The sequence below is a fragment of the Heloderma suspectum genome, chromosome 6 (genome assembly GCF_057233095.1).
Source record: "Heloderma suspectum isolate Gila_16-S chromosome 6, 16-S_ref, whole genome shotgun sequence".
In the NCBI taxonomy this organism is placed as follows: domain Eukaryota; kingdom Metazoa; phylum Chordata; class Lepidosauria; order Squamata; family Helodermatidae; genus Heloderma; species Heloderma suspectum.
In genome coordinates this window covers 120,492,342-120,564,430 of record NC_139463.1, presented here as the reverse complement: position 1 = coordinate 120,564,430, position 72,089 = coordinate 120,492,342, and the positions used below count along the sequence as shown (strand labels likewise).

The 72,089-nt window shown below is 46.6% G+C and overlaps 1 protein-coding gene across 1 annotated transcript; it reads left to right on the top strand.

The window, feature by feature from the left end:
- The first annotated feature begins 36,173 nt into the window (after positions 1-36,173).
- LOC146342910 (vomeronasal type-2 receptor 26-like) lies at positions 36,174-58,397 on the top strand. The gene is made up of 5 exons (XM_084808074.1): positions 36,174-36,464; positions 36,771-37,634; positions 40,917-41,144; positions 42,406-42,532; positions 57,445-58,397. The coding sequence occupies exons 1-5, from the start codon at positions 36,174-36,176 to the stop codon at positions 58,395-58,397; spliced, it is 2,463 nt and encodes an 820-aa protein (XP_084664200.1).
- Positions 58,398-72,089: the final 13,692 nt, after the last annotated feature.

The following is a 72,089-nucleotide window of genomic DNA, read 5'->3' as shown; positions in this document are numbered from 1 at the left end:
GGCCTGAATTTCGGCCGGGCGAGGTGGGAAGCCTCCCCCCCCCGGCCTGAACTTCGGGGGGAGAGCTGCGAAGCGCCTCCCCCCCACCGCGAAAAGCTGCGAGACCAGGTAAGTGGGTTTCGTGCTCCCCTACTAATGAACTCAGTGATGCAATTCCATTTAGGGATGTTGGAGAAATCCACAATGGAATCAAATGAGTTCAGATGAATCCAACCAACAGATCATGCAGTAAACTGGCTGTTCCCAAGTAGCATGGATTCTGTGGATTTGCAGACTATTAAAAAAAAAAAACAAACCCACACCTTTCTAGAATTTTCTGAAAATTGAGTAGAAGAAAATTTATATATATATAATATATAATGTAACATATTATATTCTCTCTCTCTCTCTCTCTATATATATATATATATATATATAATTTATATATATATATAATTTATATATATATATATATATATATATATTTACAATTATATATATATATAACATATATATATAACATATATAATAAATATATATAATATCATATATAATATCATATATATAACACACGTATGTGTGTGTGTGTGTATACTGGCTGAGGCTAAGGCATGAAAATCCCCCTAACTCCATTGAATGGATAATTCAAAATAAATAAATAAAACAAACTTTAAAAGCAAATTCAAGAAACAAAGCCATGCATACCACTATTATTCAGTGTTCCTTGGAATATAATGCACTTATTCATTTATTATCTACCAGGTTATGGTCAAGGCAACTTTCAGAAACCTGGGCAGTCCTGAGAGCCAGTGTTGTGTAGTGGTTTGAATGTTGGACTGGAAATCAGGAGGTCTGGCTCTTAGGGGTGGCAGAGAATTCCACCACGGATCTGGTGAGGCTGAATGCCAGTACATTCGGCCCCCCGAACTCCGTTGCGGAATGGCCTGCCACCCCCCGCCCACCCGCGGATCCCCCCCAGGATGAGACTTACCTGGGGCGGATCTGCCGGGTGGCGGCGGTGGTGGCGGTGGCGGCGGCTGGTCTTCGACCGGCTGCCTCCGCCGCCATTTCCAGTATTGAAAAAAAAAAAAAAAAAGACGTGATAGGCTACATTAAGATTTACATAGCCTATCATGGCTAGGTTTTTTAAAAAAAAGACGTCATAGGCTACATAAATCTTTACATAGCCTATCACGTCTGACTTAAAAAACAAAAAACAAAAATGCGTGTATGCAAATGGCAGCGGCTACGGCTGCCGCCATTTGCGTTCCTTATTTTGGGCCATCTTAGTCTATGTAAATATTTACGTAGACTAAGATGGCCCAAAATAAGGAGCGCAAATGGCGGCAGCCATAGCCGCCTCCATTTGCGTACGTGTATTTTTGTGTTTTTTTAAGTCAGACATGATAGGCTACGTAAAGATTTACATAGCCTATCATGGCTATGGCCGCCGCCATTTGCGTCCCTGCTAGCCAGTGGCCAGATGTCCGGCTGCTGGCAGAGCCGGCCGGCGGCTTCGCAGAATCCCCACAGAGCGGACCCAGCTGGCCAGGATTCTGGGGGGAGGGACGGAGCGCCTCCCCCCCCAGTGGAACCCGGCGGAGCCAGGCAAGGGCAATTTCGTACATCCCTACTGGCTCTCAGCCCAATCTACCTCTAAGGGTTGTTGTTGTGAGGATAAAATGGAGGAGGAGGAGGATTACATATGCCGCCTTGAGTTCCTTGGAGGAAAAAAGGCAGGCTATAAATGTAAAAAATAATAATAGTAGTAATAATAATGCAATCCCTTGAAATCAACATGAGTGTTATTTGGGAGCCAGTGTGAGAATGTTCCACACATCACACAGGAATTGGCACAGAACTGGGTCCTCTTTCTGTCTTTCAGATATAGATGACTGTTCTTGATGCCCAGAAGATCAGTATCCCAGCAAGGACCAAGCACAATGTGTTCCCAAGACTTTAAGTCTTCTGTCCTACACAGAACCTTTAGGGATCTGCTTCTTGCTGCTTGCTGTCTCTTTTTCCCTGATCACAGTTTTAACACTAGGAACATTTTTTAAGCACAAAGACACCCCAATAGTCAAAGCCAACAACCGAGATCTTACTTACACTCTCCTCCTCTCCCTCCTTTTCTGCTTCCTCTCTTCTTTACTATTCCTTGGACAACCTGGGGAAGTCACCTGCCTTCTCCGACAACCCACTTTTGGCATCATTTTCTCAGTAGCTGTTTCTTGTGTGTTGGCTAAAACTGTCACTGTGGCTGTAGCTTTCATGACTACCAAACCAGGATCCACTATGGAGAAGTGGGTGGGGAAAAGACTAGCTAACTCCATTCTTCTTTGCTGCTCCCTTATTCAAGTGGGCATTTGTGCTGTGTGGCTGACAACTGCTTCCCCCTTTCCAGATTTTGACATGCAGTCAGTGACTGGAGTTATTATTGTAGAATGTAATGAAGTCTCTGCCATCCTATTTTACTGTGTCCTGGGCTACATGGGAATTCTGTCTCTTATCAGTTTCTTGGTTGCTTTCCTAGCCAGGAAGTTGCCAGGCAGCTTTAACGAAGCCAGGTTGATCACCTTCAGTATGCTGATGTTTTGCAGTGTTTGGTTGTCTTTTGTTCCAACCTACCTGAGCACCAAGGGGAAATACATGGTGGCTGTGGAGATCTTTTCTATCTTAGCCTCTAGTGTTAGTTTGCTGGGTTGTATCTTCTTCCCAAAGTGCTACATAATTCTGCTGAGGCCCAAACTGAACAACAGGGAACTACTTATAAGGAGAAAGTATTAAAGGATCTGTCTGGAATCTCTTTATCCTATTACATTGTTATGTTTATTTATTATTTTATGCATTTGCAACATTTCTATACCACTTCACATCTAAAAAGATAATTGGAGTGGTGTACAAGAAGAGATGAAATGATAAAAAGATAAAGAGAATGAAACACGAGATTAAAATTATTCTTTTAAAAAACCGAGTGCCAATGAAACCATGGCTGGTCTCCAAAGGAAGGCTTCTTGGGAAAGAGGTGATTTCAGGATGCATGACCTCTTCCCCTGCCGCCTCACAAGCCATTTGCATCCCTATTTTACATGATAAGCTACACAAATATTTGTGTAGCATATCATGTGAATGAAAAGCACAGATGCAAATGGCATCCAAGATACCATATGCGGCCGTAAAGGTCTTAGTTTAAGCTAAATGCAGCCATTTATGGCTGCATTTTCCTTAAACTAAGGCCTTTACAACCACAAATGGCACCCTGGATGCCATTTGCATCTGCAGTCAGTCCCTTCAGCCAGCAATACGGCATGGTGGCCATATCACTAGACATCTGGAGCCAGAGGAGCCGGCCAAAGAGGATTCCATGGGGAGGCGAAGGTAAGTGTTCCATTCTGCCATGGACTCATTGGAGTCCGTGGTGAAATTCTCCATCATCCCTATCCAATTTAGTCTGGGAGGCTGGTGAAATCCCCAGTGGCTGGATTCCCAGACCCTGGTCGCCGAGCTCCAGTGCAATGATGAAACTGGCTGACGAGTACCCTGGAGCTCAGCAAGTGGCCGCGAACAGCCCAGAGTTGTTGCCGTGTGTACCCCAATGGCAAGAGCGGCTGGGGTGTGCCTGGTGTCTCTTCCTCCTCCTGCCTAGTCAGGTGTCAAGGAAGCCCTTAACAGCCGGTGTGGGAAAGAAGGGCCTCGGTGACACCCCAGCGTTCTTGCCTTGTTCTCCTCCTCTAGAGCAGAACAGGGCAAGAGCACCGGGGGCTGGCTGTGCCTAGGCCCTTTCTCCTCCAAGGGAGGCCAGTGCGAGAGTGCTAGGGATGTCAGAGAATTCTGCCATGGACTCCAGTGAGGCCAGATTCTTTAGAATCCACCCCCTGGAATCTGTGGCGGAACGGCCTCCCCACCACCACCCTGTAGAATCCCCCCGGGACGGAGCTTACCTGGTGGTGGATGCAGCGGCAGCTCTGGCAGTGGCGGCTCTGGCTGGTCTCCCAGCTGCTGCCAGGCTGCTGCGGCCACAAATGGTGGCTGTCATAGCGGCCGCCATTTGCGTCCTTGCAGTCAGCCGTGACAGCCTATGCCATTTGCGTGGCTGTCTTTACCGTGATAGGCTATGTAAACTACCTGGTGGCGGATCCGTCATAGTGGCCGCCATTTGCGTCCCTACTCTTTGCTGTGATAGGCTACGTAAATACTTATGTAGCCTATCACTGCTGACTGCAAGGACACAAATGGCAGCAGCTACCATGACCGCCAGTTGCGGCCACAGCAGCCCAGCAGTGACTGGAACTCCAGCCTCTAGGGCTGCAGAAGCCCGGCCGCAGCCGGCCTCCAGGGAGGATTCCGGGGGGAGGGACGGAGTGCCTCCCCCCCCCACGGATTGCCCGGTGTGGAGCCAGGTAAGACTTTTGTACATCCCTAGAGAGTGCTCGGGATGGCCACTCCAAGGATTCGGAGATCAAGCCCTTGTGTACAGAAAACACAAGGGCTTGACTGCCAGAGTCCTTGGCACTGAGAGGAGGGGTGGCTCAGGTGGCTTGGCAGGCAGGGCGAGCAGGGAGGTTCGACAAGTGTGCCCAGGTTGTGCAATCTTTGGGGGGCAGATCATTGATTTCCCCCCAACCTGGATGGAGATGGGTCCATCCATCCCTACCTGAAGTCTTTCATTTAACCACCTCAGGGACTCATGAGTGTAGGGAAAAGGCCAGAAATGCTTCGGAGAAGGTTTGAGGACCTCAGAGGCAAACAGGAAAAAACGTCAGGCTTAGAGTACTGGAGTTTTTGTTGTGAGCGGGTATCCTTCAAAAGAGTAGTTACATTTCCCCAGTTAAGTTTCAGTTTTGTTTCCCCAATTCAGTTTCATTTCTCCAGGGTTGAAACAGTACTTTCAGTCTCGTGGGAGGAGGGTATGTAAAGAGAGTGTGAGAGCCAGTAAGGGCAGAGTCGGGGATCCCAAAGCCTGAACAAAGAGCACGAGGAAGCAGCCTGGAGAAGTCTAAGCTAGGGTAAAGAACCTTGCATTTTGCAACTTTAAATTTATATTAATGCCTTTTGTATCACTCAATTCTATTTAGTAAATACTTTTAGTAGTGATTTGCTTGCTTTCATTTACCATAAACTGTTGCGTTTAAACCCTGTTCCTATACTGTCAGTTGCCCCACACCTACAGCCTAAACCCCACGTTAGTGGGAAGGGGAAGTTTAAAAGAAGGAAGGTGGGACTCATAAAGTGGCAAGAGATCCTTAAGGAGTTGCTCAGGTGGTTCAGGTCATAAGGGGAACCCTGACAGCTTCTTAAGCTGCAATTCTGTACTCAATTACTAAGAGCAAGTTCCACTGAACTCAACGGGGCTTACTCATTTAGGATTGAAAAAGACTGAAAACAACAACAACAACAGCAGCAGCAGCAGCAGCAACAACAACAACAAAACACACCTCTTGATGAATAAACCAAGCACAGGAATGAATTAATTCTGGAATGTCTCCTCATCCACTTTCTACAAACCATGCATAATTTTAAACACCACTATCATCTCTCACCTTTTCTATAACCTACACAGTCCCAGATTTTGTAACCTTTCCTCATAGGGGAGTTGCTCATTTAGGATCATTTGGATAATTTAGTTGCTCTTTTCTGCACTTTTTCTGAACTGTGCAATATCCCTTTTTAGATACAATGACCATAACCATACACAATATTCCAGGTGAGGTTACACTATAAATTTGTATAAACCGAGTATGTTAGCAGTTTTGTTTTCGATTTCTCTCCTAACTATGCCTTGGAATATATAGAATTAGCCTTTTTCAGTAGCCATAAACTGATCTGAAATTTTCATTAAGCTGTCCACCACAACCATAAGATCTCTTTCTTGGTTAGTCACCGCTAGCTCAGATACCATCAGCATATATGTGAAGTTGCGATTTTTTGCTCCAGTGTGCATCACTTAACACTTACTTACATAGAACTGCTTTTACCATTTTGATGCCCATTCTCCCACTACAGAGAGATTCTTTTGAAGTTCTTCACAATCTCACTGTATTTTAAGAAAATTGCAAAGAACCCAAGGATGCTTATATGGTCTTCCTCCATTTCCTCCTCACAACAACCCTGTGGGGTAGGTGAGGCTGAGAATCAGTGACTGGCCCCAAAAGCCCATGGTACAGGAAGGGTGTAGAATTGGTGAGATTCTGAACTCTCTCAGCTCTTCTAATAAGTTTTTCATCAGGTTGATCAGAACCGTTGTGTATTCTTTTAACCAGGACCAACATCTCTGTCAGGCTTAATATAGGGCTCATTGACCATAAGCTATTTAAAGTCCCCCCCCTGCCCCCAGGAAAGGAAAAAGGAGGAGAGATCCAAACTGGATGGTTTATGATTAAATTGGGCAATATTTCTACACAGCCACATGGCTGCATATCTATCTATCTATCTATCTATCTATCTATCTATCTATCTATCTATCTGTCATCTATCTATCTATCTATCTGTCATCTATCTATCTATCTATCATCTATCTATCTATCATCTATCTATCTATCATCTATCTATCTATCTATCTATCTATCTATCTATCTATCAGGACATATTATTGCCAAATCTAAAAAAAAACAAAGTAGGCACTGATGGTTGATAGTGGGTTCAAAGACCTTTCAGAGACCATTTTATTTATTTAATTAATATATGTCCTACACTTCCTCCAAAGAGCTTAGGACATGGTTCTTCTTTGCTCCCCACATTTACAACAAACCTGTGAAATAGGTCAGGCTAGAGAAATTTGTCCAAGTCACCTAGGGAACATAACGGCTGAGTGGGAACTTGAACAAAATTTTCCCCATCCTAATTCAACACTTGAACCATTGCACCATGCTGGCCTAGGAAAACCATTAAGGAAGGGTGTGTGTGTGTGTGTGTGTGTGAGAGAGAGAGAGAGAGAGAGACAGAGAGAGACAGAGAAAGAATGCCTGTCTGCATTTATAAGACAGAAAAAGAGAAAATCCGTGTGTGTGTGTGTGTGTGTGTGTAAAAAGGAAAGAGATTATGGCTTTCTGGTTTTTTTTTTGTTTAACGGGGAGGAATAAACAGACTTTTTTTCCAAATCATGATTTGCTTGGAACACACAGATTATTTAGTTCAGCCTCATCAGAAGCTGGATTTCTCCCTGAACCTGGTGTTGACAAAACATACACCCTGTTCTCCATTTATTGATATTGCAAGAAAATGTGAGTTAGGCAGTAGCATTTTATGATGCCTTTCTTCTGAAAAATGGTAGATTCTCTGATCTCCACTTGATTGAAGTGGATTCTTTAATCTTCATGTAGTAAAATTACAATTTTAGTGTTAGATTCATGAGAGTATTAGTGATAAGTTAGTTAGAAAACACATTATTAGGTAGTGCAAAAGGTGAGTTTATCAGATCATTCATCACAGACTTTCATGTTTGAATGTAGTTTATTGTATGTAGAAAGTGTAAATTTGGTCCTGTTTAACCTCAAGGAAAGGAAAGGTTCCTCCTCTGCAAGCACTGGGTCATTGCTGACCCCTAGAGGGATGCTGCTTACGCTGGCGTTTTCATGGCAGACTATAGCGGGGTGGTTTGCCATTGCCTTCCCCAGTCATGACTCCCTTTCCCCCAGCAAGCTGGGTACTCATTTTACCAACCTTGGAAGGATGGAGGGCTGAGTTGACCTGAGCCGGCTACCTGGGACCCGGCTTCCGCTGGGATCGAACTCAGGTCGTGGGGAAAGTTTCGGTTGCAATACTGCCACCTACCAGCCTGCACCAAATGTGTCCGAAGCACCCTAGTAGGTAACCAAGCTAATCCCAACAGACAAACATCACTACAGACAAAACTGTAAATTGAAATCTTTCTAAGGCTTTATTTTAGAAAAAATACAAAATATAAAGGAAGTGGCATGGTGGTTATATGAGCGTTAGAGACTTTTTCTATAATTAGAAGGAAACAGAATGCAACAAAAATAGAAGATTAATTAAAAGAATTGCAATTGCCAAAGCTGGTATTATGAATTTGGCCAATAGTATAAGAGCTTGAGTTTCTAACATGTTTTATGACTCCTCCTTCCAACTTCCTCCTGTTTAGTACTTGTGGTTTAAAGCTAAAGCAAAATTAAACTAAACTTAAATGAAACATCAGTGTTAACCTTCCCGTTACTTCATCTTGTACCTTCCTTTAATATTTAAAAAATATAGGGATGGCAGAGAATTTCTCCTCGAAACTTCGGGGGGCCAAGCGCCAACGTGTTCGGCCCCCCGAACAAGTTTCGGGGAGAAATCCTCCGCACCCCCCCGCACCCCGCACCCCCCCGGGACGGGACTTACCTTCCCTGAATGTCCCTCCCGGCGGCGGGTCCGGCTGGCGGTTCGTCCGGTGTTCGAGCGGGGAGGGAGCGGCAGCCGGTCTTTCGACCGGCTGCCGCCCCCGCCATTGCAATGAAAGAAAAAAAAAACCCCGTCCCCTGATAGGCTACGTGACGATTCACGTAGCCTATCACGGCTAGATTTGCAAAGTCAGCCATGATAGGCTACGTGAATCGTCACGTAGCCTATCACGGGTGACTTAAAAAAAAAAAAAAAAAAAGTGTGTACGGATAATGGTGGCCCCCATAGGGAGCCGCCATTCCCCTTCCTTATTTGGTCGCTGTAGTCTACGTAAATGTTTATGTAGACTACGGCGAAAATAAGGGCAACGCTATTTGTGTTGCCCTTATTTTCGCCGTAGTCTACGTAAACATTTACGTAGACTACAGCAACTAAATAAGGAACGTGAATGGCGGCTCCCTATGGGGGCCGTCATTCGCGTACGTGCTTTTTTTTTTTTTTAAGTCACCCGTGATAGGCTACGTGACGATTCACGTAGCCTATCACGGCTGACTTTCCAGATCTAGTCGTGATAGGCTACGTGAATCATCACGTAGCCTATCAGGGGACGTTGTTTTTTTTTTTTTTTACTTTCGTGTTCGCGGCCGGGCGAGGCGGGAAGCCTCCCCCCCCGGCCTGGACTTCGCGGGGGGAGCAGCGAAGCGCTCCCCCCCACCGCGAACAAGCTGTGAGAAAAGGTAAGTGACTTTCGTCCACCCCTAAAAAAATATGCTAAAGCATTACTAATTTCCTTTAGGCATTGGAAGAATAAAGGTAGAAGTTAGAGGGAAAGGAAAAAACCAAGCCTTGGAAATGATTCTAAGTCCCATCCTCACAAATAACTCCAAGCCTCAAGCTCAGAAATAATTCTAAGTTCTAAATTCAAAAATAATTGTGAGCTCTACTTTCAGAAAAAAAGTCTACGTCCTACCTTGAGAAAATAATCAAGTTCCAAAGTCCAAGATTCTAAAGAGGTCCATAGTTACCCAAATCCTTGGATCTGGTGGCATGGCAGAAAGAACAAGGTGCAGCAGCAGCAGCAATAGGAACAACATCAGGAACGGCAGCAGAAATGAGCTCTCACTACCTGAGCTTTTATACACTTGCTCTGCTCAAAGATGGGAGCCCCAACAATTAATGATACAACCATCTTCCAATAAAAATGGGTTGCGTGTGCTTAGACCACTCGCTCACCAATCAGAAGGAAGGTGTCTCATCTATCTTCCACAATCTCATGTGTTTGGGGAACATATCTGGCAACACTCAAATGGGTTACTTTGAAATATTCTAAAACATGGCCCAAACTCTACCATCTGGGCATGTTATCTCAATTGATGTATTTCTCCCTGGTACATCTTCTTTGAACTCATGGCCATCTTTGGTCATATATGCCTGAACACCTCCTCCCAGTTGTCACTCGTGCTCAAAGCTACAGCTTCCTCTGCCCAACTAGTGTCGACTCAAGTAAGGACAGTGTTATCAGAAAGTGTACACCACGAGATCAAGTCAAAACAGTACTTTTCCTCCTCTTCGTAGGCATCGTAGCATGTTCAGTTCTTTTGCTCATCTTTTGCTCATCATATTTTGCTCATCATCTCACTCATATGCTCTGTGTCAGGGTGGAAACTGAGCCCAGAGAGCCTCAGAGCAGTTTGGATTCTGAGGAGGAACAGCTATCCATGGGAGAGGGGCCAGCTCATCCCTCATAGGCTCAGCACCTGGCAGAGATTCCTCCTGCCAGCATTCCAGAGATAGAGAGCGACCCAGATAGTGAAAGCGGGAGGGGGGCTTCTTAGATGCTCAACGCAGATGCAAAGAGCGACAAGCAATGGAGGGCACGGAAAGGAGCCATAGTGCCTGTTTGGTGTGCAAGCAATGGCCGCCTCCCATGGACCCAAGGGAAAGAGGGAGGATCTCTCCCTAGCCCATAAGTTCTGGGTATTCAAGTGACTCTCTTTCAAACGGGGATCAACTGACTACTTGAAGCTTAGGCCACTCTCTTGTTCCTTGCTTTAGTCGCTGGTGATTAGCATCTGAAAGAGTCATTAAGTTGTAAAAGGATTAAAGCTTTGAAAAGAAATCCTTTCGTCTGTGTCTTGAGTTGGCTATTGGAATCTACAGGTAGGGATGGACGAAAGTCCCTTACCTGGTCCCGCAGCCTTTTTTGGGGGGGGAGGTGCTCCGTTTCTCCCCCAAAAATTCTTGGTGGGTGGGAGGCGCCCCGTCCCTCCCCGCCAAAATTCTGGCCGGGGGGGAGCGCCCCGCCTCTCCGTCCGCGAAAGAAAAAAGTAAAGTAAAAAAACCAAACATGATAAGCTACTTAAATCTTTACGTAGCCTATCACGGCTGACTTTGAAAAAAAAAAAAAGCGCGTACGCAAATGGCGGTGCCCATGGGCACCGCCATTTGCGTTCCTTATTTTGGCACGGGTAGTCTACGTAAAGATTTACATAGACTACGGCAAAAATAAGGGCAACGCTAGATGAACAGAAAGCTATTTTAATAAACATCTAAAAAAAAACCAACAACCACAAGTTGCTTTTCTACAGGTCACTTCTATGACTTTATGTCCCCATTCATATATGGATTTTATACTTCCGTGGATAGAGTGGAGTCCTCCAGGGATCTGAACTGGGGCCTAGGGATGTCAGAGAATTCCGCGACAGATCTCGTCGCATTCGGCCCCCCGAAATCCGTTTCGGAATGAAGCCCCCACCCCCCCACCCCATGAAAGATGCACAGGATGAAGTCCCCACTGCCCCCACCCCACGAAAGGTGTGTGAAACAGAGCACTTACCTGTTCCCGTCCACGCTGCTTTGCAAATGGCAGCCATCCTGGCCGCCATTTGCTTCCTCCTCTTCCTCGCCATGGTAGGCTATGTAAATACTTACATAGCCTATCACGGCTAATGCAGGGATACATAAGTATTTACGTAGCCTATCATGGTGGGAGGGGGAACCCAAGTGTACACAAATGTTGGCGGCCATTTGCGAACGCTGGGGGTTTTCTCCCCCTGCCGTGATAGGCTACATAAGTATTTACGTAGCCTATCACGGGGGGGGGGGGGCAGCATACGCAAATGGCAGCGGCTACCACCATTTTCATACGCTAGGGTTTTTCCCCCTGCTGTGATAGGCTATGTAAATATTTACGTAGCCTATCACAGCTCAATACAGGGACGCAGATGGCGGCGGCTACGACAGCTGCCCTTTGCATTCCTGCAGGGCTGCCCAGAGGCCAGATGTCCAGCTGCAGGTGGCCAGAGCCGGCCGGCAGCTCCGCAGCTTGGCCGCGGAACGGAGCCAGCCAGGCAGGATTCCGGGGGGAGGGACGGAGCGCCTCCCCCTACATCGATGATTCTGGGGGGAGGGATGGAGCGCCTTCCCCCCACCGCGGATGCCCCTGCGTGGAGCCAGGTAAGGGATTCGTACATCCCTACTGGGGCCAAGGCTTTTCAACTTGTTCATGACTGATCTGGAACTAGAAGTGAGTAATGAAGTGGCCATGTTTGCTGATGATACTGAATTATTAGGGTTCCAAAGACAATATTTGTGTAAAATATTTATGTATTATTTTATTTTTTAAAAAAAACATTTGTTTCCCTCTCTATATCATGAAGATCTCAGGGCAGCATGCAGATAAAATCAATTTAAGCAGTATAAAACAATAAATAATTTAAACACCCAAAAACATATTAAACCATTAAACACTCTAATACCAATTAAAATCTAAAACAGTTAAAACAGTGTGCTACTTTAGGGAATGCATCTAGCCCTCAAAGGCTTTGGTAAAAAGCCATGGTTTTACTTGGTGCTGAAATGAGACTGATGTCTGCGCCAATTGGGCCTCCAAGGGGAGGGCATTCCACAACCAGGGTGCCACAGCAGAGCAGGCCCTCTCCCACATCCCACCATAGTGTATGCCTCACAGTGGTGGGACACAGAGGAAGGCCCCTCCAACAGATCTCAGTCCACAGGCAGGCATATTTAGGGAGTGGTGCTCCCTCAAAAATTGAGGTCCCAAGCCACTAAGGCTTTAAATGTCATCACCAAAACCTTGGATTCCGACCAGAACCATATTGGCAGCCAGTGCAATTCCTTTAAAACTGGTTTTATATGATTGTTATGATATGTTCTGGTCAGCAGATTAGCTGCTGCATTTTGCACTAGGTGAAACTTCTGACTTGTCTTCAAGGGTAGCCCCATGTAAAGTGCATTGCAGTAGTCTAATTGGGAAGTTTCCAGCACATGTACTACTGTGGCTAGGTTATCCCAGTCCAGGAAAGGCCATAGCTGGTAGATCAGTAGAAGCTGGCCCCAAGGACTCTGGGCCATGGAGTCCACCTGGGGCTCCAGTGACAGGGATGGATCTAGGAGTACTCCCAAACTATGTACCTGCTCCTTCAGGGGGAGTGCAAACCTATCTGGGAAAGGTCACTTACCCAGTTCCCAGACCACTGATCCACAGAGCTTCTGTCTTGTCAGGATTTAGCTTGGGTTTATTGGCCCTCATCCAGCCCATTATAGCCTCCAGGCACTTGTCCAGCACCTTCACTGCCTCAGCCAACTTCACCGACAAGGAGAAATAGAGCTGAATATCATCAGTGTATTGGTGACACCCCACCCCAAAACTCCTAATGACCTCAGCCAATGGCTTCATATAGATGTTGAACAGCATGGGGGATAGAATAGAACCCTGTGGCACCTCACAGCTTAAAAGCCATGGTATAGAACAGGAATCCTCCAATACCACTCTCTGGAATTGTCCCTGCAGGTAGGAGCGGAACCACTGTAGCACAGGGCCCCTTAACTCCCATCTGCAGAGCTGATCCAGTAAGACACCATGATCAGTGGTGTCAAAAGCCGCTGAGAGATCCAGGAATTTCAACAGGGTAGCACTCCCTCTGTCTTTCACCTGGAGTAGGTCATCAGTCAGAGCAACCAAGGCTGTTTCAGTGTCGTACCCTGGCCTGAAACCAGACTGAAATGGGTCCAGATAATCAGTTCCCTCCAAGAACATCTGAAGCTGCCCAGCCATCACATACTCAAGCACCTTGCCGAAAAAGGGGGTATTAGCAATGGGGTGATAGTTCTCACATACCTCTGGGTCCAGGGAGGTCCTCTTCAGGAGAGGGTGCACTACAGCCTCATTCAAGACTGCAGGCACCACCCCCAGACAGAGTGAAGCATTAACCACCCCCTGGACCCACCCAGCCAATCCACCCCTGCTAGATCGTATTAGCCAAGATGGGCAAGGGTCAAGCTTACATGTGTTTAGATGGACTCATTCAAGCATCTTGTCCTCATCAGGCTGCAGCAACTGAAACTGATCCCAGGAAACACAACCAGACAGAATACTGGACACCTCCTCAGACTCTGAGATAACTGTGGCATCAAGCTCTAAATTAATACGAGCGACTTTCTCCTCAAAGTGCCTAGCAAATTTATTACAGCAAATGATCGAGGGTTCCAATCCTAGTTTCTCTGAGCCTGAGCAAGATCCCAACAGGCTCTTCACCACTTGGAACAATTCTTCTGGCCGACATTTCGAGGATGAGATAATAGATGTGTAACAAGATTTTTTTTTTTTGCCACCCTCACTGCCACACAATAGGCACAATGAAGAGTCTTTGTTAATCTTCAATCATACTCACTCTGAGACCTGCGCCACCTATCCATCATGTGGCCTGTTTCATTGCCCATAGATCTTGTGTAAACCAAGGTGAGTTATGGTCTCCTCAGCACCGGAGTGGGTGCTTGGGAGCAATTGTATTGATGCCCCTTCCCATCTCACCATTCCATAGTGAGACCAAGGCCTCGACTGAATCGCCAGCCCTATCAGCCGGAAAATCCGCCAGAGCATTCAGGAATCCATCCAAAGATACAGAAGCTTTCCCCACTTCGACATTATGGACTGTTTTGTGTAGATCAGTGAAAAGAAATCCTAAATAAACCCATTTTAATTCATGGATGTAACACAACAAAATGTGGAAAAGTCAAAGGAGTGTGTGTGAATACTTTTGCATGACATGGTGTGTGTGTGTGTGTGTAGATTCAGATACAGATACAGATAGAGATAGAGATAGAGATAGAGATAGATATAGAATAGAAATAGATATGGGGCCAAAAATTTATGTGTCTTCTTCAATGCAGTTCAAACTCAATTTCTATGTCAAATGAGCTTGATGTACAAACTTGATATTTGTTAGATGAAATTTACTATCAACAAAGTAAAATGAATATACCATTACATATTTATCTTCTTTTATTTTCCTCTTTCAACTCTCCAAAACCTTTTTTTTCCTTTCCCAATTAGCTCCACCCATTTCTTCAAGGCTTTTCATTTAACAACTCAGCTGGAGAAATGGTGTCCTTTAATGACAGATAGGGATGTAAGAAAGTCACTTACCTGTTCGTGGATTATGTTGATGGTGGGGGGGAGGAGTTCCATCCCTCCTCCCAGAATCCTCGCTGGCTGGCTCTGCTCCACAGGGATTCTGTGGAGCCGCCGGCTGGCTCCGCCAGCAGCTGGACATCCGGCCGCTAGCTAGCAGGGATGCAAATGGTGGCGGCTGTAGCCGCCACCGTTTGCGTCCCTGCAGTCAGCCGTGATAGGCTACGTAAATGTTTATGTAGCCTATCATGCCTGACTTAAAAAAACCAACAACAACACGCATACGCAAATGGCGGCAGCCATGGCCGCCGCCATTTGCATTCCTTATTTTGGCACATCTTAATCTATGTCAAGATTTACTAGACTAAGACAGCGAAAATAAGGGGAATGCAAATAGCGTAGCGGACGCTTTAACATTTACATACTTTAAACATTTACGTAGCCTATCACTTTTTTTTTTAAAACCTAGCCATGATAGGCTATGTAAATCTTTACGTAGCCTACCACGTCTTTTTTTTTTTTTCAGCTGGAAATGACAGCGGTGGCAGCCGGTCGGAAGACCGGCCGCTGCAGCTGCCGCCGCCGAACCACCGCCACAGCTGCTGCCAGAGCCGCTGCCGCCCAGAAGATCCACCCCAGGTAAGTCTCGTCCTGGGGGGGGCGGGGGGCAGGCCATTCCGCCACCGGTTTCGGGGGGCCGAATGCACTGGCATTCGGCCTCCCCGAGATCTGTGGCGGAATTCTCTGACATCCCTAATGACAGGTGGGAACTGGAAGGTGGATTTGATATCATGAATATGGTCACATTCCCCAATACCTCCTTCCAGCGAGTGAAAGTCGGAAAGGTGGATCCCAGGGCTCCTGAAGGAAAAGTACTTGTCATTCATGAGGACATGATTGTACAGCACAGACTTTTTAACCAGGAAGGGATTCTCAAGTTTTAGTTATCTCTCTTCTCCAGATAGGTCATTCAATTACCAGAAATTTCCCTTGCTGCCTGCCATTATCTCATTATGGTTATTCAGACTCTAAAACAGCATCAGTGGTATGCAGCAATCTGAAAAAAACTAAATGCAGTGTTGAAGTCTGAAATACGTAGATTCATGTTTTGAAAACAATGTTAGGTTTTCTGTACAAATGAAATGTGGTCAATATTTTCCATGCCATGCTTAAATGTAATAGAGATTTGGGCAATCCAGATCAACAAATTTCACAGGTCACAGTCAGCCATCTTTCTTTTTATGGTCGGAGCAACCAACAATTGAAATCTATATTTAAAATTTCTCCCACTGCAACACCTCTGATGTGTATGAATAGGTGCTTCCCCTTTCTCTGTGTAATGGACACTGCCACCGTGGTAATCAGAAGAAAAGCAAAGAAGTAGGGATGTCAGAGACTTCCGCAACGGATCTTGGTGTGGCCGAATGCCAGTGCATTCGGCCCCCCGAAATCCATCGTGGAATGAAGCCCCCGCCCCCCCAACCCACGAAAGGCATGCGAAATGGAGCACTCACCTGCTCCTGTCTGCGATGCTTTGAGAATGGCGGCCATCCTGCGGCCGCCTTTCGCTTCCTCCTCTTCATAGCCGTAATAGGCTATGTAAGTATTTACATAGCCTATCAAGGCTCAATACAGGGAAACAAATAGCGGTGGCTATGGCAGCTGCCATTTGCGTCCCTGCAGGCCTGCCCAGCAGCCGGATGTCCGGCTGCGGGCGGCCGGAGCCGGGCGGCAGCTCTGCGGCTTGGCCATGGAGTGGAGCCGGCCGGGCAGGATTCTGGGGGGGAGGACCGGATCGCCTCCCCCCCCCATCGTGGATTGCCCAGCACGGAGCCAGGTAGGTGTTTCGTACATCCCTACAAAGAAGGGGAAAAGTTTTGCTGCTATGACTGTACTCCATGTCCTGAAGGGAAGATTTCAAACATGGCAGGTACGTCATGTAGTATCTCAATTTTTTCATGTCAGATCAGATGACTAAATTTAGTCATGCTCAATTGCTATTGTGTCATGTGATTCATTAATTCATCATTATAAGAAGAAAGGAATGGGAATTTCAATGGATGACAACATGACAAGTGCATGTATACATTTTCCCTTGCCCAATCTATCTGACATTTTGTAAGTCTTTATACTTAACTTGATACCTTGTTGGCTGGGTGGGGCGGGGAGGGAAGGGTGGTAGTGACAGAGATCCTTCAAATGCCATGCCATTTGGATATAAACCACAGTCAGCTATAAACAAGATGGGTGTTATATTAAAATCTAAGGGAATCCTATAGAGCACATACCCTTTTAAACTGATGAAGTTGCTTCCAAAACAGGCAAACTTTGTCCAATCTTTCAATAATTTTACAAGTCTGATGCCATTCATACCTTGCAAAAAGCCTGAAAATGTCAGACTATTTGGATGCAAAATGTTGGGTTAAACTGTCTGGTTCTACCAAAGCAATCAGTTGAAAACACAATGAACTAATGGACTCAGTGATAGGGATGGCGGCGAATTTCTCCACGAATCTCCAGGAGGCCGAATGCCAATGCATTCAGCCCCCTGAAATTGGTGGAGAAACGGTCCGCCCCCCCGCCCCCGGAATGGGACTTACCTCTGTCAAATGCCCCTGGTGCTGGCAGCTCCCGGTGGCGGTTCGGCAGCGGTTTGGCGGCGGCGGCAGCGGCTGGTCTTCTGACCAGCCATCGCTGCCGCCATTTCCCAGTAAAAAACAAACAAACAAACATGATAGGCTAAGTAAAGATTTACATAGCCTATCACAGCTAGATTTTAAAAAAAACACCATGATATGCTACATAAATCCTTACATAGCCTGTCATGGCTGACTTTGGGGGGAAAAAAAGCACGTACGCAAATGGCGATGCCCATGGGCGCCGCCATTTGCGTTCCTTATTTGGGCACATGTAGTCTACATAAACATTTACGTAGACTATGGTGAAAATAAGGGCAACGCTATTTGCGTTGCCCTTATTTTCAGCGTAGTCTACGTAAATGTCTACGTAGACTACATGTGCCCAAATAAGGAACGCAAATGGCGGCGCCCATGGGCATCGCCATTTGCGTACGAGCTTTTTTTCCCCCCAAAGTCAGCTGTGATAGGCTACGTAAGGATTTACGTAAGGATTTATGTAAGGATTTACTATCACGGCTGACTGCAGGGACGCAAACGGCGCCACCATTTGCGTCCTGGCAGAAGACGAGATTCGCGGCCGGAGGGACGGGGCGCCTCCCCCCCAGCCAGAATTTTGGCCGGAGGGACGGGGCGCCTCCCCCCCACCAAGAATTTCGGGGGGAGGAATGGAGCGCCTCCCCCCCACTGCGAAGCAAGCTGCGGGACCAGGTAAGGGACTTTCGTGCATCCCTACTCAGTGATGCAATTCCAGTTATGGATGTTGAACAAATCCGTAATGTAATAAAATGAGTTTGGATGAATCTGATCCACAGAATCCTCAGCAGACTAACTTTTCCCAAGTAACATGGATTCTGCAGACTTCCACCTTCTGTCTGTCTGTCTGTCTGTCTTCCTTTCTGAAATTTTACATGAATTTAGTAGTAGAAAAATAAATAAAATAAAAAGCTAGCTGAATAGGTGGATTTCCTCAATATTTTAAAACATGAAAATGTGCATTTAGGGAGGGTGGGTTGTGCATTTCCACAGGTGCAAATTGCCACTAGTGTATGTGCATATAAAGGGAGCCTTGGAATCTTGAGGTCCAAGGTGGCACAGGGTCAATGAGAATGCGTTCTTTGGTTGGTATGTTGAGACGTCAACAACAACAACAACAACAACAACAACAACAAAAGTCACCTAGGTCCCGGGGAGTGGAGTCTTAAGGACTCCCAAGAAAAACTGAAAGACCAGGTCAAATTTTGAAACATCAGAAAAGCCATAGTTTTTTTTAGAAAAATAGTGATCACTTGTTAAAATCCCAATTGTGCTAGCATGAACCAACTCATGGGCTTTATATTTTGCCCCAAGAAGTGTGCAGTAGATTAAAGGAACAAGCCAACTGGCCAAATCAAGAGCCAGATGATCTTAATACTTTAGACCAAGCATGCATCAGATGCTGCAGGAAACTGATTAGGCAAAAAAAATAAAAATAAAAATCATCAATTGTAAGCAAAACAAAAATGAGACTACAGCAGACTACATGGATTATATAAAGACGTTTTTGGGGGAAAAAATCCAAGCACTGCTGCCACTTTTCTGTAGCAAAGTTGAGCATTAGAAAAATAAGTGTCCCCAGTACCAGCCTGGCCAGCTGATGGAAACACTTCACACCTCCCAGCTGCTTCCCCCTCCTCCCCCTCCTTCTCAAAACTTCTAAGACAGCTGAGAGGTTTGTAACTTTTTCTTTCTATTGACCACAGACCTTTTGTGTAAACTTGGTTGCACTGTCTTTGTTCCCTGACAGAATATATTCAGATATTCCTGAGCCAATTTCCTGGATTTCTTCTGAAGCTGAATCACCTTCCACTGCTCCAAAACAAGCACTGTTCTAAAACAACTTGGGCTCTTTTGTTATAAAAAAATAATAATCTTGTGCTCTTAGAGTGTTTACCTAAAAGCATGGAAATAAAAACTGACCAGTAACATATTACAGTACTTTCCTTGATCCTTCAGCCTCTGCCTTCCTTGTTCAAGCCTCTGAAAATAATGTGCTGTGTAACATGCGCATTACGAAATTACATAAATGTATGAAATTGGCCTTACCTGGCTCCACCAGGTTCCGCTGGGGGGGGGAGGCGCTCCGTCCCTCCCCCCGGAATCCTTGCCAGCGGACATCTGGCTGCTGGCTAGCAGGGATTCAAATGGCGGCGGCCATAGCCGCCGCCGTTTGCATCCCTGTAGTCAGCCATGATAGGCTACGTAAATCTACGTAGCCTATCATGTCTGACTTTAAAAAAAAAAAAGCACGTATGCAAATGGTGGCGGCTATGGCCGGCATCATTTGCATTCTTTATTTTGGCCCGTCTTAGTCTACGTAAATATTTACGTAGACTAAGACAGCGAAAATAAGGGGAACGCAAATAGTGTAGCGGAGGCTATTTGCGTTCCCCCTTATTTTCGCCTACGGAAATAAGGGGAATGCAAATAGCGTAGCGGACGCTATTTGCGTTCCCCCTTATTTTCCCCGTTATTTTCGGCTACGGCCGCCATCAGTTGCGTTCCTTATTTTGGCCCATCTTAGTCTACGTAAATATTTACGTAGACTAAGATGGGCCAAAATAAGGAACGCAAATGGCGGCGGCCGTAGCCGCTGCCATTAGCATACGTGCTTTTTTTTTTTAAGTCAGACGTGATAGGCTACATGAAGATTTCCGTAGCCTATCATGTCGGGTTTTTTTGTTTTTTTTTTAAGCTAGCCATGATAGGCTACATAAATCTTTACGTAGCCTATCACGTCTTTTTTTTTTTTTAACACTGGAAATGGTGGCGGCGGCAATAGCCGCTGCCGGAGCTGCCGCCACCCGGAAGATCTGCCCCAGGTAAGTCTCGTCCTGGGGGGATCCGTGGGGGGGCAGGGGGGCAGGCCGTTCTGCCATGGAGTTTGGGGGGGCCGAATGCACTGGCATTCGGCCTCACCGAGATCCGTGGCGGAATTCTCTGCCATCCCTAGCTGTGCTCTCCTTTAACTCTTTGTGTACCTCAGTGGCAGCTCTTCTACTTAAAGCAAAGACTCAGCACCTGTCTCAATCATTCCTCTTCGGGTATAACATTTTGCTTCTCTGTAGCGTTTAGATGACAGTGCAATGTTGTTCCACTCCAAATCCTGCTTCTTTGCTGCCTGATGCTTCTGAAAGTATCCCTTATGATTGTTTAGATGTGGCTGAGTACCTACCAAAGTCATGTCCAGACTTGTCAGATGAGCCACTGACTAATGTAGATTGTGTATAGTTTGTGGATGGGCCTTGTCAAAGAAACGCTAAAGAGATATGCTATCTGTACTTCCCATATTGTCATCGAACAAAATTGCCTAACTGTACTCCTGCTTAAGTGGCAGAACTTTTGGCCCTCTCTAGGGCTACTGCCTTATTCCTTTCAGCAATAAACCAGTCCCATGGAACCTTTTGAAGATGTTGCACAACTCCAAAATATGGCCCAAATGTTGAAAAAGTAGAGACTGGCCGGTTGTCCTCAGCACTCTATGACCATTTGTGGTGCTCCCTGGATGGCCGCCTGGTAGCTCCCATGGTCCTTCTTCCCTACCTTGTAGTAGCAGATAAGAAGGGTAGAGTCGATTGAGTCCATCCCCTAAGAGGTGAAGGTGCCACAATGATTTAGATCATGTAAGTTGCACAAATGTGAATAATGTGTTTAATGTACTCAGTAACTTTGTTTTTGCTTTTAGAGAAAATGTCTTTATATCTGTATTTGTGGCTATTGTTCTTGCCATGTGAGAGTGTGAGCTTTTTATTCCTCTTAGTCATCAAATGCCTGTCCTTTGAGTCTGCTAGATAGATTGTCCTATATGCCACCTAAAACTTACAATAGCATCAGCTTCTCCCATGTAAAGATCAAGATGAAATGACTGTGTGTGACTGGCCATGGAGAGTGAGTGTTGGCTGAGGACCATCTGTGTGTGATGTGTAATGTGTTTGAACATGTATTGTACCTTAGGCTCAACCTTCTGTGTGTACCAGTAAGTGTTACTTCACACAGAAGAAAATGCAAGCTAAACTGAATGTGTGTTAAGGGATGCTGCATGTGCTAGAGTGATGCTGTCAAGAATGAGATTTTAAAGTGATCTAAGTAAGTGTAATAAAATTCAACTTTTATTGAATGTCACTGGTGAGATATATTTGTACACTGAGGTAACCGTGGATTTGAAATCCCATGTGTTGTGCATTGTCCCATTGTTGTGTTAGTTAGTTAGTTAGTTAGTTAGTTAGTTAGTTAGTTAGTTGTTTTCTTGCTTTGTCTTTTTGCTTTGTATGGAGCCTAGCAAGCGTAATTATAAATGATTTGTTTTAATTGTTTAATAAACAACTGCATATAGAATCTGTGAGAATTCAAGGGAGGAGTGTATCAGATTGTTTAAAAAAAGAATGGCAAGCAGTCAGGTGTGAATTTCCCCAGAATCATATGCAGTAATAATGCAGTAATCAATAGCACAAGAATGCTGATTTGCAAAAAAGTTAGCAATTTTCATGATTTTAGAGTTTGTTCTCATAGCTGTATTCACACAGATGGAAAGCCACAATTTTCCTACTCACGCACTTCACACTGTGTGCCTTCTAATTGATAACGAATGCTTCTTTCTGTACTGCGAAAAGACCTATTTTGCTGCCGAAAGAGAAAGGCCTTGGTGAAGGGGGGGGGCAGCAGTGTGTGTTGCGAGCAGAGATGGGTCAAAGAAGAGTCAAACAACAAGGCTTGGGTTGAAAATTGGGCCACATTTATTGAAAACATCTGCAAAAGGGGACCTAGGATGGGCAGCTGACTGTGCCAGTGACTAGATGGCACTTCTTGGGAGAAAATGCATCCAGCCTGAGGGGTGGCGGCGATCTTGCCCCCCCCCTGGACTGCCCCTTCTGGGGGATGTAGACCTTCCCCTGTCACCCCTAACCCGGTGCCGCACAATGCCTGGGTGAGTGAGGAGGGTTGGTCTCCCAGGCAAGCCTTATCCCCCCGCCGAGCTGCACAACCCGTTCAGGGGGCCTCAGGTGTCACCTGTCACCATAAGGTGCCTCTGCATGCACACCATCCCTAAACTCTTTTTGCTTTTGCCTGTCCTAGCCACCACAGGAGTCACAAGCCTAGTGCTTGTGAAACTCCCCCCACTTGTGCTGAAGAACGTCCCGCAGGCCCCTTTGCAGATCAGGCACAAATATGTTATTCCCTACATGAGACAGGCAGACACCGTCCTGCCTGTAATGCTCCCTCCTTGTCCACAGAATTCCCTGGTGGGTGGTGCATCCATCACCCCATTCATATAGGCCATAAGCCATTTCTCTGTTCATTTTCCGACATGCCCACCAATGGCAACATCATTCCAAGCCTTCCAATTAGGGATGTACGAAAGTCACTTACTTGGTCTCGCAGCTTGCTTCACGGTGGGGGGGAGGCGCTTTGCTTCTCCCCCCGAAGTTCAGGACGGGGGGGGAGGCTTCCCGCCTTGCCCAGCCGAAATTCAGGCTGGGGAGAAGTGCCCCGTCTCGCCGGCCGCGAACTTCAAAAGGAAAAAAAAAAAAGCCCCGTGATAGGCTACGTAATGATTTACGTAGCCTATCATGGCTAGATTTGCAAAGTCAGCCGTGATAGGCTACGTAAATCGTCACGTAGCCTATCACGGATGACTTTAAAAAAAAAAAGCGCGTACGGCTAATGGCGGCCCCCATAGGGAGCCGCTATTCGCGTTCCTTATTTGGTCGCTGTAGTCTACGTAAAGATTACGTAGACTACGGCGAAAATAAGGGCAACGCTGTGGGGGGGGGTGGGAGGCCATTCTGCCACATGTTTCGGGGGGCCAATTGCCAGTGCATTCGGCCTCACAAATCCATTGTGGAATTCTCCGCCATCCCTAAGGAGGACAGGGAATGAATAAAGTGCACCATGGCCATGTTGTCGTACCGAAGGAGGGCTACCAAGTTGGCTATGATGTCAGCCAAAATGTGCACGACTAGGTAAATAGGGAAGAATTCCAGAAAGGTAAGGTCCTGAGAAATTCTGTCAGCAGCCTGACTCTACAGGCCACTGCATACGGCATGATTGGACCTGCCACATGATTCCGAAACCCCCAGGGTACCAGAGGTACCCGAGTGAATCTGAAGGTCAGCTTTGAGGACCAACCAGCTCATGCCTCCAGAAGGAGATGCCATTAATGCCCTGCTAAGTTGAAGCCATGCCCGCGGATCGATGAGCACAGCAGAAGTGATCCTGGTTCAATGGTGCAGAAGTCGCAGTCCTTTCACTGCCCCAACAGAGCCGGTGCATGAAGACACGGTCAGGGGCCACTATCCTGCACTGGAAATGAAAATGCCTTACAACATCTGCAGGGCAAGATGTATAACCGCCTGGAGCTGTGCCCAAAGGACCAGAAATTTGTCACGAGGGAGGCGAGAACATTGCTTAAGGGTATCCAACTCGATTCCCGGGAATATTAACGTGGCAGACAGGCCCTCCGTCTTCTCGTGAGCTAAAGGTAGGGATGTCAGAGAATTTTGCCACGAATCTCGGGGAGGCCGAATGCCAGTGCATTCGGCCCCCCGAAATAGGTAGGAAAACGGTCTGCCCCCCCACCCCCCTGGGACAGGACTTACCTTTGGTGAATGTCCCCGGCGGCGACGGCGATGGCGGCGGGGCGACGGCGGCGGCGGCGGTTCGGCGGCAGCAGCTCTGGCGGCTGGTCTTCTGACAGGCTGCCGCCGCTGCCATTTCCAGTAAAAAAAAAAAAAAAAGTGATAGGCTACGTAAAGATTTACGTAGCCTATCACGGCTAGATTTTCAAAAAATACCGTGATAGGCTACGTAAATGTTTACGTAGCTTATCACGGATGAGTGAAAAAAAAAAGCGCACGTACGCAAATGGCAGCGCCCATGGGCACCGCCATTTGCATTCCTTATTTTGGCACGTGTAGTCTACGTAAACATGTACGTAGACTACGGCGAAAATAAGGGGAACGCAAATAGCGTATTTGCGTTCCCCTTATTTTCACCGTAGTCTACGTAAATGTTTACGTAGACTACACATGCCAAAATAAGGAACCCAAATGTTGGCGCCCATGGGTGCCGCCATTTGCATATGCACAGTTTTTTTTTTCACTCAGCCATGATAGGCTACGTAAACATTTATGTAAACTATCACGGCTGTCTGCAGGGATGCAAACGGTGTCGGCTATGGCGCCGCCATTTGCGTTCCCGGCCGGCCGGGATTCGCGGCGGGAGGGACGGGGCGCCTCCCCCCCGGCCAGAATTTCGGGGGGAGGGATGGAGCACCTCCCCTCCACCGTGAAGCAAATTTTGTCAAAGGTAAGTGACTTTCGTACATCCCCAGCTAAAGGGACACCTGAGGTAAAAGGAAAGGGAAACAATGCTTGCATAGGTCAGAACATTGACTACTGTCTTTGGACTCCATGTAGCACATGCCCATCAGGGACCCATGACCAGGATCCCGTACAGAGACAACCGCCTCATCAAAGAGGTGCATCGCACTGAGGACAGATGATCAGAGATTTCATGATTAGCAGACTGGCCCTTGGGGAAGAGAGGTTACAAATCAGCCTAAACTACCTAGAGGATTTCCTGGGCAACATTCCAAGAGGGGAAATCCTTGGATTAGGTATCGGGGTGTGCAAAGAGGGGGATATAACCCATCCTGCCAGTGCTGCCTTGTCGATTTCCTCATGAACCAATGGATGCATGGCAAGGAGGGATTTGTGCTTGCATGGTAAGGATGACCTATGTTGACCTAGGAAAGGGGGGTCCTGAAACCCAGCGTGAAACTGTGTTCCAAGTAGAAAATATTCTCCCTGTCGGGGTAGCATCTTAAAAGCTGGAGTAGCGGCACCATCCTAACTGGGCTGGGGCCCATAGGAGGGTGCTGTAGCCCGCCACTGGGCTTCCTACTGCTTTCTAGGGATGGCGGAGAATTTATCCACGAATCTTCGGGAGGCCAAGTGCCGACGCATTCGGCCCCCCGAAAGTGTTGAGGAAATTCTCCACCAGCCCCCCGCCCCCCCCCCGGGATGGGACTTACCTTCGGCGAATGTCCCTCTCGGTGGCGGGTCCCGGCGGCATTTCGGCAGCGTTTCGGTGGGGGTGGGGGCGGCGGCTAGTCTCCCAACTGGCTGCCGCCGCCGCCATTACAAAATAAAAAAGTACAGTAAAAAAAAACCACACACCCGTGATAGGCTACGTGATGATTTATGTAGCCTATCACGGCTAGATTTCCAAAGTCAGCCGTGATAGGCTACGTAAATCGTCACGTAGCCTATCACAGGTGACTTTGAGGGGAAAAAAAAATAATCGTGTACGCAAATGGCAGCGCCCCATGGACGCCGCCATTTGCGTTCCTTAATTGGACAGGGGTAGTCTACGTAAAGATTTACGTAGACTACGGTGAAAATGAGGGAACGCTATTTGCGTTGCCCTTATTTTCGCCTTAGTCTACGTAAATCTTTACGTAGACTAGACGTGCCAAAATAAGGAACGCAAATGGCGGCGCCCATTGGCCGCCGCCATTTGCGTACGCGCTTTTTTTTTCTTTTCCCCAAAGTCACCCATGATAGGCTACGTGACGATTTACATAGCCTATCATGGCTGACTTTGGAAATCTAGCCGTGATAGGCTACGCAAATCGTTACGTAGCCTATTACGGGTGTGTGTGTGTGTGGGTGTGTGTGTTTACTTTTTTTTTTGCAGCCGGGGAGACGGGGCGCTCCTCTCCGGCCTGAATTTCAGCTGGGTGAGGCGGGGTGCCTCCCGTCCTTGCCTGAACTTCGGGGGGAGAACCAAAGTGCCTCCCCCCCACCGTGAAGCAAGCTGCGGGACAAGGTAAGTCTCTTTCATCCATCCCTACTGCCTTCGCATTCCTTAGGAGGACCCTGCCATCCACAGGCTCTCAGACAAGAGGTGCACAGGTGCTGTCCACTACAAAGGGAGCCCACTAGATGGAAACGGCACGGAAACGGCACAGCATGCACCCCTGGAGCTATATTCCCAGCACAGTCAGTGGTGCTGAGGCACCGGACCCGCAATAGGCCAAGGGCCAATGCAGGAGGCAGCCTGGAGAGAATGTGGCCACTGTCAGATCTGTCACCGAAACCTGGTTGGGAAGAAGTCAAAATTGGAGCCAAAGGTCGCAGTCCTTCAAGTCCCAGAGCAGAGAAGGGTCAATAGTGGCCCTCCTGCAGAAAGCCTAGACATAGGCCAGCCATGCACCTACTCAGGTGAAAGCCAACAAGAGAAAAAGTAGCCCTGGTGGGCATTGCTCCTCTCCACAGATTGGTGTAAGGATCTAAATATTGTCACTTATGTGGACGTCCGAGGTGGCGGGGGTGGGGCAAGGTGTCCTGAGTTAAGCCAGCAGAGCCCTGCCAGATGTTGAGTTAAGTGTCTGGGGCTACAGTGGAGGTGTGACTGACGGAGCTGCAGGCGGCACAGGTGTCATATAGGGGGAGGACACTGGGAGTGACAGCCACCCCTGGGAGGTAAGATAAGGCAACCAGCCCCAAGGCCCTGAAGGTCGCCCACCTGGCCAGTAAAGCAAGGTGTGGTCATCTCACCCATAACCGGGGCATCCGCACCCGGGTCCCCTGCGAGTAAGGGGGATGATGTCGCCTGCGGTGCTACTGCTGATTGTGCCGCTGCTGATAGAGATGCCTCAGGAAAGTGGACTGCCTCCAGCGGTGGTGTGCTGCCAAGGTGAGACTAGGGATGTACGAAATGTACTTACCTTTCCAATCCGGGGCATCTGTGGTGCTGGGGGAGGCAATCCATCCCTCCCCCCGGAATCCTCCCCTGCCAGTTCCGCTCTGTGGCAACTCCGCGGAGCTGCCTGCCGGGGCCATCCACAGCTGGACTTCCATCTGCTGCTGGGCTGCACCAGCCACAAATGGCAGCTGCCGTAGCGGCCGCCATTTGCATCCCTGCCATTTGCCATGATAGGCTATGTAGATACTTGCGTAGCCTATCACGGTTTGGCAGGGACGTAAATGGCAGCCGGCATAGCAGCCACCATTTGCGGCCGCAGCCCGGCAGTGGCCGGAAGACAACCCAGAGCCACCACCAGGGCCAGGTAGGCTCTATCCCAGGGGGATTCTGTGGGGTGGCAGTGGGGGATTGCTCTGTTCCACCACGGACTCCATGGAGGAATTCTCCAACATCCCTAGGTGAGATCACGAGGATGAAGTGGAAGCCTCCATGTCATCCAGACGTGCTGGACCCATGTTGGCTGTGCTCGGATCCCCTGCCAGTGAGGTGGATGATGTCGCTTTTGTCACTGGTGATAGAGACACCTCAGGAGGGTGGATGGCCTCTGGCAGTGGTGTGCCATCAAGGTGAACCTGAGAAGATGGGTGGAGGCTTCGATGGCATCCAGACGTGCTGAAATGTAAAGCAACAGTGAACACTGAGTCTACTGTAATGTCCGTTTGGGCTGGACTGCCATGGTTTTGCTGGTCCCGGCTAGGGGAAGGGGGGCAATCCCAGAGGTACATTCTGCAGCTTCAAAGTGTGAAAGGATTGAAGCCAGGACTGGGCCCACATCATCCTCGGACTCATGCCTATGCTGTAACCTCTTTGTGGGAAGTCATAGGGCTTCAGCCTTTCCTTTTCTGCCCCCCTGTCCCTTCTTAGGAAGTATGATGTAGATAAAGGGCTAGGGTGAGAGGAAGAGATTGACCCAAAGCCACCTAGCGAGCCTTATGGCCAAGTGGAAACCAGGACCTGAGACCCCCAGGACCCAATGCAATGCTCTAGCCACTACTAGGGATGGCGGAGAATTCTGCCATGGATTTCAGTGAGGCAAAAATGTCAAATGAAGAAATGTTGTTCTTTTAAATATGCATTAGTAGTTGTGCGTACACAGCTCTGTGCTCTGCAAATTCAACAGCATTTCCAGTGCCCCTACCATCCCCAGCCAGCAGTGCTAGTAGTAAAAGAAAGGAATGAAGTCTTAAAGAACAAAGTAGCCAAAATATGTGCTAAAACTATGGATGGCAGAGAATTCTGCCACAGATCTCAATGAGGCTGAATGCCAGTTCATTCAGCCCCCCGAAATCCGTGGTGGCATGAAGCCCCCCAGCCCCACCACCCCGCGAAAGGCGTGCGAAACGGAGCACCTACATGGTGCTGTTTGCGCTGCTTTGTGAATGGCGTCTGCGTCTGCGGCCGCCATTCGCTTCACGATTTTTCCCGTGATAGGTGACGTAAATACTTACATAGCCTATCACGGCTAATGCAGAGATGCCATTTGCGTCCCTGCAGAGGCCATGATAGGCTACGTAAATATTTACATAGCCTATCACGGCAAAAAGGGGAATGCAAATGGCGGCCACCATAGCTGCCTCCATTTGCATCCCTTTTTTTCACCGTGATAGGCTACGTAAATATTTACGTAGCCTATCACGAGAAAAAAAGGGAACGCAAATGGCGGCGGCTACGGTGGCCACCATTTGTGTCCCTGCGCAGCCCAGCAGCGGCTGGATGTCACTGCAGGCAGCCCCGGCTGGCGGCTCCGTGGAGTTGCCGCAGAGCGGAGCCAGCCGGCAAGGATTTCAGGAAGAGGGACGGAGCGCCTCCCCCCCCACGGATGTCACGAAAAGGAACAGGTAAGTCGTTTTGTACATCCCTAGCTAAAACTGGACTTAAATGGCCAGATGCTCTACCTTTGGCCCTGATAAACATATGTGCCATTTCACACACTGACAAACTGTGCTCAGTGCCCATGAGATCCTTATAAAGAAGCCCATGAGACCCCCATCTTCAGCACCTATTAGAGAACATCTTACTAGCTTGCATTTAAGGGATGAGACTGTGTTGAACTAGGTTAAAAAAAATTCCAGAAGTTCCTATGATACAGTGTCACAACCTGTAGCCTAGAGATTGAGTCTACATCAAAGTCCATCAGAACAAGTCTTATCTTGGGCCTCATGGGAAAAGATCCCATCAGGTGATGTTGACCACCCACACCACTTGAAGCTGCAAAGACAGCCTACCTGGATCCTGACATCCCACTGCAATTAAGTGTTGCCCCCTGGAGATGATGTGCCCCAGCACCAGACAATACTAGTTGTGCCCTAACATAGAGTTCATCAGCCCTTTGAGTCATTTTGGACCCGGAAGAGAAGAACATATCTGGTTGCCATTGTGGTACTGGCTTGCTGCCCTTTTTCCTGCTATTGTGTGCAATCTTCTTAGACTTTTGGCACTTTGTCCTCCTCTGGATTCCAAAATAGCTACCTCTAAAGGGCCAGTAGTGAGTAGGGATGTTGGAGAATTCTGCCATGGACTCCAGTGAGGCTGGATTCTTTAGAATCCACCACCAGCCCCCTAAATCCCCCCTGGAACGGACCTACCTGGCATCTTCCGGCCGCTGCCAGGCTGCTGCGGTCACAAATGGCGGCCATCGTAGCAGCCGCTATTTGTGTCCATGCCTTAGGCCATGATAGGCTACGTAAATACTTATGAAGCCTATTGTGGCAAAGAGCAGGGGTGCAAATGGTGTAATGGGTGCCGTTTGTGCCCCTGCTCTTTGCCGTGATAGGCTGTGTAAGTATTTACGTAGCCTATCATGGTCTAAGGCATTGGCGCAAATGGCGGCCGGCATAGCATCCACCATTTGTGTCCGCAGTGCAGCAGGAGTGACCAGAAGTCCAGCTGCAGCCGGCCCTGGCCGGCAGCTCCACAGCTTTGCTGCAGAGCGGAGCCGGCCAGGGAGGATTCCAGGGGAGGAGGGCTGGATCACCTCCCCCCCCAGCAGATGCCCTGGACTGGAACTGGGTAAGTGATCCACTCACCCCTAGTAGTGAGCCAAGCACTTGCTGGTGAGGTGAGCATAAGCCTAGCAGTGAGCCCAGCTCCTGTTAGTGAAGAAAAAGTTGTCTCAGCCTCCACCAGAGGCACATTCATGATGTGTCCCACCAGCATCCTGCTTAACATCTTTAGTTGCATGAAAGCAAAGTACACTTTCCTGAAAGAAGTGAACCAGATTCAAGTAGGGAACCAGATTCAAGTAGCTATGTGCCAGTCCATGCTCATAGAAGCATACCAATGATCCCAATTCCACAAAATGAGACCAAAATGATTAAACCCTATTACCTAGATCTACCAGAAACAGCCACCTAGCAAGATGTGCAGTGTAATAAGCATGATTGTTGTTTATATTGTTTTGTTCCATGTGATCATTGATTTGATTAAATGTTGTATCAAATTCCTTACAAAAACTATACATAAAGCTGAACTGCACCAGATGGTCAGTAGAATGCAAAGATAAATGTGAAAAGAACAGAAAGATGGCAGTAAAGACATTGAACAACTGATAACAATACAAGCATAGAGGTGAGCCTAATAGGCTCAAAGGGGGGATTGTGATAGTAGGCCTGACTAGGCCTTGTAGTAGTTTGGTTCAGGGGAGGTGCCTGATGGGATTGTGTGTGTGACCATGAGAAGGTAGTTATAATTTGCTCATAAGCAAGAAATTCCTATCCACCTAAGTAACTCATCACTAAAGATAAGAAGGCTGCTGTTCTGATAAGACTGTACTGAGTACTAATTGGTTTCTGAGCATGCGTGGTGTTTTTCTTTGTTCTCCAACTTTCGGTCTGTATAAATGCATCCTGTTTTCTTTTGGGAGGAGAGACACAGTTTTGTCTGTCTCTCCCATGGCTATGATGTGCTTTAATAAATTTCTGACTGTTCAACCTAAGCTGCCTTGGATATTTCCTTAACACCTGCAAGCTCTTCCTGGTCTTCTGACATGGAGATGAAAAGCACCCCAAAACAGAGGTGAAAGGCAATTCAGAACAGCCCTGGTCTTCTGACATGGGCTGTTTTCGGGTGCTCTTTGTGAGAACTTGAAAGGTACTTGAAAGGTACTCTTCAATTACTTGAAAGGTTGTCACAGAGAGGAAGGCCAGATCTCTTCTCAATCAACTCAGAATGCAGGACATGGAATAATGGGCTCAAGCCAGATGCTGGCTGAACATCAGGAAAAACATCTCCTGACTGTTAGAGCAATATGACAATGGAACCAATGACCTAGGGTGATAGTGGCTCTCCCACACTGGAGGCATTCAAAATGAAGCTAGACAGCCATCTGTCAGGGATGCGCTGACTTGGATTCCTGCACTGAGCAGGGACTCGATGGTCTTATAGGCCCCTTCCAATTCTACTATTCTATGATTCTAGGAGAAAATAAGAAGAGTCATGCTGGATCAGGCCAAGGGTCCATCTAGTCCAGCATTCTGTTCACACAGTGGCCAACCAGCTATCCACCAGCAACCCACAAGTAGGGCATGAGCACAACAGCACCCTCCTGCCCATGTTCCCCAGCAACGGGTGTTCATAGGCTCACTGCCTCTGGTACTGGAGGTAGCACATAGCCAACAAGACTAGTAGCCATTGATACCCTTTTCCTCCATTTGTCCAACCCTCTTTTAAAGCCATCCAAATTGGTGGCCATCACTACATCCTGTGGTAGCAAATTCCATAGTTTAACTATGTGCTGTGTGTGAAGAAGTACTTCCTTTTATCTGTCCTGAATCTCCCACCAATCAGTTTCATAGGATGACCCCCGGTTCTAGTATTTTCAGAGAGGGATAAAACTGTCTCCCTATCCATATTCTTCACACCATGCATAATTTTGTACTCCTCTATCATGTCTTCCCTTACCCTCCTTTTTTTCTAAGCTAAACAATCCCAGCTTTTGTAACCTTCTCTCATAGGGAAGATGCTCCAGCCCTTGATCATTTTAGTTGCCATTTTCTGCACTTTTTCCAGCTCTCCAATATCTTTTTTTGGGGTGGGGGATGACCAGAACTGTACACAGTATTCCAAGTGTGGTTGCACCATAGATTTCTACGAGGGCAGTATGATGTTGGCAGTTGTATTCTCAATTCATTTGCTAATTATGTCTAACATGGATTTTACCCTTTCCCCCCCCCCAATGGCTGCACATTGGGTTGACGTCTTCATTGAGCTGTCCACCACAACCACAAGATCTCTTTCCTAGTCGGTCACCACTAGCTCACCTCCCATCAGGCTATACTTGAAGTTGGGATTTTTTTGCCCCAACATGCATCACTTTACACTTGCTTACATTGAACTGCATTGCATTTATGGTTTAGATGCCCATTCTCCCAGTTTGGGGAGATCCTTTTTGAGCTCTTCACAATCCCTTTTGTTTTAACCACCCTAAATAATTTGGTGTCATCCGCAAACTTGGTCACTTTACTGTTCACTCCCAATTCCAGATAATTTATGAACAAGTTGAAAAGCATTGGTCCTAATACAGATCCCTGTGGGACCACACTATTTACTTCCCTCCATTGGGAGAATTTACCATTTATTCCTACTCTCTGCTTTCTGTTCTTTAACCTGGTACTGATCCATAAGATGACCTGTCCTCTTATTCCATCTTTGGGAGCTCAAGCTCCTCCTCTGAGGAGGTTTCCTCCAGTGGGGGCAAGACACCTTCCTTCCTTTTACTTCCTGATTACAAGCTGCTCTGGAGGGCTGAAGCATGGCATTAACATACTTTAAATAAATAAATAAATAAATAAATAAATAAATAAATAAATAAATAACAATTAATAGCCAAGGTGGAGGGGGGTGTTGCATTGTTATTTTTTGGTTAACTCTTATAATATTTTAGGCAGCAGGGAGCATTGTGAGAGATGGGATGTTATTATCAGTGGCCATAGCATGGTGTTTGGGTCAGCCACAAGGCCTGCTCAATGTCCTTTCTTTCACAGCTGGGGCTCAGTGAGTGGCCACCCTGGCTGGAATGGATGGTATGGAGTGCTCCTGGACATCTGTGAAGAGAGATCTGGTCCTTGACCACAGGTGATGGCCCATTTCAGAGGAAATGACCATGGACTATTGAAGGACTGTGCTAGTTAAAAGTAGTTCCACAGACATGCCCTTGGGGTATGGGACATAAGGATGGGAAAGGAAGACCCATTGAGGCCTGCCCTGAGGACATACTCAAAGTCTTGAGGTCTGGGGGCTTGCAAGGCAGAAGGGTGACATTGACTCATAGGTCTATGGCTTCCAGCTGGAGCAGGGGAGAGTCTCGCCCAGTGGTCTTAGAGGCAGATGTTGTCCTCATGGGACCCCTGTATCAGTCCAATCCAGCACAGTTTATAGGCCTTACTGCAGATCTTAACATAAATTAAGGGATTTTATTGCATTTAGGGATTTTATCACATTAAGTGATATACAAGTGTTGTGAATGAATGAATGAATGAATGAATGAATGAATAGTTAAATAAAGTTGTGGCCCTGGTTTGCCTGGTAATGTGTCTTGTGTCTTTCTCCTGGCTGGCTGCACAGAACCCTTAACACAACATGTTAAATGACAAGCTTTTAGTGGATGGAATTGTTCACAAATTGCATGTGGCACCAGGTCACTTAAGATAAAATCAAGGATCTCCTGTCTTGCTAGCGATTCCACACCTAACTGTTCTAAGCCACAAACTGATTTCAAAGAGCTCAGGGCTTTTTTTCTTTTTCTTTTCTTTTTTTTACTGTCATTCCCTTGAGAAAACGGGAGCCTTCCTTTCCAGACCCAGTACAGCTTTGTGTCCAAAGTCAAGCTGATCATAAGTTTTCTTGTCAGTGTTCACTCCCTATGGGAATATTTTAACCATCTACTACTTATTGCACCACAAGACACAGAGAGGCTTGTGGTCTGATATGGAAGACCAAAATGACAGCAATATGTTAGCTCCCAAAAGTGCCGCTCAGAACCCAACTACTGAAGAACTAATGATCTCCTCTTGGGATTATTCCAATCACTATAATTTGTTCATCTGGCCAAAGCTCCAAGAAGCTTTCCAGAAGACAGTACAAAACAATGCATAAGCAATCCTGAAAGTAGTTATAAATTAACCCCTGCTCCATGGGGCAGTGGGAATAATGGAAAGAGGAAATGGCAGGGCTCTGTCATTTCCATTTATCCCCCCACCCCTTTTCATCTCATCAGCCAGACTTATTGTCATATTTTGAAAGAAGCTTTGCCACCTGGATGTTCTGGCTACTGCTGTTCTGGCTTCTGCTGTCACCCATGGTGTGGGAAGTAGATGTCAGGGAGTGTCCCATGAATAATCCCCTCCCTGTTCCACATGAGTGGTACCAGCCAGCTGATGTCCTCATTGGTGCAGTTGCTTCTCAGTTCACATACAGTTTCAATGAAATTTTCTTTGATGAATATCCTCAGAAACCATTTGAGGGACCAGGGTAAAGGACTTTGCTACTAAAAATGAGAATGAGTCTTGTGGCACCTTAAAGAATAACACATTCATTTCGGCATAAAGTTATGTGGATTATAGTCTATTTCCCAAGGACATTTGGAAATCCAGTGGATAACTGAATTCTAATATAAACATGATTATGTGAGGTGACAATCAGGTCAATTCACATAGGGATGTGCAAGGATTAAATTCCTCAAGAATCCCTATTGTCACCTTAATATGACTGAGATTTAGAGTATGAAAATCACTGCCGTTACTACAATCTGACTTCATTGTTGTTCTTTAAAACCTAGCTAGATATGATTAATACTGCAGAATGGACATATTTTTTATGAATGTGTTTCTAAATTTGGGAATATTAGTGTCATGGGACATTTGGCTAAATATACAGTGAGAACTATTTTGGTGAGCATTGCACATACTTTTCCTTTGGCCCAGATGTGAGTAATTTCTTTCCCTCAAATGTTTTGGCTGATAACTCCCATGATTATTTGAATTATACCACAATACTAGGTCTATGTTTATGTGGACTATGGGTCACTTCCCAGGACATTTGGAAATCCAGTGGATAGCTGAAATTTGATCCAAACATGACTCTGAGGTGACAATAAGGTCAATTCATATAGGGATGCACAAGGATTGAATTCCTCAAGAATCCCCATTGTCAACTTGATATGACTTTGATTTAGGGTTTGAAAAGCATATCTGTTACTATAATTTAAGTTCATTGCTGTTCTTAAATATCTAGCTGGAGATGGTTAATACAACAGCATGGGAATGCTTTTATGAAACGTATTTTAGCAGCCATTGCAATACTTTTCCTTTAGCCCAGGAGTGGGCAATTTCTGTCCCTCCAGAGGTTTTGGCCCCAAACTCCCATGACTCTATGTATTATACAACAATACTATGGCAAAGCATGGGTTGTTCAAGACATGGTGGTGATACAGAATTAAGAACATGTATGTGGCCTTATTTCATTAAAAAATGAAATATGTATGAAACAGAAAACTTTGGGGAGAAATAAACAAAAAATGAGAGGCAGATAAGCTTTTTTGCCAGCTTTCTCAAGTTCCCTTCCTAGGGTAGCAAATTAACAAAGAGTCTTCTGGGACATAAGGCAGTGCTGGGTTGGGGGGTGGGGGCGGGGTGGGGGCGGGGTGGGGAAGTAGAATATTTTTAGGTTCTTCTTAAAAGAAGTAGGATTGGCAATACAATCCACCCTGTCCAGAGACAAGCATTAAAGTATAATACATCATGAGGGTGTGGACTTCCCTAAATCATTTCACAGAAATGACACTAGAGCAGGCAGAGCAGAAATGCTAGTATCCGATAAATCATAAAATAAACCTGTGCTGAATAGAAATGTGTTTATTAGCAGAGAAACATCAATAACAAATAAAAGGATATACTTCTCACTGTCTAAAGCAATGAGATTTCCAGTTTTGTGATACAATCATACACTGTAGAATTCTGAGAGAGTGTATTAACTCTATCTGCAGCATGGTCACAAAGTTCTACCAGCATGTCCTTGCCTTGGCATTTGCTGTGAAGGAGATCAACAGGGATCCCAACATCTTGCCCAATGTGACACTTGGGTTCCACATATATGACAGCTGCTACGATGCAAGGATGACATATCGTGCTACTCTGGACCTGCTCTTCAAATCACACAGATTTGTCCCCAGCTACAAATGTGGCAAACAGAAAAACCTCATGGCCATCATTGGGGGGCTTGGCTCTGAAACCTCCTTTCATCTGGCAGACATTTTAAGTTTTTACAAGATTCCACAGGTAGGAGCAGTGCATGGGAAATAGGAAATTACACTCTACTTTTTTCACTTTGTGAGTATTTCAGTAGTTCACAGGAGAGTGCTTTGACATCATCCTCATCCTTAGCCTCATAATCTTAATCATAATCATCCCAGAAATTTGTCCATATTCCCATAGCATGAGAAAATGCGATCAAACAAGTCCTTGAATTCAACTCTCTCCCAACATACACATTGCTTCATCAGATATTTGTTGCATAATTAGGAACAGGCAGATAAATAAATTCTACCTAACTTATCTCAACAATAACTGTACTTTTTATTTTAGCTAACGTACGGCTCATTTGCCCCTCAAGAGATGAATACCGCTTTGGTCCCTTCATTTTACTGCATGAGCCCAAATGAATCCCATCAGTACACTGGGATTGTCCACTTGCTTAAGCATTTCAGATGGACATGGGTTGGGCTCTTTACAATTGATACTAACAGTGGAGAACATTTCTTGCAGACCTTGGAACCATTGCTTTCCAAAAATGGAATATGTTCAGCCTACATCCAAAAAATCCCACAACTAGTCTATATAGATAACTTCAAAAACATTTTGGATATAGCATTCAGTATTTATGTACCTTTAACAGACAATAAGACCAGTACGATTGTCATCTATGGAGACTCTCTGACAATTACATTTCTGTGTTCTGTAATACTTCTGCAAGATCCTGGAAATATGAGAAATGCATCACTGAGAAAGGTGTGGATCATGACATCTCAGACTGATTTCATATTATTGAGCCTTCAAAAGGGTTGGGATCTTCACGTTTTCCATGGTGCTCTTTCCTTTACAATTCACTCAAAAGATGTTGTAGGGTTCAAGGATTTTCTTCAGAACATAAACCCTTACTCTGCCCAAGGTGGTGGATTTCTCAACATCTTCTGGGAGCAAGCATTTGACTGTTTACTTCCGAATCCTGGAAAGCCAGTAATGGAAAGTGAAAGATGTTCCGGGGAAGAGAGGCTGGAGAGCCTTCCTGGGCCTCACTTTGAAATGGCCATGACTGGCCACAGCTACAATGTCTATAATGCTGTCTATGCGGTGGCTCATGCTTTGCATGCCATGTTGTCATCTAGATCCAAACACAGAGCAATAGTGATGGTTAAAATGGCTGAACTTCCAGGTCTACAACGTTGGCAGGTAATAAATATATACATACATACATAGAGAGAGAGAGAGAGAGAGAGAGTGGTGAGACTACACCCAGCTCTCTCCACGATGAATAACAGAATAAATGGAGTTGACCATATTATGCATTGACAATATTTTGTGGGTTTATAATTCTTCATATATTTGGAGACTAAAAATTATGTCTTCTACAATGCAGTTCAAACTCTCTATTGTCTATGTCGGATCAGCTTGATGTACGTACTTGATGTCTATTAGATGAAAATTACTATTTTAAAGAAATATGGAAACACCATTATTTTTTATCTTTTTTTTTTTAACTTCTTTCAACTCTCCTTTTTGAAAATATTATTTTCTTTAGTTCTGGTTACATATGTTTTGGTTACATGTATCAAACAATATACATTACCATTTCAATTTCTACCTGGTTCTTAAGTATTTATTAATAATTCACTTATTTAATAAACATTCATTCATTATGCACAAATCTTTATTCCTAGATCCCCCATTGACAGACCCAGTTTCATTTCAGAGATGTTAGAAAGGGAGGCTCATTTCTTTAGATCTACACTCTCCAAAGCCCTGTATATGCCAACAAAGGCAGGCAACCATTTTCTACAGTATTTACAAATTAAATAAATTTGTACCCATACATCTTCAAGTTTATCTTTATTTAATTGCCCTTGGGCTATCCTTAACTTTTGTGTCAATTTCTCAAGGAGAGTTATCTGCCATACTCCCTGGAACCAGCTTTCAATCTGCAGGCTTTACAATCCTTCCAGTGTTTGTCAACCATCTTGCCACTAACTATAAGAGGTTCACCAGCTCCTTTCTTTGCTGATTGACATCCAATCCTATATATTGGATATATAGGGGATAGTGTCAGGAAGGCTAATGCTGAGAATGAGCTGAGGTCAGTGAGGGATGCTAAAAACAACAAAAAGGCTTTCTTCAGCTACGTACATAGTAAAAGATAGAGGAAAGAAATGGTGGTTCAGCTATTAAATAAGGATGGCAAAATGATTACAGATGACAAAGAAAAGGCAGAAGTGCTCAATTCCTACCTTGGCTCAATCTTCTCCCAAAAGAGGGTCTATGAGCCCCCTGGCAAAGGTGAAGTACAGGCTGATGGGGCAGGATTGCAGCTTGAGATCGACAGGCATATGGTCAAGGAACACCTCATTACTTTGAATGAGTTCAGATCTCCAGGCTCAGATGAACTGCATCCTAGAGTAATAAAGGAACTGGCAGAAGAACTCTCGAACCACTGTCTATTCTCTTTGAGAAATCATGGAGGATGGGTGAAGTGCCCAATGACTGGAGGAGGGCTAATGTTGTCCCTATCTTTAAAAAGGGTAAAAAGGAGGAACCTGGGAACTACAGACCAGTCAGTGTGACATCAATCCCTGGGAAAATTCTGGAGCAGATCATAAAGCAATCCATCTGTAAGCACCTTGAAAACAATGGAGTGATTACTCAAAGCCAATATGGATTTGTCAAGAACAAATCCTGCCAGACGAATCTGATCTCATTTTTTGATCAAGTAACCTCCCTTGTGGACTATGGGAATGCTGTACACATAATATACCTCGACTTCAGCAAAGCTTTCGACAAAGTGCCCCATGATATCCTGATGAGCAAACTAGCTGAAAGTGGGCTAGATGAAACAATGATCCAGTGGATCCACAGTTGGCTACAGAATCAGAATCAAAGAGTGCTTATCAATGGAATCTTCTCAAAGTGAAGAGAGGTAATGAGCAGTGTGCCACAGAGCTCAGTCCTGGGACCAGTGCTCTTCAACATGTTTATTCATGACTTGGAGGAGGAGGTGCAAGGAATGCTGATCACATGTGCAGATGACACAAAACTGGGTGGGATAGCTAATACTTTGGAAGACAGAAACAAAATTCAAAGTGGTCTTGATAGACTGGAGCACTGGGCAGAAAACAATAGAATGAAATTTCATAGGGATAAATCATAAATGCCAAGTTCTGCACCTAGGAAAAAGAAACCAAATGCACAGTTACAAGATGGGGGATACGTGGCTCAACAACACTACAAGCTATCTTGGAATTGTTGTCGAACACATGCAGAATATGAGACAACAATGTGATGTGGCTGCAAAAAAAGGCAAATGCTTTTTTGGGCTGCATTAATAGAAGCATAGCTTCCAAATCTCAAGAAGTACTAGTTCCCCTCTACTCAGCACTGGTTAGGCCTCATCTGGAGTACTGTGTCCAGTTCTGGGCACCACATTTTCAGAAGCATGCAGACCAACTGGAGAGGGTTCAGAGGAGGGCAACAAAGATGATCAGGGGACTGGAAACAAAGCCCTATGAAGAGAGACTGAAAGAACTGGGCATATTTTGCCTTGAGAAGAGAAGACTGAGGGGAGATATGATAGCGCTCTTCAAGTACTTGAAACATTGTGACAGAGAGGAAGGCCAGGATCTCTTCTCGATCATCCCAGAATGCAGGGCACAGAATAATGGGCTCAAGTGACAGGAAGCCAGATTCCGGCTGAACATCAGGAAAAACTTCCTGACTGTTAGAGCAGTACGACAATGGAACCAATGACCTAGGAAGGTAGTGGGCTCTCCCACACTGGAGGCATTCAAGACGAGGCTGGACAGCCATCTGTCAGAGATGCTCTGAGTTGGATTCCTTCATTGCAGAGGGGGTTGGACTTGATGGCCTTGTAGGCCCCTTCCAACCCTACTATTCTATGATTTTATGATATAAATTTAACAGGGCTAAATATGGTGAACCCATAGTCCTTTTATATAACTAATCTCTTCAAACACTAACTTCCCCTAAAAAAATTCCCTTAGAGCACACCCACCACATATGCAGATACATTCATGTTTTTGAGCACTCCCTCCAGCACTCCAGGGATGCCCCTGGGCTCTTAATGGATAATTTATTTGTTGTGAGATGCCATCTGAGGGTCAGTTTCAACATTAATTAACTGATATTGTTTTAAATTGACACTTATCGCACAATGCATTCCAAGTTTCTTCTTCTATATGAATTAAAAGGTGTGTTTCCCACTCCACCCAGAGTGGGTCATTTATGCCTATTTCAGATACTAAAATCCACTTGTATAAGTAAGTTAGATATCAAGCCCTTTGTAACACCTACATATGTCACCAACTCCTGTTTGAACACTGTAAGTAAGTTTCCTAGTCGCCACAGTTTGTATTGCTCTCTGAGAAAGAAAAGAACATCCTTGTGAAATAATAATAATAATAATAATAATTCTACTTGAGCTTTTTTTTTTTCATTCCCGATTAGCTCCACCCATTTCTTCAAGGCTTTTCATTTAACAACTCAGCTGGAGAAACAGTGTCCTTTAATGACAGGTGGGAACTGGAAGGTGGATTTGATATCATGAATATGGTCACATTTCCCAATACCTCCTTCCAAAGAGTGAAAGTTGGAATGGTTGATCCCAATGCTCCTGAAGGAAAAGTATTCAGCATTCATGAGGACATAGTTATATGGCACAGTCTTTTTAACCAGGTATGGAACTCAAGTTTTCTTGGAGTACTCATCCTTCTCCAGACGGTTCATTCAATTACCAGAAAAGTCATTTGCGGCCTACTAATATCCCATAATGGTTATTAAAACTCTTAAGTCAGTGTTGAGTAGTAATTTCAAAAACTAAATGAAATGTTCAAGTACCAAATATCTAGGGGTGGACGAAAGTCACTTACCTGTCGTCGAAGCTTGTTCGCGGTGGGGGGGAGGCGCTTCGCTGCTTCCCCCGCGAAGGTCAGGCCGGGAGGGGAGGCTTCCCGCATCGCCCCAGCCGAAATTCAGGGCGGGGGGGAGGCTTCCCGCCTCGCCCGGGCGCGAACTCCATTTTTTTTTTAAAAAAAAAAACGCCCCCGTGATAGGCTACGTGACGATTAACGTAGCCTATCACAGCTAGATCTGCAAAGTCAGCCATGATAGGCTACGTTAATCGTCACGTAGCCTATCACGGGTGACTTAAAAAAAAAACAAAACGCATACGCTAATGGCGGCCCCCATAGGGAGCCGCCATTCGCGTTCCTTATTTGGTCGCTGTAGTCTACGTAAATCTTTACATAGACTACAGCGACCAAATAAGGAACGGGAATGGCAGCTCCCTATGGGGGCCGCCATTATCCGTACGGGCTTTTTTTTTTTTAAAGTCACCCGTGATAGGCTACGTGACGATTTACGTAGCCTATCACGGCTGACTTTGCAAATCTAGCCATGATAGGCTACATTAATCGTCACGTAGCCTATCACGGGGCATTTTTTTCTTTTTTTCTTTTATTGGAATGGTGGCGGCAGCAGCCGGTCGAAAGACTGGCTGCCGCTCCCGCCATGCACGAACACCCGCCGAACCGCCGGCCGGACCCGCCGCCGGGAGGGACATTCGGCAAAGGTAAGTCCCATCCCAGGGGGGGTGCGGGGGGCAGGGGGGTGCGAAGAATTTCTCCCTGAAACTTGTTCGGGGGGCCAAACACGTTGGCGCTCGGCCCCCCGATGTTTCGGGGAAAAATTCTCCGCCATCCCTCCAAATATCTCTATTCCTATTTTGAAAATGATATTACATTTTCTGCACAAATTAAACATGATCAATATTTTCCATGCCATGCTTGAATGGAACAGGACTCTGGGAAATCCAGATAAAATTTCTTCACAGGCCATCTATGTTTTCATGGGCTGAGCAGTAAACAATTGAAATCTATATTTTTTTAAAAAAAAAATATATATATCCCACCATAACTCTTCTTATATTTGTGAATAGGTGCTTCCCCTTTCAGTATGTAATGGACACTGCCACCACGGTAATCAGAAGAAAAGCAAGGAAGGGGAAAAGTTTTGCTGCTATGATTGTACTCCATGTCCTGAAGGGAAGATTTCAAACATGACAGGTAGGTCAGGTTCTCCCTCCCTCTCTCTCTCTTTCTCTTTCTCTTTCATTTCAGAGCAGATGACTAAGTTTAGTCATGTTTAATTGCTATTGTGGGTTTGTCACCCTTTGCCTAGTTAGTCATCTGATTAATCAAAACAAGTGTAAATATGTAGATTTGTTTATACTAGGGTTGGCGGAGAATTTCTCCCCGAAACTTCGGGGGGCCGAGCGCCAACGTGTTCGGCCCCCCGAAGACGTTTCAGGGAGAAATTCTCCACCCCCTGCCCCCCGCACCCCCCCCCCCGGGATGGGACTTACCTTTCCCGAATGTCCCTCCCAGCGGCAGGTCCCGGCGGCGGTTCGGCGGGTCTTTGTCAGGGGCGGGGGCGGCAGCCGATCTTTCGACCGGCTGCCGCCGCCACCATTCCAATAAAAGTTAAAAAAAAACAAAAACGCCCCCGTGATAGGCTACGTGACGATTAACGTAGCCTATCATGGCTAGATTTGCAAAATCAGCCGTGATAGGCTACGTAAATCGTCACGTAGCCTATCACAGGTGACTTAAAAAAAAAAGAAAAAAAAAAGCGCATATGGCTAATGGCGGCCCCCATGGGGAGCCGCCATTCATGTTCCTTATTTGGTCGCCGTAGTCTACGTAAAGATTTACGTAGACTACAGCGACCAAATAAGGAACGCGAATGGCGGCTCCCTATGGGGGCCGCCATTTGCGTACGTGCTTTTTTTTTTTTTTAAATCACCCGTGATAGGCTACGTGACGATTTATGTAGCCTATCATGGCAGACTTTGCAGATCTAGCCATGATAGGCTACGTTAATCGTCACGTAGCCTATCACGGGGGCGTTTTTTTTTTTTACTTTTTATTTTGCGGCCGGGCAAGGCGAGGCGCCTCCTCCCCGGATTGAATTTCGGCCAGGTGAGGTGGGAAGCCTCCCCCCCGGCCTGAATTTCTGCTGGGCGAGGCGAGAATCCTCCCCCCCTGGCCTGAACTTCGGGGGGAGAGCAACGAAGCGCCTCCCCCCCACCACGAAAACCACTTACCTGCGAGACCAGGTAAGTGGCTTTCGTGCACTCCTAGTTTATACATCTTTTCGTTGCTCAATCTGAGTGAAATTCTGCAGCCCATTATACAGGATGCTGAGGAGGGAAGGGTCATGATGGTAGAGATCCTGAAGATGTCATGCTATTTGTATATAAACCAAAGTCAGCTGAGTGTTTTACTAAAATCTAAGGGAATCCTGTAGGACTCATGCCTTTTTAAGTTGTTGAAATTGCTTCTAAAATGGGCACACTTTTTTTTGCTCTATGAGTATATGCCTCCAGTTGGGAAATTCTCACAGACAGGATACTATGGGAGGCATGCACAGCCATCTCCTGTGCAGACACCTGGTCTTGGAGAGCTTTAACCTTCACTTCCATCGTTTTTAAAGAACTATTCATTAGATCCACAGCCCCTTGAAGGTTAGTAATAGAATCTTGGATTGTATCCATGCTCTTAGCCTGTTCTGCTAATTGAGAAGACAAAGTTTTTATCAGAGCCAGCAACTCCTCTACATCTCCGGCACCTCTAGAAACCTTTGCCAAGGGAGGGGTTGGGGGAGTTGGTGTTGGTCTTGCAGCTTTTTTCTTCCCCTTGGTGCTGCCATCCTCCTCTTCCATAAAGAAAGCAAGTAAGTATAATTACTTACTGCGGATCCTTGGTATCAGAGATCTGCCTGCTGATATAAGTCTGTTTAAATTCTTGGATAAATTTCTGCATGAGCTACTCACTCTTCCATCTGATTATTTACTTGATATTGAGCATGCATACCATGTTCCAGGTCCAGTTCGTGGCACCAAAGGGACTGCCTAAACTTTTATAGTTCAATTGGCAAGAGTTTCCATAAAAAAATCATATTTTGGACTTGGCAAGGGAAGTGGGAGAACTGTTTTGGGGGCAGACACGAGACAAAGTTATGTTATTTCTGGATTACACTGTAGAAATCGCTGACAAAAGAAGGCAATTTACCAGGCAAGAAATCAGGCAAGGCAAATGAATCTGCAATATCATATCAAATATCCTGCTATATTTTGCATTCTTTTTGAAGGCCAGATGAAACAGTTTTTAAACCATGAAATGGCAGAGCCTTGGCTAGCTGGCATTCAAAGTAAGGCATGGGAGATATTTTTCCTAGCCTCATGAGCTGGGAACTTTTCAATTATCATTCTTCTTAGGATTTAGTTGGGTTATAAGTTATGGGCAGTACGCCAGTCCAGAGGACTGTTTACATCTACCCCCCTTCTTTGCTCTATTTTTTTCTTACTTCCTCTGTTTGTTTGTTTTTTACATTAGACATGATATTTGTTGTTGTTCAGTCATTAAGTCATGTCCGACACTTCGCAACCCCATGGACCATAGCACGCCAGGCATTCCAGTCCTGCGCTCTCTCCCGGAGCACGCTCAAGTCCATATTCATGGCATCAGTGATGCTATCTAGCCATCTCATCCTCTGCCATCCCCTTCTCCTTTTGTCTTCAGTCTTTCACAGCATCAGGGTCTTTTCCAGGGAGTTTTCTCTTCGCATTAGGTGGCCAAAATATTTGAGCTTCAGCTTCAGTATCTGTCCTTCCAATGAGCAGTCAGGGTTGATTTCCTTTAGGATTGACTGATTGGACCTCCTTGTAGTCCAGGGGACTCGTAAGAGTCTTCTCCAGCACCACAGTGCAAAAACATCAATTCTTCGGCACTCGGCCTTCCGTATAGTCCAGCTCTCACAGCCATACGTTGCTACTGGGAAAACTATGGCTTTGATTATATGAACCTTTGTCGGCAAGGTGATGTTTCTGCTTCTTACTATGCTGTCTAGGTTTGCCATAGCTTTCCTCCCAAGGAGCAAGTGTCTTTTAATTTCATGGCTACAGTCACTGGCTGTGGTGATCTTGGAGCCCAAGAAAGTAAAATCTGTCACTGCTTCCATTTCTTCCCCTTCTAGATGCCAGGAAGGGATGGGGCCAGATGCCATGATCTTCATTTTTTTAATGTTGAGTTTCAAACCAGCTTTTTCACTCTCGACTTTCAGCCTCAACAAGAGGCTCTTGAGATCCTCTTCACTTTCTGCCATTAGGGAGGTCTCGTCTGCGTATCTGAGGTTGTTGTTAATTCTCCCGGAAATCTTAATTCTGACCTGTGATTCATCCAACCCAGTGTTTCTCATGATGTACTCTGCATATAAATTATATAAGCAGGGTGACAATATCCAGCCTTGTCGTACTCCTCTCCCAATTTTGAACCAATCACTTGTTCCATGTCCGGTTCTTACTGTTGCTTCTTGTCCCTTGTACAGGTTTCTCAGGAGACAGGTAAGGTGGTCTGGTACCCCCATCTCTTTCAAAATTTGCCACAGTTTGTTGTGATCCACACAATCAAAGGCTTGAGTATAGTCAATGAAGCAGAAATAGACGTTTTTCTGGAATTCTCTTGCTTTCTCCATCATCCAGTGAATGTTGGCAATTTGATCTGTAGTTCCTCTTCCTCTTCGAAACCCAGCTTGTACTTCCGGTAGTTCTCGGTTCACATTCTGCTGAAGCCTAGCTTGTAGGATTTTGAGCATCACCTTGCTGGCATGTGAAATGAGTGCAATTGTACGGTAGTTTGAACGCTCTCTGGCATTGCCCTTCTTTGAAATTGGAATGTAAACTGACCTTTTCCAGTCTTGTGGCCACTGTTGAGTGTTCCAAATTTGTTGGCATATTGAGTACAGCACTTTAACAGGACCATCTTTTAGGAATTTAAATAGCTCAGCTGGAATACTGTCATCTCCGCTAGCTTTGTTGTTAGTAATGCTTCCTAAGGCCCACTTGACTTCACTCTCGAGGTTGTCCAGCTCAAGTTCAGTGACCGCACTATCATGGCTATCAGGGACATTAAGATCTTTCCTGTATAATTCTTCTGTGTATTCTTGCCACCTCTTCTTAATGTCATCTGCTTCTGTTAGGTCCCTGCCTTCTTTGTCCTTTATCATGACCGTCTTTGCGCAAAACGTTCCCTTGAGATCCCTGATTTTCTTGAAAAGATCTCTTATCTTTCCCATTCTATTGTTTTCCTCTATTTCTTTGCATTGTTCATTTAAGAAGGCCTTCTTGTCTCTCCTTGCTATTCTCTGGAACTCTGCATTCAGTTGGCTATATCTTCCCCTTTCTCCCTTGCTTTTCACTTCCCTTCTTTCCTCAGCTACTTGTAAAGCCTCGTCAGACAGCCACTTGGCTTTCTTGCATTTCTGTTTCTTTGGGATGGATTGAGTTGCTGTCTCCTGAATAACGTTATGGACCTCCATCCGTAGTTTCTCAGGCACTCGGCTATCAGGTATAATCCCTTAAATCTATTCCTCACCTCCACTTTATATTCATAAGGGATATGATTTAGGACATACCTCAATGGTTTAGTGGTTTTCCCTACATTCTTCAATTTAAGCTGAAATTTTGCAAGAAGCGGCTCATGATCTGAGCCACAGTCAGCTCCAGGTCTTGTTTGTACTGACTGTATGGAGCTTCTCCATCTTTGGCTGCAAAGTACATAATCAATCTGATTTTGATATTGACCATCTGGTAATGTCCATGTGTAGAGTCACCTCTTGTGCTGTTGGAAAAGAGTGTTTGCTATGAGCAGTGTGTTCTCTTGGCAAAATTCTATTAGCCTTTGCCCTGCTTCATGTTGTACACAAAGGCCATGCTTGCCTGTTATCCCAGTGATTTCTTGACTTCCTACTTTGGCATTCAAATCCCCTATGATGTAGAGGACATCTTTTTTTGGTGTTACTTCTAGAAGGTGTTCATAGAACCGATCAACCTCAGCTTCTTCTGCCTCAGTGGTTGGGGCATAGACTTGAACTACTGTGATGTTGAATGGTTTGCCTTGGATTCGTACTGAGATCATTCTATCATTTTTGAGTTTGTACCCTAGGGATGTACGAAAGTAACTTACCTGGTCTAGCAGCTTTTCGCGGTGGGGGGTAGGCGCTTCGCTGCTCTCCCCCCAAAGTTCAGGCCGGTGGGGAGGCTTCCCGCCTCACCCGGCCGAAATTCAGGCCGGGGAGAAGCGCCCCATCTCCCCGGCCGCGAACTTCAAATGAAAAGTAAAAAAAAAAAAGCCCCGTGATAGGCTACGTAATGATTTACGTAGCCTATCACAGCTAGATCTGCAAAGTCAGCCATGATAGGCTACGTTAATCATCACGTAGCCTATCACGGGTGACTTTTTTTAAAATAAAGCGCATACGCAAATGGCGGCCCCCATAGAGAGCCTCCATTCGTGTTCCTTATTTGGTCCCTGTAGTCTACGTAAAGATTTACATAGACTACGGTGAAAATAAGGGCAACGCTATTTGCGTTGCCCTTATTTTCGCCGTACTCTATGTAAATCTTTACGTAGACTACAGGGACCAAATAAGGAACGCGAATGGTGGCTCCCTATGGGGGCCTCCATTAGCTGTACGCGCTTTTTTTTTTCTTTAAAGTCACCCGTGATAGGCTACGTGACGATTAACGTAGCCTATCACGGCTGCCTTTGCAAATCTAGCTGTGATAGGCTATGTAAATCGTTATGTAGCCTATCACAGCGGCATTTTTTTTTTTTACTTTTCTTGTAATGGCGGCTGCAGCAGCTGGTCGAAGGACCGGCTGCCGCCCCTGCCCCTGACGAAGACCTGCCGAACAGCCGCCGGGACCCACCGCTGGGAGCGACATTTGTGAAAGGTAAGTCCCATCCCAGCGGGGGGGCGGAGAATTTCTCCCCGAACAACCTTCGGAGGACCAAATGCTTTGGCACTCGGCCCCCTGAAGTTTTGGGGAGAAATTCTCCCCCATCCCTATTGTACCCCAGAACTGCTTTTCCCACCCGTTTGTTGACTATGAGTGCTACTCCATTTCTTCTAAGGGATTGTTGCCCACAGTAGTAGATATAATGATTACCTGAATTAAATTTGCCCATGCCTGTTTAGGGATGGGGGAGAATTTCTCCCCGAAACTTCGGGGGGGCGAGTGCCAACGCATTCGGCCCCCCAAAATCTACGGTGAAATTTTCTGCCACTCCCCCCCCCCTGGGATGGGACTTACCTCCTCTAAATGTCCCTCCCGGTGGCGTGTCCCGGTGACGGTTCGGCGGGCTTTCGTCTGGGGGCGGGGGCGGCAGCCGGTCTTTCGACCGGCTGCTGCTGCTGCCATTACAGCTGAATTAAAAAAAAAAACAAACCTGTGATAGGCTACGTAATGATTAACGTAACCTATTACGGCTCGATCTGCAAAGTCAGCTGTGATAGGCTACGTAAATCGTCACGTAGCCTATCACGGGTGACTTTGGAAAAAAAAAAGCACGTACGCAAATGGCGGCGGCCCATGGGTGCCGCCATCAGCGTTCCTTATTTGGCACGTCTAGTCTACATAAAGATTTACGTAGACTACGGTGAAAATAAGGGCAACGCTGCATTGCCCTTTTTTTCGCCGCAGTCTACGTAAATCTTTACGTAGACTAGACGTGTCAAACTAGAGAAACGCTACTGGCGCGCCCAAGGGCCGCCACCATTTGCGTACGTGCTTTTTTTTTTTCATAGTCACCCATGATTGGCTACATGACGGTTTACGTAGCATATCACAGCTGACTTTGAAAATCTAGCCATGATAGGCTGCGTAAATCATTACGTAGCCTATCACGGGGCTTTTTCTTTTTTTTTTCTTTTGAAGTTCGTGGCCGGGGAGACGGGGTGCTTCTCCCCGGCCTGAATTTCGATCGGGTGAGGCGGGAAGCCTCCCCCCCCAGCCTGAACTTCGGGGGGAGAAGCGAAGTGCCTCCCCCCCACCGCAAAGCAAGCTGCGAGACCAGGTAAGTGACTTTCGTACATCCCTACTGTCCATTTTAGTTTGCTGATTCCCAAGATGTCAATGTTCAATCTTGCCATCTCATGTTTGACCACCTGCAGCTTACGTTGATTCATTGACCTTACATTCCAGGTTCCTAAACAATATTGTTCTTTACAGCATCGGACTTTCTTTTCACCACCAGACTCATCACAGCTGAGTGTCCTTTCGGCTTTGGCCCAGCCACTTCACTCTTTCTGGCGCTACTTGGAAATTCCCTCTGCTCTTTCCTAATAGTATATTGGACACCTTCCGACCTGAGGGGCTCATCTTCCAGCAACATATTTTTTAGCCTTGTGATACGTTCCATGGGGTTTTCTTACAGGAGTGGGTTGCCATTTCCTTCTCCAGTGGACCACATTTTGTCAGAACTCTCCACCATGACCTATCCGACTTGGGTGGCCCTGCATGGCATAGCTTATGGCTTCACTGAGTTTCGCAAGCCCCTTTGCCACAACAAGGCAGTGATCCATGAAGGGGAGCCATGATCTACTGTATAATAAAAATTCCTGTTTGTGTGTGTATAGATATGTATACATTCATATGTAGATTTAGAAATCACATTATGTAAAATGCAGATAACATAAAGTTGTTATTATTACTTATCCTTTTTAATTTCCTTCCTTTTATTTTTATTATTACTATCATTATTTATAATGATAGATTTGATGGTGTGTTCAGTGAGTTAGAGCCAGGCATCCTGAAGAGTGAGGTTGAATGGGCCTTAAGAAGCATTGCTAATAACAAGGCAGCAGGAGACAACGTTATCCCAGCTGAACTGTTTAAAATCTTGTGAGATGATGCTGTCAGTGTGATGCATGCTATATGCCAGCAAATTTGGAAAACACAAGAATGGCCAACAGATTGGAAAAAATCAACTTATATCCCCTTACCAAAAAAGGGAAACACCAAAGAATGTTCAAACTATCAAACAGTGGCACTTATTTCACATGCCAGTATGGTAATGCTCAAGGTTTTGCAAGGTAGACTCCAGCAATCTATGGAACGAGAATTGCCAGATGTACAAGCTGGGTTTAGAAAAGGCAGAGGAACTAGAGACCAAATTGCCACTATCTGCTGGATATTGGAGAAAGCCAGGGAGTTTCAGAAAAACATCTATTTCTGTTTTATTGACTATGCTAAAGTGTTTGACTGTGTGGATCATAACAAATTGTGGCAAGTTCTTGGTGGTATGGGGATACCAAATCATCTTGTCTGCCTCCTGAGGAATCTGTATAATGACCAAGTAGCAATGGTAAGAGGAGACCACGGAACAACAGACTGGTTTAAGATTGGAAAAGGAGTACAGCAGGGTTGTATACTCTCACCCTACCTATTCAACCTGTATGCAGAACACATCATGCGATGTGCTGGCCTTGATGAAGCCAAGGCTGGAGTTAAAATTGCTGGAAAAAACATTAACAATATACAATATGCAGATGATACCACTTTGATGGCTGAAAGTGAGGAGGAGCTGAGGAACCTCATGATGAAGGTGAAAGAAGAAAGTGCAAAAGCTGGGTTGCAGTTAAACCTCAAAAAAATAAAAAAGATTATGGCAACCAGCTTGATTGAGAACTGGCAAAGAGAGGGAAAAAACGTGGAGGCAGTGACAGACTTTGTCTTTCTAGGTACAAAGATTACTGCAGACACTGACTGTGGCCAGGAAATCAGACGATGTTTACTTCTTGGGAGGACAGCAATGACAAATCTGGATAAAATAGTGAAGAGCAGAGACATCACACTGACAACAAAGGTCCGCATAGTTCAAGCAATGGTATTCCCCGTAGTAACCTATGGCTGTGAGAGCTGGACCATAAGGAAGGCTGAGCAAAGGAAGATAGATGCTTTTGAACTGTGGTACTGGAGGTAATGCTTTCAAACTGTGGTGCTGGAGAAGACTCTTACGAGTCCCCTGGACTGCAAGGAGGTCAAATCAGTAAATCCTAAAGGAAATCAACCCTGAGTGCTCATTGGAAGGACAGATACCGAAGCTGAAGCTCAAATATTTTGGCCACCTAATGCGAAGAGAAAACTCTCTGGAAAAGACCCTGATGCTGGGAAAGACTGAAGGCAAAAGGAGAAGGGGACAGGAGAGGATGAGATGGCTAGATAGCACCACCGATGCAATGAATATGAACCTGAGCACACTCTGGGACAGTGCGCAGGACAGAAAGGCCTGGCGTGCTATGGTCCATGGGGTCACGAAGAGTCAGACACGACTGAACGACTGAACAACAACAACAACAACAACTGGAGGAAAATTCTGAGAGTGCCTTGGACTGCAAGAAGATCAAACCAGTCCATACCCCAGGAAAAAAAGCCAGACTGCTCACTTGAGGGAATGATCTTAAAGGCAAAACTGAAGTCCTTTGGCCACATCTTGAGAAGACAGGATACCCTGGAGAAGATGCTGATGCTAGGGAAAGTGGAAGGCAAAAGGAAGAGGGGCTGACCAAGGGCAAGGAGGATGGATGATATTCTGGAGGTGACGGACTTGACCTTGGGGGAGCTGGGGGTGGCAATGGCTGACAGGAAGCTCTGGCGTGAGCTGGTCCATGAAGTCACGAAGAGTCAGAAGCAAATAAACAACAAAAACTATAATTATTATGAAATTTTGATTAGTAATATTGTTGGCTGGTTAAATTGTTAAGCTTTAATATTATATGTTAATTGAAGGGCAATATATGGTTATTGTAAATGAATTGTAGGCTTGCTCCCTTGCTATAAGACTGAAGATATGATATTGAGCTGTACTGAATTGTGATATTGCCGGTGTTATAGGTATAACTTTTAAGTAGAATGATACTTGAAGTTTGTGTGTAATGTAGGGATGGCCGAGAATTCTGCCATGGATTTCAGTGAGGCCGATGGCCTGCCACCTCCTGCCCCCCCGCGGATTCCCGCCTAGGACAAAGCTTACCTGGGGCAGATGTCCCAGCAGTGGCGGCGGCTGGTCTTTCGACCGGCTGCCAGAGCCGCCATTTGTGTCTGCTGTTTGCCGTGATTGGCTACGGAAGTATTTACGTAGCCTATCACTGCAAGCAACCCCCCCCCCCAAAAAAAACGTGTACGCAAATGACGGTGGTTAAGACGGCCGCCATTTGCATTCCCTTTTTTTCACTGTTTTAGCCTACATAAATATTTACGTAAGCTATTATGGCGAGAAAAAAAAAGGAATGCAAATGGCACTCACTACGCTATTTGCATTCCCTTTTTTTCCCTCCATAATAGCCTTCGTAAATATTTACGTAGGATAAAACGGTGAAAAATAGGGAACGCAAATGGCAGTCGCTGAAGCCGCCACCATATCCGTATGTGGTTTGTTTGTTTTTTTGCCTGGTGTGATAGGCTATGTAAATACTTATGTAGCCTTTCACGACAGCCTGGCTGGATGCAAATGGCGGCCCCTATGGCAGGAGTGGAGCCGGCCGGGTAGGATTCTGGGGGGGAGGACCGGATCGCCTCCCCCCAGTCAATCATTCTGGGGGGAGGGATGGAACACCTCCCCCCACCACGATTAGGGATGTGGGCACAATCAGCCCCCCAAAATTGGTGGCAAAATGGTCTGCCCCCCCACCCTCCCTGGGACGGGAATTACCTTGGGCGAATCTCCCTGGCGGCGGCGGCTCCGGCGGCAGTTCGGCAGCGGTTCGGTGGCGGCGGCTGCAGCGGCCGGTCTTCCGACCGGCTGCTGCCACCGCCATTTCCAAGTTAAAAAAAAAAAAGTTATAGGCTACGTAAACATTTACGTAGCCTATCACGGCTAGATTTTTTAAAAATACTGTGATAGGCTATGTAAATGTTTACATAGCCCATCACAGCTGAGTTAAAAAAAAACAAAAAACCCCGCACGTACGCAAATGGCGGAGCCCATGGGCACTGCCATTTGCATTCCTTATTTTGGCACGTCTAGTCTACATAAACATTTACGTAGACTACGGCGAAAATAAGGGGAACGCAAATAGCGTAGCGTCTACGCTATTTGTGTTCCCCTTATTTTCGCTGTAGTCTACTTAAATGTTTACGTAGACTAGACATGCCAAAATAAGGAATGCAAATGGCGGCGCCCATGGGCGCCGCCATTTGCGTATGCGCAGTTGTTGTTTTTTAACTCAGCCGTGATAGGCTACGTAAACTTTTACGTAGCCTATCATGGCTGACTGCAGGGACGCAAAGGGCGGCGGCTACGGCTGCCGCCATTTGCAGTCCCGGCCAGCCAGGATCCGCAGCGGGAGTGATAGGGCGCGTCCCCCCGGCCAGAATTTTGGGGGGGAGGGACGGGATACCTCCTCCCCTTGCCAGAATTTTGGGGGGAGGGACGGTGCGCCTCCCCCCCACCGCAAATCAAATTTCTCAAAAGGTAAGTGATTTTTGTACATCCCTAGTAATGCAGTTTAAATTTAATCCTTTTAAGTAACTTTTTATATTTTTTTATTTTTCTTTCTTGCTTTCTTCTTCCTTTTCCTTCTTCTGTTCTTTTTTTCTTTTTCGTTATTTCTGTGTCCTCCTAAGAGTATTGTACTGTTGGAAACTAGGTAATAATATATTACCTAGTAGATAATGCCTAGGTTGTTGGTACTGTTTATTTCATTTATAAAGATAAAAAATAGAATAAAAAGTATTTTATAAAATAAATAAATAAATAAAATGGGCACACTTTGTCCAATTTGTCTGAAATTTGACTGAGCTAGTGCCATTCATGTCTAGCTAAAAGCCTGAAAAATTCATGGAATGTGGCTAGAAAACATGGGTGTTAAACTGCCTGGGTCTCCCAATGCAATCAATTGAAAAAGAAATGAACTAATGAACTTAATAATGCAATTCCAATGAATGGATAGTAACATGAGGGGAGGGGGGACTGTAAAAGCAAAGCCAACTTGGGGCGGGAAATGCTAACCACTCTTATGCAGTGCTTCCTGGAATGTCATGCACACATTCATTTGCTGTCTATCAGGTTGTTTTGAAGGCAGCTTTCAGAAATGTACAACATAACGCTCTGCATATTTACTCACAGTTGTCCCACTGTTTTCAAAGAATCCTTCTTCTTCAAAAGTGAGATTAAGATTACATTCCAATGAATCCACTGTGTATAGTAGGGATGTATGAAACACTTACCTGGTTTCATCCAGGGACATCCGCGGTGGGGGGAGGTGCTCCATCCCTCCCCCTGAAATTCTCACCATCCGAATCTGCAGAGCTGCCGGCCGGGGCCACCCACAGCCAGACATCCGGCCACTGGACTGCGCCAGGACACAAATGGCGGCCGCCATAGCCGCTGCCATTTGCGTCCCTGTCTTTTGCCATGATAGGCTACGTATATATTTACGTAGCCTATCACGGCAAAAAAAAAAAGGGAACACAAATTAGGGGTGTACAAAACCATGCTTACCTGGCTCTGCCGGGTTCCGCTGGGGGGGGGAGGCACTCCACCTACCTAAAGACTTATGTAGCCTATCACGTCTGGGTTAAAAAGAACAAAAGTAACAACGCGCACGCAAATGGCGGCGGCTATGGCCGCCACCATTTGCGTTCCTTATTTTTGGCCATCTTAGTCTAAATAAATATTTACGTAGACTAAGACGAAGACAAGAAAGGGGAACACAAATAGCGTGATGCTATTTGTGTTCCCCTTTATTTTCACTGTCTTACTCTATGTAAATATTTAGGTAGACTAAGACGGCGAAAATAAGGAACACAAATGGCAGCGGCCGTAGCCACCGCCATCTGCGTACGCGTTTTTTTTTTTTAACCCAGACGTGATAGACTACGTAAGTCTTTACATAGCCTATCATGAAGGGGGGGGGGAACAGACTGCAAATGGCAGCGGCGAAAGCAGCTGGTCAGAAGACCAGATGCCACCGCCGAAGCTGCCGCTGGAGCCGCCGCCATCCGGAACATCCGCTCCAGGCAAGTCTCATCCCAGGGGGGATCCGCCAGGGGGCAGGGGGGTGGCACGCTGTTCCACCACGGAGGTTGGGGGGCCGAATGCTCTGGCATTCACCCTCACCAAGATCCATGGTGGAATTCTCTGACATCTCTACCACAAATGGCATGGCTACAGCGACCGCCATTTGCACCCCTGTTGTTTGCCTTGATAGGCTATGTAAATATTTATATAGCCTATCATGGCAAAAAAACAGGAACGCAAATGGCAGTGGCTACGGCAGCTAGGGATGGCGGAGAATTCCGCCACGGATTCTAGTGAGGCCAGATTCTTTAGAATCCTGCCCCCTGGAATCCATGGAAGAATGGCCTCCTGCCCCCCGCTCCCCCACAGAATCCCCCCAGGATGACACTTACATGGGACGGATTCGGCAGCGGCAGCGGTGGCTGGTCTCCTGGCCGGCGATCGCAGGGCTGCTGCCGCTGCCATTGCCGTCCTTACAGCCAGCCGTAATAGGCTACGTAAGAATTTACATAGCCTATCACTGCTAACATAAAAAAAACAAAACACGCAGTGTTCGCAAATGGCGGTGGCTACGGCGGCTGCCATTTGCATGGCCTATTGTTCACCGATTTATCTTATGTCAATATTTACGTAAGATAAAACGGCGGGAAAAAAAGGGGAACGGAAGTAGCGTAGTGGATGCTATTTGCGTTCCTTTATTTTTCACCGTTCTGGCCTACGTAAATATTTTAGCATCCACTATGCTATTTGCGCTTCCCTTTTTTTTCACCATTTTATCTTATGTAAATATTGACATAAGAGAAGTCAGCGAAAAATAAGCCACCCAAATGGTGGCCGCTGTAGCCACTGCCATTTGCGCATGCTGCGTGGTTTTTTTTTTTACTTTAGCCGTGATAGTCTACTTACATAGCCTATCACGGCTGGCTGCAAGGACGGCAATGGTGGCCACTCCGGTGGCCACCATTTGCATCTGCACCAGGCTGTCCGTGGCCGCAAATCCGGCTGCGGACAGCCCTGGCCGGCTGCTCCGTGGCCTGGCCGCAGAGCAGAGCCAGCCATCGAGGATTCTGGGGGGGGGAGGGCCGGATCACCTCCCGCCCCATCGAGGACTCCGCGCAGAGGGACAGAGCAAAGGTAAGTGAGTTTCGTACATCCCTAATGACGGCCGCCATTTGCGTTCCCTTTTTGCCGTGATAGGCTGTGTAAATATTTACGTAGCCTATGACGGCCTCCGCATGGATGCAAATGATGTTCCTGCGTTAGACATGATAGGCTACGTAAGTATTTATGTAAGTAAATACTTACTTACTTACTTTATGTAAGTAAGTATTTACGTAGTCTATCGTTGCCATAATGCAGACGCGGCTGCCCTTCGCAAAGCAGCACAAACGGCAGCAGGTAAGTGCTCCATTTCACGTGCTTTTCGCGGTGTGGGGGGGTGGGGGGCTTCATTCCGCCGTGGATTTCAGGGGGCTGAATGCACTGGCATTTGGCCTCACTGAGATCCATGGCGGAATTCTCCAACATCCCTAGTGAATAGTAGGACTTAATTTTGAGTAAAGATGAATATGATTGTGTTGTAAGAAAACAAAGCAGAACTATCACAATTATTGAAAGTAATTCTCATGGAACAAGCAGGGTTTATCTTTTGGGAAATCCTAAAATCCTGTGAAGTTAAGACTGGCATGTATAAACACAACTATCATAAACATAGAAGTCAAATGTCGTTCATGCTAATGCTGCTGGTGCTGAGTATTAGCATAATTGATGAGATATGAAAATGCATTGCCATATGTCCATAAGCATTCTTGGAACCAGGACTTTCAAGTAAGAATGAATATTAGCTTCCGTATAAGAAGCAGGGTGTGAATGGCCCCTAAAACCTAAATACATAAGAGAAATCTGAAAGACTTAAAAGGAAGGGAATTCATTTATTCAGATTAAATGTGATGAATGTTTATTAAATCAGGATTAAATATTGATGAAGCACTTATTTATTTTCCCCAGATTAATCCCTAGATATCAACATGAGTGACATCTGAGAACTAGTGAGAGAATTCTCCATCTGTCATGCAGGAATTGGCACTGAACTGGGTCCTCTTTCTGTCTTTCAGATATGGATGACTGTTTTCGATGCCCAGAAGATCAGTATCCCAGCAAGGACCAAGCACAATGTGTTCCCAAGACTTTAAGTTTTCTGTCCTACACAGAACCTTTAGGGATCTGCTTCTTGCTGCTTGCTGTCTCTTTTTCCCTGATCACAGTTTTAACACTAGGAACATTTTTTAAGCACAAAGACACCCCAATAGTCAAAGCCAACAACCGAGATCTTACTTACACTCTCCTCCTCTCCCTCCTTTTCTGCTTCCTCTCTTCTTTACTATTCCTTGGACAACCTGGGGAAGTCACCTGCCTTCTCCGACAACCCACTTTTGGCATCATTTTCTCAGTAGCTGTTTCTTGTGTGTTGGCTAAAACTGTCACTGTAGTTGTAGCTTTCATGGCTACTAAACCAGGGTCCACTATGAAGAAATGGGTGGGGAAAAGACTGGCTAACTCCATGATCCTTTGCAGCTCCCTTATTCAAGTGGGCATTTGTGCTGTGTGGCTGGCAACCACTTCTCCATTCCCAGATTTCGACATGCAGTCAATGACTGGAGTGATTATAGCAGAATGCAATGAAGGCTCTGTCATCTTATTTTACTGTGTCCTGGGCTACATGGGAAGTTTGTCTCTAATCTGCTTCATGGTGGCATTTCTAGCCAGGAAGTTGCCAGGCAGCTTTAATGAAACCAAGTTTATCACCTTCAGTATGCTGGTGTTTTGCAGTGTTTGGTTGTCTTTTGTTCCAACCTACCTGAGCACCAAGGGGCAATCCATGGTAGCTGTGGAGATCTTCTCTATCTTAGCCTCCAGTTTTGGGTTACTGGGTTGTATCTTCTTCCCAAAGTGCTACATCATTCTGCTGAGGCCAGAATTGAATAACAGGGAAAAACTAATAAGAAGAAAGGATTTAAAAAATATGTCTGGTGTTTCTCCTATTATATTGTTATGTTGCTGGGGTTAAGAGTTGCAGAAGTAACTCGGCAAGTTACAGAAGTAACTCGGCAAGAAGTAAGTGCGGCAGCAGTTATTAAAGATATTCATTTAAAGCAGGGATGTACATCAGATTTGGACAAAGTCTCAAGCTTGAGCAGAACTGTTGGTTCCTGCAGTGACGCAGGCTTCCCTTCCAAGCCAATTGAGCTAAACTAGAGGTGTACAGATTCCCCACCATCCGTTCCAGTGGGGAATCCATGGGGGGGGAGGTGATCCATTCCTCCCACCACCGGAATCTGCGCAGAGTGGTCCCGCTCCACGAGGATTCCACAGAGCCGAGGGCCACCCCAATCCGCCGTCCACATGCCCTGGATTCTCCCATTTCTTTTCCGGCTCCCCAAACTTACGTAAATTATTCCGTAAATATGGCCATAAAATCCTTTCTGTGCACCCACCGTTGGTCCCTGTAAGCCTCAGGTCATAGGGAAAATTCTTTTTTTTTTTTTTTGTAAAAAGGGTAAAGCCCTTTGCAGGGATTCCCCACATAACTTCCAGTCACTTGACCTCACCAGACCTGTCCTGACCTCACCTCAACTGATCTCCCCGGACCTGTCCTGACCTCACCGGACTTGACCTGACCTCACCTCCACAGACAATAAACAAAAAAGTTGGAGGATTTCTTGGTACTTGATACTTCAGTTCTTGGTTCTAAGGGAAGCAAAAGCTAAGTGTAGTTAAACGCATACCCTGGATTTTAGGAAAGCTGATTTTAATAAACTCAGAACAATGATCAGTGAGGTCCCATGGCAAGTGAAGCTAATGAGAAAAGGAGTCCAAGATGGGTGGGAGCTTATAAAAAAGGGAATTCTCAGTGCACAATTACAAACAATTCCAACAAGAAGAAAAGGTGGAAGACAACAGAAGAAGCCAGTGTGGCTTCACAAAAAGCTGAGAGATGACCTGAAAACAAACAAAAAAAAAAACATATAGGAAATGGAAAGAAGGCCAGGTAACAAAGGAAGAATACAGGCAGGTAGCACAGAATTGGAGGGATGGTGTCAGAAAGGCTAAAGCTGAGAACAAGCTGAGGTTAGTGAGGGATGCTAAAAGCAACAAAAAGGCTTTCTTCAGCTACATACATAGTCAAAGGCAGAGGAAAGAAATGGTTGTTCAGCTATTAAATAAGGATGGCAAAATGATAACAGATGACAAAGAAAAGGCAGAGGTGCTCATTTCCTACTTTGGCTCAGTGTTCTCCCAAAAGATGGTCTATGACCCTCCCCCCCCCCAGCAAAGGCGAAGTACAGGCTGAAGGGGCAGGATTGCAGCTTGAGATCGAGAGGCGTATGGTCAAGGAACACCTAATTACTTTGAATGAGTTCACCTCTCCAGGACCAGATGAACTTCATCCTAGAGTAATAAAGGAACTGGCAGAAGAACTCTCAGAATCACTGTCTATTATCTTTGAGAAATCATGGAGGACGGGAAGGGATTTTAGAGAATTCCGCCACGGATCCCAGGGAGGCTGAATTCCAGTGAATTTGGCCTCCCAAAATCTGTGGCGGAATGGAGCAACCCACCCCACCACCCTGTGGAAGCCCCCCGGAACGGAGCCTACCTGGCCGCCATTTGCATCCCTTCGCTGAGCCGTGATAGGCTACATAAATATTTATGTAGCCTATCATGGCTCAGCGAGGGGACACAAATGGCAGCTGCTATGCGCCATTTGCATTCACAGACCTGCCGCAGACGGATGTCCAGCTGTAGATGCACCTGGCCAGCGGCTCCACAGAGTCACCGTGGAGCGGAGCTGGCCAGGGAAGATTCAAGGGGGAGGGACGGAGCACTTCCCCCCACACTGTGGATGCCACTTACAAAACAGGTAAGTGGTTTCGTACATCCCTAAGGACGGGTGAAGTGCCAGATAACTGGAGGAGGGCTAATGTTGTCCCTATCTTCAAAAAAGGGTAAAGAAGAGGAACCTAGGAACTATGGACCAGTCAGTCTGACATAAATCCCTGGGAAAATTCTTGAACAGAGGATAAAACAATCCATTTGTAAGCACCTTGAAAACAAAGCAGTGATTACTTGAAGCCAACATGGATTTGTCAAGAACAAATCCTGCCAGACGACTCTAATCTCATTTTTTGATCAATTAACCTCCCTTGTGAACTGTGGGAATGCTGTAGACATAATATACATTGACTTCAGGAAAGCTTTTGACAAAGTGCCCCATGATATCCTGATGAGCAAACTAGCTCCAAGTGGGCTAGATGAAACAACGCTCCGGTGGATCCACAGTTGGCTACAGAATCAGAATCAAAGAGTGCTTATCAATGGGATCTTCTCAAACTGGGGAGAGGTAACGAGTGGGGTACCGCAGGGCTCAGCCCTTGGCCCAGCGCTCTTCAACATTTGTATGAATGACTTGGAGGAGGAGGTGCAAGGAATGCTGATGAGATTTGCAGATGACACAAAATTGGGTGGGATGGCTAATACTTTGGAAGACAGAAACAAAATTCAAAGTGCTCTTGAAAGACTGGAGCGCTGGGCAGAAAACAACAGAATGAAATTTCATAGAGATAAATGCCAAGTTCTGCACCTAGGAAAAAGAAACCAAATGCACAGTTACAAGATGGGGGATACGTGGCTCAACCACACTCCAAGCGAGAAGGATCTTGGAATTGTTGTCCATCACAAGCTGAATATGAGCCAACAATGTGATGTGGCTGCAAAAAAGGCAAATGCTCTTTTGGGCTGCATTAATAGAAGCATAGCTTCCAAATGCTGGGACATACTAGTTCCCCTCTACTCAGCACTGGTTAGGCCTCATCTGGAGTACTGTGTCCAGTTCTGGGCACCACATTTTCAGAAGGATGCAGCCAAACTGGAGAGGGTTCAGAGGAGGGCAACAAAGATGATCAGGGAACTGGAAACCAAGCCCTATGAGGAGAGACTGAAAGAACTGGGCATGTTTAGCCTTGAGAAGAGAAGACTGAAGGGAGATATGATAGCACTTTTCAAGTACTTGTAATGTTGCCACAGAGAGGAAGGCCAGGATCTCTTCTCGATCATCCCAGAGTGCAGGACACAGAATAATGGGATCAAGTTCCTGGAAGCCAGATTCTGGCTGAACATCAGGAAAAACTTCCTGAATGTTAGAGCAATACGACAATGGAACCAATGACCTAGGGATGTAGTGGGCTCTCCCACACTGGAGGCATTCAAGACGAGGCTGGACAGCCATCTGTCAGGGATGCTCTGACTTGGATTCTTGCATTGAGCAGGGGGTTGGATTTGATTGCCTTATAGGCCCCTTCCAACCCTACTATTCTATGATTCTATGATTTCCTTGGGGTTCAAGACTCAGTCCCAGCGAAAGAAAGCCTCAGGTCACAGGGAAAATGCCTCGTAAACAGTAGGGATGGCGGAAAATTTCTCCCCGACTCTCCAGGAGGCCGAATGCCAGTGCATTTGGCCCCCTGAAATTGGTGGTGAAATTCTCCCCCCTGCCCCCCCTGGGATGGGACTTACCTCCTGCAAATGTCCCTCCCGGTGGTGGGTCCCGGCAGCGGTTCAGCGGCGGTTCGGCGGGGGTGGGGGCGGCAGCTGGTCTTCCAACCGGCTGCCGCCACCGCCATTACAAAATAAAGTAACCCCCCCCGAACCCCATGATAGGCTATGTAACGATTAACGTAGCCTATCACGGCTAGATTTCCAAAGTCAGCCATGATAGGTTATGTAAATCGTTATGTAGCCTATCATGGGTAGGGGTCCACGAAGTCACTTACCTGGTCTCGCAGCTTTTCGCGGTGGGGGGGAGGCGCATCACTGCTCTCCCCCCGAAGTTCAGGCCGGGGGGGGAGGCTTCCCGCCTCGCCCAGCCGAAATTCAGGCCGGGGAGGAGGCGCCCCGCCTCACCTGGCCGCGAACTAAAAAGTTAAAAAAAAAAACATCCCCGTGATAGGCTACGTGACGATTAACGTAGCCTATCACGGCTAGATCTGCAAAGTCAGCCGTGATAGGCTATGTAAATCATCACGTAGCCTATCACGGGTGACTTAAAAAAAAAAAAAGTGCGTACACAAATGGCGGCCCCCATAGGGAGCCGCCATTCGCGTTCCTTATTTGGTCACTGTAGTCTACGTAAATCTTTACGTCCGGGGGGGGGCGGGGGGCGGGGGGGGCGGAGAATTTCTCCCCGAAACTTGTTCGGGGGGCCGAACACGTTGGAGCTTGGACCCCCGAAGTTTCGGGGAGAAATTCTCTGCCAACCCTAATCACGGTTAATCAATGACTTTGAAAAGAAAAAAAAAAGCACGTACGCAAATGGCGGCGCTCATGGGCGCCGCCATTTGCGTTACCTATTTGGTCCCGGTAGTCTACATAAAGATTTACGTAGACTACGGCGATAATAAGTATTTTCGCTATAGTCTACGTAAATCTTTACGTAGACTACCGGGACCAAATAAGGAACGCAAATGGCGGTGCCCATGGGCGCCGCCATTTGCATATGCGCTTTTTTTTTCTTTTCAAAGTCACCCATGATAGGCTATGATTTACGTAGCCTGTCACGGCTGACTTTGGAAATCTAGCCATGATAGGCTGTGTAAATTGTTCCGAAGCCTATCACAGGGTTTTGTTTTGTTTTTCACTTTTTCTTTCGTGTCCGGGGAGACGGGGTGCTTTTCCCCGGCCAGAATTTTGGGGGGAGAAGCGAAGCGCCTGCCCCCCCACCGCGAAGCAAGCTGCGGGACCAGGTATGTCCCTTTCGTACATCCCTAGTAAACAGGGTCAAGCCATTCACATTCTTCTTTCTCCATTTCCGATTTACGTATTTCTTTTCTTAATTATTTTTGTAAAATCCGCCATTAAGCAGACAAAAAAAAAAAAGGGTCTGCGTCAGCTCTGGTCCTGGTTGACTGGGCCGCTCAGTTCCGAGGAGGATTCCACAGATCAGATTTGTCAGAATTCGATCCCATTTAAACTTTGTGCAGAATTTAGGGATGGCGGGACTTACCTTTGCTGAATGTCCCTCCCGGCGGCAGGTCCGGCCGGCGGTTCGGCGGGTGTTCATGCGGGGCGATTTACGTAGCCCGTGACGATTTACGTAGCCTATCATGGCTGACTTTGCAGATCTAGCCGTGATAGGCTACGTTAATTGCCACATAGCCTATCACGGGGGCATTTTTTTTTCTTTTATTGGAATGGCGGGGGCGGCAGCCGGTCAAAAGACCGGCTGCCGCACCCGCCCCGGTTGAACACCCGCCGAACCACCGGCTGGATCCGCCTCCGGGAGGGACATTCGGCAAAGGTAAGTCTCGTCCCGGGGGGGGGTGCGGAGAATTTCTCCCCGAAACGTGTTCGGGGGGCTGAACACGTTGGCGCTCGGCCCCCCGAAGTTTCGGGGAGAAATTCTCCGCCATCCCTAGTTTTTTGCCAGGCTGCAAATTCACTTCCTCTCATTGTGTCTATAGACTTGCACAGGAATACAGGGCAGTGTCCTCAGGTTGCAGGTTGTTCATTTGAAGATACAACATGTTTGTGGGGTTGCTCCTGGAGATGGTGAAGCGGCCTTTCACTGAGTTAGCATAGTTATAATCATTACTATCACTGAGTATATTTGCAACCCACTCCAGTCCCTTCCCGGTAGCCTGTCACACCCAGGTCATCCAGGAGGTACTGAAGGTGAAGCCAGAGGCTTGACAGGAGAGGCAGAGGGACTCTCTGGGATTTTTAACATCCCCTCCGGATTCCTCCAGCTGGAACTCTGATCGGACACCTGGAAAGAGAAAGATATTGTAAAGCTCCCTTCACATTAACCCCTAAAATGTAACAGTCCTCTGCATCTGAAAAGGGGGAAATTACCTGTGTAGGTTACTGAAAAGAAAACAAATATAAGCCAAAGTATTATTTTCTTCTCCCTTTTGCTTTGAGGGAATTTAATTGTGCTCACAGGCACACAGGGTTTGGGACTGTCGATGTAGCTGAGACTGGGAGGGAGTACAACTGACTTAAGGAAGAAGCTACCCCTGTATTTACATCTGCCTCAGAATAAAAGAGCAACATGGCCATTTGCCAATTGACTGGAGGCAGGTTTGAAAGAGGCCTGTATCAGGGAAGGGTGAACATGCAGTATTCAACTTTGTTGAGGTGATCCAAATTCTTCCTCAAACTTCATTTCATCTTGTTTGCATTCCCAAATTTGACCTTCTATTCCCCCCCCCCAAAATCAGGAAAAATCCATGTTTTTTAAAAATGTGCCATTTCTCACAATTGTAAAAAAAAAAAAAAAAAAACTTTAAAAAGGCACATTTTTTTTCCTTACCAAAAAGGCTTATTTCTCAGCATAGGCTATAGTGTGAAATTTCAATGGGGGGGGGGAGAGATTTGTGCAAATGTGCATTTGTGCAAGTGAGCATTTTGCAGAACACATGTGTGTACTTTTGAAAGTGGACACAATTTCCCCCCCAAAATTGCTCACACTCGCTTTCAGGATTGCAAACAAGACATGCTTGCAAGATTTGTGAGAAGGATCAAAATTCTTGTACTTGCCTGAATGTAATTTGAAATTTAGGGATGGACGAAAGTCCCATACCTGATACCAAAGCTTGCTTCATGGTGGGGGGGAGGCGCTCTGTCCCTCCCCCTGAAATTCTGGCCAGGGGGGAGGCGCCCCATCCCTCCGGCCACGAAACCTCCTCTCCTGCTAGGACGCAAATGGTGGCGGCCATAGCCGCCACCGTTTGCGTCCCTGCAGTCAGCTGTGATAGGCTACATAAATGTTTACGTAGCCTATCATGGCTGACTTTAAAAAAAAAATAAAAAGTGCATACGCAAATTGTGGCGCCCATGGGTATTTGCGTTCCCCTTATTTTCGCCGTAGTCTACGTAAATGTTTACGTAGACTACACGTGCCAAAAAAAGGAAGCAAATGGCCGTGCCCATGGGCGCCGCCATTTGCATATGCACTTTTCTTTTCTTTTTTTCAAAGTCAGCCGTGATAGGCTACGTAAACATTTACGTAGCCTATCATGGTGTTTTTTAAAAATCTAGCCTTGATAGGCTATTTAAATCTTTACGTAGCCTATCACATTGGTTTTTTTGTTTTTGTTTTACTTGGAAATGGCGGTGGTGGCAGGCGGTCGGAAGACCGGCCGCCACAGCTGCCGCTGCCGCCCCGCCGCTGAACCACCGCCGAACCGCCGCCAGAGCCGCTGCCGCCAGGGACATTCGAACAAGGTAAGTCCCATCCCAAGAGGGGCGGGGCCTGACCGTTTTTCCACCAATGGTGAGGGGCCGAATGTGCTGGCATTCGGCCTCCCCGAGATTCGTGGAGAAATTCTCTGCCATCCCTAGTTTGAATGCACTATGCTTGTGGCATGTACATCCATCACCTTTTTGCAGCTTGGGAACAGGTTTGGCATGGTTTTGTATCCTTTCCCCCCCCCCAAACAAGAAGAACCCTTGCCTGTTGCTGTCTCTTTGCCAGTGTTTATCAAATCAAAATCTGAAAGATAGCAAACTGTGTAATCTATGCAGAGTAATTGGACAGAAACTTTAGATTGTGGGTTTAAATTGTGCATGCCCACTATATGTGTTCATGTAGATGATGAACAATTGTTTACCAGGTCTATGGAGAGAAAGAGGGTGGAATCAGAAGTATGAATTCAGTGCCAAGAAGGAAAATTCTGATTACTCCAGCAATCTAGGGATGTACGAAAGTCACTTACCTTTTTGATGGGGTGATTCGTGGGGGGGGGGAGATGCTCTGCACCTCCCCTCGAAATCCTAACCTGGCTAGCTCCGCTCCACGGCAACTCCACGGAGCCGCTGGCCGGGTGCATTCGCAGGCACCATGTGGCGCCTGCGGATGCAAATGGTGTCGGCTACGGCAGCCGCCATTTGCGTTCCTGTTTTTTAGCCATGTTAGGCTATGTAAATATTTATGTAGCCTATCACAGCAAAAAACAAAACAAAACCAGGGGCGCAAATGGCGTAGTGGCCGCCATTTGTGTTCCCTATTTTTGTCCGTGATAGGCTACATAAATATTTACGTAGCCTATCACGGCAAAAAAACAGGGGCAAAATTGGCAGCCACTATGCCATTTGTGCCCCTGTCTTTCGCCGTGATAGGCTACGTAAATATTTATGTAGCCTATCATGGCAAAAATAGGGAAGCAAATGGTGGCCACAGAATGGCACCAGAAAAGTGTCTGCGACTAGCTGGCACTTCTTGGGCGAATGCACACCCAGCCTGAGGGGTGGTGGTGATCTCGCCGCCCCTCCGGACTGCCCCTTCTGGGGGACGGATACCTTCCCCTGTCACCCCCTCCCAGTGCCGCACAACACCTGGGTGAGTGAGGAGGGATGGTCTCCCAGGCAACCCTTATCCCCTCACAGAGCTGCACAACCCGTTTAGGGGTCCTCAGGCGTCACCTGTCACCATAAGGTGCCTCTGCATGCACACCATCCCTAATCTCTTTCTGCTTTTGCCCTTCCTAGCTGCCAACTGGAATGTGACCTTATGAGAGATTGGACGAATTCGACTATGGGACGCACCCTACCCCAATAACAGTGTGAAGTAGGCAAAAAGACTCACAATAGAAGGCCAATTGAACTGCAAGCCAAAAATTCCTACATGGCTCCCAAAAGGGCAACCGGTGATAAACCCACACTGCTTAAGGGAGGGTGGGAGGGAACCGCGAGAGCAAGAGAGCTTTGGATGGGAGGGGGGAAGAGCTTAGGGCAACTCTGCCTGCTCCTCCCTGCTTGGTGGTGCCACCGGGGGTACCAATGACAAGCACCCAGGGGGCTGCCCTTTATCCTTCTGATTGGCTGTGAGCTCACCAGGTGCTTCTGAGAGCTCCAACTGAATTGGGGATGTGTGGCCTGACTACTCCCAGCAGCTGAGTGGGCGGGAAGCTTCAGTCTGTTTCCCGCCTCCCAGCTGAGCAAAGCAGAGCAAGCTGCTCCAGCTGGTCCAGGGACTACAGCAGCAAGCAAGCTCCCAGAGAGAGAGTGACCAGAGCGAGCGAACAGGGGGAGCAAACAGGAGTTGGCCAGGGGAGTTTGGCAGGGGAGGTCAAGGCGGAGGCCCCTAACATTTTTTAATTTTTTTAATTTTAAACTAACTTTTTTCCATTTGTCTTGTAACACACAGTTTCACACAAGTGGGACTCTGCTTTTAACCTCTACTGAGTAGATGAACAGGCACAGACTAGTCTAGAACAATCACAAAGCTAGACACAAAAAGGGAAAAGAGGCTATGGAAGGACAGGACTCTCCAGTGGTGGTGACCTGCAAGGTGTGCACAATGTTTGTTTACTTGCCTGAGAACAACATGGCCTACACCTGCAACAAGTGCCAGGTGATCACACTGCTGGAAGAAAAAGTAAGTGGACTGGAGCGGCGACTGTCGACCCCCTGGGGAATAAGAGAACACGAAGAGTTCTTGGACAGAATGGGGAACTACAGCAGCAAAGGGAAGACCAGAAACTTGAAGAGCAACAGCAAGATGAGTAGGGATGGCAGAGAATTCCGCCATGGATCTCAGTGCATTTGGCCCCCTGAAATCTGTGGTGGAACGGTCTGCTCCCCTGCCCCCCCACAGATCCCCCCCAGATGAGACTTACCTGAGGCGGATCTTCCGGGTGGTGGAAGTTCCGGCGGTAGCTGCAGTGGTGGCGGCAGCGGCAGCTGGTCTTCTGACCGGCTGCCGCCGCTGCCATTTGCAGTTTTTTGGGTTTTTTTTACACACACATGATAGACTACGTAAGTTTTTACATAGCCTAAAATGTCTGAGTAAAAAAAAAAAAGGCATATGCAAATGGTGGCGGCTATGGCTGCCGCCATTTGCGTACGCCTTTTTTTTTTTTTTTACCCAGACGTTTTAGGCTACGTAAAAACTTACGTAGCCTAAAGCGACTGGGTAAAAAAAAAAGAGCATTATTCCTTATTTTGGGCCGTCTTAGTCTACGTAAATATTTACGTACACTAAGACGGCGAAAATAAGGGGAACGCAAATAGCGCCTGCTACGCTATTTGGGTTCCCCTTATTTTCGCTGTCTTAGTCTATGTAAATATTTATGTAGATTAAGATGTCAAAAATAAGGAATGCAAATGGCGGCGGCAGTAGCTGCTGCCATTTGGGTACACGGTTTTGTTTTGTTTTTTCCCAGAGCCTTCCGCGGCTGGAAATCCAGCTGCCAACGGCTCTGGCCTGGCTGGGCCTGGCCGGCTGCTCCGCGGAGCTGCCGTGGAGCACAGTCGGCCGCGGAGGATTCCGGGGGGGAGGCACAGAGTGCCTCCCCCCATCCAGGATTCTGGGGGGAGGGACGGAACACCCCACCACACACCATACACATAATCCGCGAACAGGTAAGTGATTTTCGTACATCCCTAAAGATGAGGCAGTGGGAAATGCTGAGGTGAAGAAAAATGGAGTAGAAGATACTCATTGGAAAAGGGTGACAGTTAGGAGAAGAAGATCTAGACGCCCCTCTGCACCAGTGGAAGCAGTGGAGCTGTGGAACCGATTCCAGGTACTTGAGGATGAGACTGGAGGACAGCCTGCAGAGGAAGAATCACAGGGGAACCTACATGAGAGTGAGCAAGAGGCTGAAGGTCAGTCAAACAGAGGCAATGAAACCCAGGCCTACAACAACAAGAAGAGAAGAGTGGTAGTAGTGGGAGACTCCTTGCTGTGTGGGATTGAGACCCAAGTATGTCGCAAAGACCCATGGACTCGCCAGGTATGTTGTCTCCCAGGAGGACAAATTAGAGACATGACTGAAAGGTTGCCTGCACTCATAAAGCCCACTCACAGGTATCCCTTTCTTCTCATCCATATGGGAACAAATGATACCGCCAAGCGGAGCTACGAAGAAATCACATCAGAATTTGAAGCTCTGGGAAGGAAACTCAAGAACTTTGGGGACAAGATAGTTTTCTCATCCATCCTTCCAGTAGTTAGAAGAGGGATAGAAAGGGAACGAAAAATACTCTGGGTGAATGACAGGCTACGAAGGTGGTGCCGATGAGAGAGATTTGGATTCTGGGACCATGGTCTATACTTCCTGGAAGATGGGCTGTTGGCAAGGGACGGGTTGCACCTCACAAATGATGGGAAGAATGTGTTTGGCCACAGCATGAAGAACTTCATCAGGAGGGCTTTAAATGGAATCCTACGGGGAAGGGAGATGTAATGTTGGGGGTAACAATGGATGTAGGCGCATGCAGTGCAATGGAGAGAACAGCTCTGATAGCGCCCAATAATAGTCTTCAGACACATGTAGGAAGAAAGCCAGACTATGAAGCACATGGTCTTTGATGTCTATATACGAATGCCTAGGGATGTACGAAAGTTCCGCCACTGATCTTGGGGAGTCTTTATGCCAGCGCATTCGGCCCCCCAAAATTAGTGGCGGAATGGTCCCCCGCCCCCCCCGCGACAGGACTTACCTTAGGCAGATCTTCCTGGTGGAGGCGGCTCCGGCGGCGGTTCGGCAGCTACGGCTGTGGCGGCCGGTCTTCTGACCAGCTGCCGCTGCCACCATTTCCAGGTTAAAAAAAACAAAAAACAAAAAAGTGATAGGCTACGTAAAGATTTACGTAGCCTATCACAACTAGATTTTTAAAAAACACCGTGATAGGCTACGTAAATGTTTACATAGCCTATCGCGGCTGATTAAAAAAAAAAAAGTCCATACGAAAATGGCAGCGCCCATGGGCGCCGCCATTTGCATTCCCTATTTGGCACGTCTTAGTCTACATAAACATTTACATAGACTAAGACGGCAAAAATAAGGGGAACGCAAATAGCGTAGACCCATGGGCGCCGCCATTTGCGTACACACGTTTTTTTGTTTTCTTTTTAAGTCAGCCATGATAGGCTACCTAAACATTTACATAGGCTATCACAGCTGACTGCAGGGACGCAAACGGCGGCGGCTACGGCTGCTGCCATTTGCGTCCCTGCTAGCCAGCGGCCGGATGTCCGGCTGCTGGCGGAGCCGGCCGGTGGCTCCACAGAATAACTACGGAGCACAGCCAGCCGGCCAGGATTCCAGGGGGGGTAGGAACAGAGCACCTCCCCCCCATCCAGGATTCCGGTGGGAGGGACGGTACGCCTCCCCCCAACCACAAACATAATTCGCAAAAGGTAAGTACCTTTTGTACATCCCTACAGTACAAAAGCAGTCTCATTTTGAATTCCTTTTCATTTCAGATCTTAGCAGTGAGAAGAACCAGCTACTCCCATATCAAATGTGGTGGCAAATATCAGACTCGTTTTGCATATACATTAGCACAGTGATGGCCCTTAATCTATTTTTCTTTCTTTTTTTTTCTTTTTCCAGACATGGATGAGTGCTTCAACTGCCCAGAAGATCAATATCCAAGTGAGAGGAGAGACAGATGCATCCTGAAAGTGGTAACCTTTCTGTGTTACGATGAACCTTTGGGGATCAGTTTATTATTATTATTATTATTATTATTATTATTATTATTATTATTTATTACATTTATTAATCGCCCATCTGGCTGGTCACCCAGCCACTCTGGGCGATGTACAACACACCATAAAACAATTTAAAACAATAAAATTCTACCATAATTTTTTTTTAAAATACCCTAACCCACCCCAAATGCCTGCCTGAACAACCACTTTTTTAATGCACAACGGAAGCTCATTAAAGAGGGGGCACGATGGAGTTCCCTAGGGAGGAAGTTCCACAGAGTGGGGGCCACCACAGAAAAGGCCCTCTCCCTCGTCCCCACCAGTCTAGCTGTCCTGGCTGATGGGACAGAGAGAAGGCCATCCGAGGCTGATCTTGTTAAGCGGGCTGTCTGGTGTTGCTGGAGGCGCTCCTTAAGATAGGCTGGGCCGGAACCATATAAGGTTTTAAAGGTCAAAACCAACACCTTGAATTTGGCCCGGAAAACAACTGGTAACCAGTGCAACTCCTTCAGCACTGGAGTGATGTGATCTCACCGGCGGCTGCCTTTAATCAGGCGAGCCGCCGCGTTCTGTACCAGCTGCAGCTTCCGAACCGTCTTCAAGGGTAACCCCACATAGAGAGCATTACAGTAGTCTAAACTAGAGGAGACCAGGGCATGTACTACCGATGGGAGCAGATGGTCGGAAGGAAGGGGCGCAGCCGCCATATCAGATGGAGTTGATACAGCGCTGTCCAGCTCACAGCTGACACCTGAGCCTCCATGGACAGCTGGGAGTCCAAAATGACCCCCAGGCTGCGGACCTGGTCTTTCAAGGGTAGCCGTACCCCATTCAACACCAGGTCAACATCCCCCAGCCCCCTCTTGTCTCCCACCAAAAGTACCTCGGTCTTGCCAGGGTTGAGCTTCAGCTTATTCCTCCCCATCCAGCCACTCACCGTCTCCAGACATTTGGACAGGGATTCTACGGCCAACCTTGGTGAAGATTTGAATGAGAGGTAGAGCTGCGTGTCATCCGCATATTGATGACACTGCACCCCAAACCTCCTGATGATAGCCCCCAGCGGCTTCACATAGATGTTAAATAGCATCGGGGAGAGGATGGAACCCTGTGGCACCCCACAAGTAAGTGGCCACGGGTCCGAAACCTCCTCTCCCAGTACTACCCTCTGGTACCTGCCGGAGAGGAAGGACCGGAACCACCGCAATACAGTGTCTCCAATGCCCAACCCCTCCAGGCGGTCCAGGAGGATACCGTGGT

Coding starts and splice junctions, on each gene's coding strand:
- LOC146342910 (XM_084808074.1), top strand. CDS start 36,174: ATGGTCACAAAGTTCTACCAGCATGTCCTTGCCTTGGCATTTGCTGTG. Junction 37,635..40,916: donor CAGGTCTACAACGTTGGCAG/GTAATAAATATA, acceptor ATTCCCGATTAG/CTCCACCCATTTCTTCAAGG. Junction 41,145..42,405: donor GGCACAGTCTTTTTAACCAG/GTATGGAACTCA, acceptor ATTTGTGAATAG/GTGCTTCCCCTTTCAGTATG.